Genomic DNA, 72,089 nt, shown 5'->3' on the forward strand with positions numbered 1-72,089 from the left:
TGTATAATATAATTAATATTTTGTGTAGAAGTTATTTTGCATTACACACAATACAGATTTAAATTTATCAAGTTAACTAAAGGGTAACTTTTAGTTTTTTTTTTTTTTTAGGAAAATAGTACAATAGCATTTATATACAGTATGGTTCTAGGACAAATTATGAAATGGGCTGCTCTGAGTCAAATCTATTCTTGGACCCAGTTTGTGTTTTGTAACAGGTGATACTGCAGTGACATACAACACATTTCATCACACAAAGGCAAACAAATAAACAAACAAACATTAAACACTTCAATTTTATTTAAATGGTTCTTTGAGGGGAAAAAACTCTAAACTATCTTTCAGTGGAAAGACAGTGAGTGATACACATCCATTCATTCATCATGCCCCCTGAAAATGTACAGTCTTGGAGCGACTAATGTGGTCATGGTAAAAATACCAGCAGCTCAGTGTCACTACAACACACTTCTGTGCAGTGACATCAAACAGCAGCGCAGAAACTTTCTAGAGAAGAACAATATTACAAAGCCATTAACTTAAATAGTTGTGTCATTCATTTCAGATTCATTCATTTAATTGGAATGGCAGTGTTCCTGTTCAGAATGACACACGTGTGTATTTGTGTAATGTTTGTGAGCCAGGCAGAGAGACACAGAAGTGAGCTTTGAGGATTATTTTCAGTGTGTGTGGAAGTCAGTCCTAAATATGGACAGGAGACAGTAAGTCTCTGGCACACAGAACCAATACAAACTAAAAGAGATCTGTGCCACTGCAGTAGTGCAACAACAACAAAAAAAAACTTTTCTTTGGTCTTCATTTGTTATGTGAATTTGTACAGAGTATTAGTATGGGGTTCATATGAACTAGGAAGTATTAAAGGAATATAAAACAAAATACATTTCTTTCTAAATTTATTAATTTTGTTTTATGGGAATCGAGAGGAAATTAATAATTCCGGTTCTAATTCTGATTCCTGTTCCTTTATGGATTTTCTTAGTAATTTTGAGGAAGAAATATTTGGAAATAAGAAATGCAATTCTTTTGGATTTAGTGCCCTCAACAGTCTGGTACCAAAGTTGAGATCATTTCAGATTTTTACAGACCAAATTCTTGCAAAAGGTGTTTACACATACTGTACTTTTCAATTAAAATATGTTATTGATTATATTTATTAATTTTCTATTTAAAAAACTACACATTGCTATTTTAAAAACCAGCTAGTAATTACTCTGATTAGTTAAGCAATCTGAGTAGTCTCACAAACATTAAGTACACAAAATGTAACAGTTCTTGGTTCATTCCAAAAACAGACATGATCAAATAAATGACTTGCTTTTCAGAAAGTTTTTAATTCACTAAAAAGAACCAGCTGGAAGGAGTCATTAGTTCGGGAGGTAGCGCTGTTATTTTTGCACTGTAGATAAAAAAACTACTCATAAGAGCCATTAGTGAATCAGACTACTCTGGCTGAGCAGTATGTTTCATGCTGTAGATTCAAAAGAACAGACTCATAAGAGTCATTCGTTCGTGAATCAGACTACTCTGGTTGAGCTGGCAAAATCTTAAACTGAATAAGGCATACCCTTGCGTCTCTAGACATAGTTCTAACATTTTTTCCCACTCCACATCCTCTAACACCAAGATCAAATCTCTTTCCCATAACCTCTTAAGAACTGTTAATGCCCCATCACCCTGACTCTGAATCAACGAGAAGTAATACACTGACGCTTCATGCCCCTTTCCAAAGGCTGTGAGCACCATACAGAGGGTGTCTGCAGCTTTAGGGGGTTGTGTACCAACAAATATAGTACAAAGTAGATGGTGCAGCTGTAAGCCTAAACCTCCTTTGTTAATTGGTCTATGTAACTTAGTAAAATGCAACCAAGATTGTTTACCATTCCAAATTAAAGACCTAGATATTCTAGCAAATTGTTGAAAATAAGAAATAGGAACTTCTAGAGGGAGAGACTAGTAGATAATTGAATTTGGGTATAAAATTCATTTTTGTAACATTGACCTTCCCAGCCATAGACAAATGTAATGAAGCCCACCTATCCACATCACACGAGAACCTTTTTGTTAATGGGTCATCAACTTGACACCTCCTCGAAAGCTGCCACACTCCCCATCTCCGCAAACCACTCCGGAAATGAGGGCATTCCATTCGACTTCCATCCCCTTAAAATAACCTGCCTACCAATCATCACACTGGTCAGAACCCAATTCTTTACATGTTTATCCCCCATATTGATGACCGCCCCATCACCCAAAATACAGAGTCTGGGGCAAAATTAAATTTGAGTGCCCAATACATCACATAAAAACTCTGAACCTTCAACCAAAATTCTTGGATCTTAACATGCCACCAAAAGACATGGGTTGTGTCTCCATCTTCTGATTGGCATTGCCAGCAGGTGGGTGTGTCTTTCAGACCAAGCCTATACAATCTAGAGGGGGTCCAATAGAATCTATGTAAAATCTTGAATTGCAAATGGTTCCAGGGCAAGACCCTGCCAGGTGCCCCTATCCCAGAGTAAGGCAAGGCTGTAATTACCTCAACAAGCTCATCCAAAGTAATATCTGAGTCAAGATAGTCTTTTTGATAATTTGTTAATTAGGAAGTTCTAATGGCTCTACGAAGTTGCTAATATCCTTATCGGTAGATGAAGACGTGGAACTATAAAGATCAAATTAGAATTCTTTAAAGACCTTATTAATATCTGTGGCAGAGGTAAACATATTGTCTCCAGAAGACTTCACTGAAGGAACGGTGGAAAAAAACTCTCTCTGTTTTATGTATCTGAGAAGAGGTTTCCCTGCCTTGTCTCCCGACTCAAAGTATGTCTGTCTTTGTCACCTTCTGTGACAAAGTATTATTGTACCTATATTTTAGCTGAGTCAACTTTCTAAGACCATTGGATGTCATTCCGTGCTTCAGCTCTGTTTAGTACTCTTTTCCAATTCCATTCATTCCTGTGCTTTGATCTTTTTAATGAATGAGGCATATTGTATGATCCACCCCCCAAGAACTGCCTTAAGCGCCTCCCATGCCACACCCACAAAGGACACTCAAGACCAATTAGTTTCTACATAAATATTAAGTTCTGTCTTTAACATTTGTTTAAATGCTGGGTCCTGTAGAAGGGATGTATTGAAGCGCCATCTATATGATTTCCTTTTCTCTATATGCGGCAACATCTCTAAACACACCAAAGCATGATCTGAAACTAAAAGGTTCCCAATTGAGCAATCAGAGGCAAATGGAATAAGTGACTTATATATATATTTAAAAAAAAAAAAATCTATTCTCGAGTAAATCTTACAACCTGAAGAAAAAAAGGTGTAGTCCCTCCCAGATGGATCCAGAAGTCTCCAAATGTCTGTAAGACCAAGATTTTTTACATATCCTCTGTAGTGTCAACATTGCTCAAAAGGGTCTACAGACCTTTGCATCACTATGATCAAGGACGGGATCCATTAAAATATTAAAGTCTCCACCCAAAACCATATCATGGAGGATCCAAGCTGCTTGTAACTTTCCCTCAAGATCTGTAAAAAAGTTCTTATCTTCGGCATTGGGTGCATAAATATTAGCCAAAATAAGATTTTGCCCCTGTATTTCAGACAAAACATTAATGACTCTTCCTAAATTTTCTCACCTAAATTAACTGTTTGAGACAATTAAATTGTAAATGCTTACTTATCAATGTGATGACTCCCCTGCTCTTACTTGAACCAGCAATGCAAAACACATGCCCACCCCATGCACTGCCAAGTTTTTCAGCTTCCTGTGAAGAAAAGTGCATTTCTTGAAGGAACACTATATAAAAAAATGTACGCTTAAGAAAAGATACAACCTTCCTTCTTTTTATAGGGTGCCCCAGCCCATTAACATTCCATGTGGAGAGAAACATTTTATCTATATTAAAGTGTGACAGTACTGACATGCAAAGAAGAAAATGTGTTCCCAAGGCTAAATTATATAGACCACTATTCAACAATGATGTAACCATAAAATCCTTAATTACCCACAGAACAGAAAAAAGATACGCTTCAACCTCGAGCATTACAGTCTCAACTGGTGTCCATCCCCTGGAAATCTGACGGTTCATGCATGCTCATGAGATTTTCTGTGACACCAATGCTACAAGATTACTTCAGTCCGGTGTTTTTATTTTCTTTTTTACATAAACCATATAACTGAACTGCTCATAAAAGTTTTCAATGAAATAGGCCCCAGTAAATAACAATAACGAACCCTCAAAATGAACAAATAAACTCAACAAAAAGTCAATAAAGTGAAAAAAATAAATAAATAAAAAGTATATACAGGTGCATCTCAATAAATTAGAATGTCGTGGAAAAGTTCATTTATTTCAGTAATTCAACTCAAATTGTGAAACTCGTGTATTAAATAAATTCAGTGCACACAGACTGAAGTAGTTTAAGTCTTTGGTTCTTTTAATTGTGATGATTTTGGCTCACATTTAACAAAAACCCACCAATTCCAATATCTCAAAAAATTAGAATATGGTGACATGCCAATCAGCTAATCAACTCAAAACACCTGCAAAGTTTTCCTGAGCCTTCAAAATGGTCTCTCTACACAATCATGGGGAAGACTGCTGATCTGACAGTTGTCCAGAAGACAATCATTGACACCCTTCACAAGGAGGGTAAGCCACAAACATTCATTGCCAAAGAAGCTGGCTGTTCACAGAGTGCTATATCCAAGCATGTTAACAGAAAGTGGAGTGGAAGGAAAAAGTGTGGAAGAAAAAGATGCACAACCAACCGAGAGAACCGCAGCCTTATGATTGTCAAGCAAAATCGATTCAAGAATTTGGGTGAACTTCACAAGGAATGGACTGAGGCTGGGGTCAAGGCATCAAGAGCCACCACACACAGACATGTCAAGGAATTTGGCTACAGTTGTCGTATTCCTCTTGTTAAGCCACTCCTGAACCAAAGACAACGTCAGAGGCATCTTACCTGGGCTAAGGAGAAGAAGAACTAGACTGTTGCCCAGTGTTCCAAAGTCCTCTTTTCAGATGAGAGCAAGTTTGTATTTCATTTGGAAACCAAGGTCCTAGAGTCTGGAGGAAGGGTGGAGAAGCTCATAGACCAAGTTGCTTGAAGTCCAGTGTTAAGTTTCCACAGTCTGTGATGATCTGGGGTGCAATGTCATCTGCTGGTGTTGGTCCATTGTGTTTTTTGAAAACCAAAGTCACTGCACCCGTTTACCATGACATTTTGGAGCACTTCATGCTTCCTTCTGCTGACCAGCTTTTTAAAGATGCTGATTTCATTTTCCAGCAGGCTTTGGCACCTGCCCACACTGCCAAAAGCACCAAAAGTTGGTTAAATGACCATGGTGTTGGTGTGCTTGACTGGCCAGCAAACTCACCAGACCTGAACCCCATAGAGAATCTATGGGGTATTGTCAAGAGGAAAATGAGAAACAAGAGACCAAAAGATGCAGATGAGCTGAAGGCCACTGTCAAAGAAACCTGGGCTTCCATACCACCTCAGCAGTGCCACAAACTGATCACCTCCATGCCACGCCGAATTGAGGCAGTAATTAAAGCAAAAGGAGCCCCTACCAAGTATTGAGCACATATACAGTAAATGAACATACTTTCCAGAAGGCCAACAATTCACTAAAAATGTTTTTTATATTGGTCTTATGATGTATTCTAATTTTTTGAGATAGTGAATTGGTGGGTTTTTGTTAAATGTGAGCCAAAATCATCACAATTAAAAGAACCAAAGACTTAAACTACTTCATTCTGTGTGCATTGAATTTATTTAATACACGAGTTTCACAATTTGAGTTGAATTAATGAAATAAATGAACTTTTCCACGACATTCTAATTTATTGAGATGCACCTGTATATATATAGAGAGAGAGAGAGAGACAGTGGGCAACCAACCGAATAACAACCTGTAATAGGATTTTGGGGTTCAAGGAATGAGGAAGCGGGAGACGGCGATTCTAAACTCAGAAGTTTTTCAGAAGAACCTTTTTATTAACAAACACATTTGCTTAAAACTAAAATAACTCTTTTTAACTTGGTAACGGCAGTGGCCAACACACACGTTGCTTGTCAGCTGGGCTCTCTCTCCCCACTGCTGCTGTTGCTTCTCCTTAAAGGCCCCCGTCACTCCTCACTGAAACACAAGACAGGTGTTAAGCACAGGTGCAAATCATTCCCCACTCATCTCTCTCACTTCACTCTCCACAGCATGGTGCTCAGCCACGCCCTCACCTCCACACAAAGCCTCTCAGACCACATTAGCAAAATGCATGATGTCTAGTCCATACCGCTGGTTCAGCGTGGGCAAAGCCACCCATTCACTCCATTGATTTAATGAAGGCCATAGCTTCTCGTGGGCATGTGAAAGTCTTACGTCCATCCTTGGCATCATTTCTCAGCTTAGCTGGGTAAAGCAAAGCAAACCTCACATCCTGTTCATGAAGTAACTTCTTACACTCTTTGAATCTGTCCCGTTTCGCTTGTTTCACTCTGGCGAAGTCTGGAAAAACCATAATGTTGTAATCTTCCCAGCACAACTTGCCTTTATTCCTCGCCGCACGTAAAACAAAGTCTCTGTCTGCCGACTGTAATAATCTTGCCAGAATGGATCGGGGCTTGTCACCCGCTTTGGGAAGCTGATCGAGAGCTCTGTGCACATGCTCTATTTCAAGATGACGGCCTGTTGTGTTGAACAAATTCGGAATGAGCCCTTCCAAGAAGTTAACCATATCTTGACCTTCATTTCCCTCGGGGATTCCAACGAGACAAACATTATTACGTCTGCTTCAATTTTACATATCTTCTAATTTTTTTCACGAGGCCCTCCATGTTGGTCTAGATATTCGTAAGCGCTGCAGCAATGTTTGTAATATCTTGACCTACGTCATGAGGCTCGCTGTCATTCCCCACCGGACCCCCGCCATCTTGATCATGAGAGGTGTCAGACGAGTGTGACCATAAATGCTTTTTAATGTCCCCACAGGCCGACGATTTTGAATTCTTCGACATTACACTCCCAGCACAGTTTAACAATCAAAACTAATTTAGTTCTTACTGAGTAATATTGATTAAAAGGATAATTGTAGCAAGGTGAAGTGGAGCTCGTCTCTAGGCTGCTTCCACTTGCATAGTGTCACATGACTCCCCAGTAGCACTGTAAGTGCACTCTTAAGTGTCATTCATTCATGAACCAGACTACACGAGTTGCGCTGTATGTTTCGTGCTTTAGATTCAAAAGAACCGGCTCGTAAGAGTCATTCATTTGGGAATCAGGCTATACTGGTAGCATTGGTAGAACATTCTTCCAAAAGGTTTGAGGATCATCAAGGTGTGTTTTGGCAAAATTCAGACGAGCCTTAATGTTCTTCTGGGTTAGCAGTGGTTTTCGCCTCGCCACTCTTCCACGGATGCCATTTTTGGCCAGTGTCTTTCTGATAGTGGAGACATGAACAGTGACCTTTACTGACGCGACAGAGGCCTGCAGTTCCTTGGATGTTGTCCTTAGCTATTTGTGACTTCCTGGATGTCATTGCTGTGCTCTTGGAGGAATTTTGGAAGGTCAGCCACTTCTGGGATAGTTCACTACTGTGCTAAGTTTCCTCCATTTGGAGATAATGGCTCTCACTGTGGTTATTTGGTGTCCCAGGGCCTTTGAAATAGCTTTGTAACCATCCCCAGACTGATGTACAACCCCAATTCCAAAAAAGTTGGGACAGTATGAAAATTTGCTAATAAAAACAAAAAGGAGTGATTTGTATATTGTAATCACCCTTTGCTATATTGAAAACACTACAATTACACATTATATGATGTTTTACCTTGTGAATTTTCTTGATTTGCACAGTAATTTCAAATCAGCTGATTGTAACACATTCCAAAAAAGTTGAGACAGGAGCAATTTAACACTAATAACAATTTGACGAGTTAAAATAACAAAGCAATGTGAAACAGGAGATGTTAAACAGGTGAGGCAATCATGTCATAGTATATAAGGAGCCTCCAAAAACAGCCTAGTCCTTCAAGAGCAAGGATCATTTGAGACTTGTCAATTTGCAAACAGATGCTTCAGCAAATAATCCAGCACTTTGAGATCATTGTTCCCCAAAGACAAATTGGAAAGATTTTTGGCATTTCACCCTTTACAGTGCACAATATAGTTAAAAGATTCAAGGAATATGGTCAAATCTCTGTGCATAAAGGGCAAGACGAAAACCACTTCTGAATGTGCGTGATCTCTGATCCCTCAGACGTCACTGTCTTAAAAAATGGCATTCATCTGTAATGGATATCATGAACATGGATTTGGGATTACTTTAGTAAACCTTTGTTAGATGCATGTTAAGACTTTACTATGCAAAGCAGAAGCCCTACATCAACACTGTCCGGAAGCGCTGCCGACTTCTCTGGGCTCGGTCTCATCTTAGATGGAAAGTAGAACAGTGGAACCATGTTTTTTGGTCCGATAAGTCCACATTTCAAATAGTTTTTGCAAAACACATCCGTCGTGTTCTCCAGGCCAAAGAGGAAAAGGACCATCCAAGCTGTTATCAGCGTCAGGTCCAAAAGCCAGTGTCTGTATGGACAAGGGGTGTGTCAGTGCCCATGGCATGGGTAACTTGCACATAAGTGAGGGCACCATTAATGCAGACAGATATGTAAAAATTTTGGAGCTGCATGTATTGTCATTGAGCACAATAGTCTTTTCCAGGGACGTCCAGGCATTTTTAGTAGGACAACTTCAAATCATATACTGGCTGAATAAGCAGAGAGTGTGGGTGCTAGATTGGCCTGCCTGCAGTCCTGACCATCTCCAATCGAGAATGTGTGCCGCATTATGAAGCGCACAATACGGCAATGAAGACCCCGTACAATTGTGCAGCTGAAGACCTGCATAATGGATGAATGGGGGAAAATTCCACTTTTTAAACTTAAACTCGTGTCTTCAGTGCCTATTTGCTTAATAAGTGTTATTAGAAGATATGGTGATGTTTCACAGTGGTAAACACTCAACTGTCCCAACTTTTTTGGAGCATGTTGCAATCATCTGATTTGAAATTACTGTACATTAAAAAACAAACAAACAAACAAACAAACAAACAAACTCACAAGATAAAACATCATATAATGTGTAGTTGTATTTTTTTCAATTTAGCAAAGGGTGAATATAACGTACAAATCACTCCTTTTTGTTTTTGTGAGCATTTTGCATACTGTCCCAACACTTTGGGAATTGAGGTTGTATTTCAATCACCTTCTTCCTCATAATTTCTGGAATTTCTTTTTACCTTGGCATAGTGTGCTACTGGGTGAGACCTTTTAGCCAAATTCATGCTGCTGAAAAAGTTCTATTTAGGTGTTGATTTGATTGTACAGGGCTGGCAGTAATCAGGTCTGGGTGTGTCTAGTCCAGCTGAACTCCATTATGAATGCAGTTTCATAGATTTGGGGATTTAGTAACTAAGGGGGCAAATCCTTTTTCATGCAGGCCCAGTTGGTATTGGATAACTTTGCTTCAATTATTAATTAATGCTAAATTATCATTTAAAAACTGTATTTGGGGTTTACTCAGATTGCCTTTGTTTTATGTTAATTCTGTTTGAATTTTTGAAACAATTTAGTAGGAGATATACACAAAAACAGAAGAAATCAGGACAGCACAGCAAAGTAGATTCAAATGAACCGACACAAAGGAGTAATTCGTTCAAGAATTGAACTACACTGATTGTGCAGCATGTTTCATGCTGTAGATTCAAAAGAACCAGCTCATAGGAATCGTTAGTTTGGAAGTCGAACAATACTAGTAGCACTGCATGTTTCGTGCTGTAGATTCAAAAAGAACTGACTGTATAAGAATAATTCGTCCGAGAATCAGACTACACTGGTTACACTATTTTTTGGGGTGTACATTTAAAAGAACCGGCTAATAAGAGTCATTAGTTTATGAATCAGACTACACTGGTCGAGCTGCATGTTTTGCACTGAAGATAAAAACAAACAGACTCTCAAGTGTCATTCCTTCGGGAATCAGACTACACTGGTCGCAAGACTGACACCTCTTATTTACACCTTCAAGTGGTGGTTTACTCTTCAAAACTCATAGTACTTCAAATGTCGCTTTTCAGAGATTTATTTGTTTTGCAATTGCAAAATTGGTGCCTATATTAACTGTACAATAAAGAAACTTAGATTTTGCCAAGAAATAAATGCTTTTAGATTTACAAGTACAAATGCTACATAAAAAGGAAATCAAACAGTGATTCATAGCAGGATGAACTCATATTAAGAAAACCCTTACAACAAATAACCAAAAGTAAAAGATATTACATGTACTTCATATAAGATCTGTAAGCAGATTTCAATAACTTACTGTTTCTCTTAAATATCTTTGGAATCATGTACAATACATTCATATTCTCCATACATACTGGCATATTATTTCTCAGTAAATAAAATAGGTTGATTGATAATACAGTATATATTGCGGACTGAATATACACATTCACAGATTAATCTCATTATTTATGCATGTTGATCTGGCCCCCTGATTAAAGTTCAAACAATCAAAAACAAAAGACTATATGGACACGAGATTTACCAAGACTGACAAAACGAAAGACTGAAAAATTATAATGGTGTGCAAAACTCACAGCACATCAGTAGTCCAAATGAAAGTAATATTCGGTTAGGACTGACACAGTACAAAAATGAAGGCAATAAAGAAAATCAAAAAGGAAAAAGGAGAAATAAATTGCAGTTCTCATTTAAAACAGGTTTAATAAAATGTATAAATACAGATCTGTGCTGTTATAAGGTGTGTATGATGAACCAGGGATATGTGAACACTTTTGAAAAAGTATGAGTTGTAGCTCCGCATGTATGTTGCTCTGATTGATGCTTTTCCTTCAGTTGCATGTTTAAATCACTGCTTTATAGTCAGTATGTGTTTCATCTGATTCCTGACCAGCTGTGCAGATATGACGTCCACCCGGACCCTCTTGAGCCTGCAGACTCCTCCTCACCTACAACGCATTAGACAGTAAATAAATCATAACACTGCACACATTACAGCAACACAGGAACACTAGCAACACAAAAACACATGGCTTTTAAATGACTGTAAAACATTCAAATTCATTGAACAATCTGTAGGAAATTCTTCACAGACATGGATTACAGCTGAAGTAAATCACCTGTCTTTACCCTGTTTCGAAACAGATCACCTGATGTTGTGAGCTCTGAAGGTGAATTCCTCCACACGCTCTCAACTGCTTTTACTCAGCCTTCAATATTTATTGTGAAATTAAATATTCTGCAGGACAGCCAGACATTAATTTCTTAATATTCCTGTCACACTTAATGAATCAATTAAGTATTTAAGTAAAGAACTACAACAAAACAAATAAAATGATGTATGTTGCACAGAAGAAATTGTCAGAAAACAACAGATGCTAGACATTGTTAAAATACTACAAAAAGCTGTGTCCTCCCAACTACCTGCATGTATTTTTTTTTTTTTGTTTTGCAAATAAATGTTTTTTGTAAAAAATGTCAGTCAGGATTTAGGCCCCATCATAGTATGGAGACTCTGCTTGTCAAGATTAACAAATGACTTGTCGACTGCGGCGACATCTCACTAATAGTACTAATGGATTTTAGTGCTGCCTTTGGCATTATTGACCATGACATTTGCTTGGAAAGACTTGAGAATAATGTTGGCATTTGTGGACAGGAATTAGCCAAGGTTAGATCCAACTGATCAGACTTATCAGATCAAACACAAGTATGGAGTGCCACAAGGCTCTGTATTAGGTCCTCTGCTGTTCTCCACTTAAATGCTTCCCATTGGAGACATTATCAGGAAACATGGAATTTATGGTGATAATACTCTGATCAAATTTCCCAATTCTCCAATTTAGCAGAGTGAATTGATGACATCAAAGACTTGATAGCCAGTAATTTACTTTGACTAAATTCTGACAAAACAGAGGTATTAATAATTGGACCAAAAAACCTCAAGTGCCTCCTGTGAGCAGTTTGATTTATTGAAGAAGTTTCCTACTTTTGACACATCTTATCTAATGATGTAAACACAAGCATGGAAACTACTTTATATACTGTATTTCATATGTCCGATTCATTTGTAGAATTGAGCTTTAATGTCTCTTTCGAGTCTGGATTTGTCAATATGTGTACATTAAATGTGGCAGTTTGTGACTGATGGAGGTCAGCCATTAGTTCTTTGGTCTTTTTAAAACTGTGTGAGTTGCCTAATTTTGATGCGAACGCTCAGCGTCATTGTACAGTCAGACAGCCTGTCTAGGTATACTTCATTTGACTGTACGCACATCCACAGGCGGTTGGCATATGCGCGCTACGGCTGCTATGAAACACTGGACTATTTCTCCTTAGGAGTTTAGACCCATAAAGATGTCTTTATATTTCTTCGGACTCGAGTTATACAAATGCAGGTATCTCCAGACCTCCTCACACACATGCTCTTGACTTGCACATCCACCGTTGTTGTTTACTTCTACCACTGGTGGCAGTTTGTAAGCTAGCATTAATGTGTTCAGCTGCTTCGACTGGAAGCAATGATACAAAATGAAATATCAACATGATCTAAACCTCAAGTAACACACCTTGTGCGATAGCAGAGAGTTTGCTCTTCTCCTCTGGACTTAGCTGCAGCATGGTGTGTATGACAGGAAGCAGTGCCTGACGCTCACTGCCGGAGCGCAGGAAGATGAACTGCAACAGCACGTTCTTCAGGTACTCCAGATTGGCCACAGATTTCTCACGCTCCTGATTGCGCTCCAGACGCCGCAGCTCACTCTTCAACAGCTGCAGAGAGCCAGAGAGTTCAATCAGTGTAAAGAGACAGGACAACGGTCAATAAATGAATGTGTGAGTGTGTATATTTGTTCAAACTAACAAAACTTGAGAAACTTTGACACAAAGATATTTTGAGGATAAATGCCAAATGTCTTGTAATTCTGCCCATAGGGGGTGCTAAAACTAAAAAACAATTAGAACTCTGCAACAGTTTGATTGAAGAAGTTTGAATTTGGCATGCATCTTCTTTGGGTCACGTGCTAAAATATCCTTAAAGGGATAGTTCACCCAAAAATGAAAATTCTCTTATAATTTACTTAACCTCATGCCATCCCAGATGTGTATGACTGTGTATGTTTCTTCAGCAAAACACAAACAAAGATTTTTAGAAAAATATCTCGGCTCTGTAGGTCCATACCTGTACAATGCAAGTGAATGGTGATCAGATCTTTGTAGCTCCAAAAATCACATAAATGAAAAATAAAAGTAATCTGTAAGACTCCAGTGGTTCAATCCATATCTTCAGAAGCGATATGATAGGTGTGGGTGAGAAAAAGAATAATATTTAAGTCATTTTTTACTCTAAATCTCCACTTTAACTTTCACTTTCAGATGTGAAAGTGAAACTAAACAGACACCATATGTGACTTTCAGATGTAAAAGTGAAAGTGGAGATTTAAGAGTTAAAAATAGGACTTACATTTTGAACTGTTTCTCACCCACACCTATTGTATCACTTCTGAAGATATGGATTTATACACTGGAGTCGTATGGATTACTTCTTTGTTTCCTTTGTGATTTTTGGAGCTACAAATGTCTGATCACTATTCACTTGCACTGCATGGACCTACAGAGCGGAGACATTCATCTAGAAATCTTCATTTGTATTCTGATCAAGAAATAAAGTCATACACATCTGGGAAGGCATGAGGGTGAGTAAATGATGAGAGAACTTTCATTTTTGGGGTACTATCCCTTTAAAATATTGATTGGACAACTCAACCAAAATGGCTGCCAACAGCCAATTTCAGCAGCTAATAACATGTATTGTGAACAACCAAACATTATGAAATTTGGTGTCTCCTAAGAAGTGTACACCAAATTTTCAGAAACTCGGCCACAAGGTGGCACTATAATAAACTAACATGTACCTTTGGTGATAACAAATAACCGCAATTACTAGCATAACAAGTATTGTTTCTTATGAATCCTTAAGTGCTCCTGAACCAATCGGTAATATTTCCATTTTTGACTGGAAAAATAACCCACATCCATTACTGTGAATTTAATGAAAAACCTTCTTCAAACTTGTCTGAGGGCTTTTCTCTAATTTGCACAAAATTTGTAGTGTATCTACAAAAATCTAAAAATCATCTAGAGATCAGAAGAGATTATTATTATTGTTTGGGGATTTTCTCCCCTTTTTCTCCCCAATTTGGAATGCCCAATTCCCAATGCGCTCTAGGTCCTCGTGGTGGCGTAGTGACTCACCTCAATCCGGGTGGTGGAGGACGAATCTCAGTTGCCTCTGCGTCTGAGACCGTCAATCCGTGCATCTTATCACGTGGCTTGTTGAGCGCGTTACCGCTGAGACCTAGTGCGTGTGGAAGCTTCATGCTATTCTCAGCGGCATCCATGAACAACTCACCACGCGACTCACAGAGAGCGAGAACCACACATTATAGCAACCACGAGGAGGTTACCCCATGTGACTCTACCCAACTGGGCCAATTGGTTGCTTAGGAGACCTGGCTGGAGTCACTCAGCATGCCCTGGATTCGAACTTGCGACTCCAGGTGTGGTAGTCAGTGTCTTTACTTGCTGAGCTACTCAGGCCCCCGAGATCAGAAGAAATTTGATTAATTTAATCATGTAGCAGATATGCAACATTCTTCAAGTGTGATCAACAATGAGTAATTGGGCAGTATCTTGTAAACATCCAAATTTCACAAAACTTAAAATTTGCTGTCCTCGGATCAGTGTACTTTTGACTCGAGAACTGCTGCGAACGCCTCAATGCACTGTTGACTCGAGAACTGTAGACCGGATCATCATCATACATTGATAAAACGGTAATACAATCAAGTCATAAACATATTTCCAGTATGTTTTATTTGTTACACTCTCTGTTGTTCAGCAAAATACACCTGAAACATACATTTTGCCCATTAATCACACATGCTCAATGTCAGCAGCTCATCGGTTCTCAGTATGTCGGACACCTCCGAAAGAGGCGATTCTCAGTTCAGTGTACTGCTGACTCGAGAACCGTTACGAGTGGAGCGTTCAATCAGATTTGTGAACTAGTTTGAGCGGTTAATTGCAAAGAAGTGTTAAGAAAAGCAGATATCACCATTTCTAGGATCATATTACTCCCGTTTATCGGCTCATTTCGATTCGGAGTGTCATGCACGTCCGAGAAACAGGTTAAGATAGAGTAACTTGTGGATCAGTGTTGACTCGAGACACAAACTGTTTCAAATGATCCAGTCTGAACTATGAACTGGTTCTCTAAAAAGAACCGATTCAAAAGAACGATTCGTTCACGAACTGGACATCACTACTCTGAAAACAGAATACCAACCGTAAACTAACTAGAGTAATACAATTACTTTGCCCCAGAAAGATCCGTTCATTTAAATTTGGCAATACTGGTAATTTTGTCCACATTTCCAAATTGCTTGGACCCCCATAATTGTCTCTTGCAGCTATATTTGCAAATGTATTTGAATACAAATGCATGGGACACAGTTTGATGGATTTTTCCTCCTGCTGTCATATATAGAAAATCGCAACTGACTTCTTGTGATCCACTACTAGTCGACAGACCCAAAGTGTCGATTAGTTGGTTCAAACCCAATTGTGTGTGTGTGCATCTTACAGTGATCTGCTGCATCAGCACAGCATTGGTAGCCTCGGTCTCATGCAGTAGACTGTTTAAATGCTCCATACTGCGGGTGGCAGTGTTGAGTTTCTGAGTCAGCTCCTCTTTACTGGGCTCCACTTGCCAAACAACAGGCTCTACACAAACACACACAAAGACTAATGTAAATATTGGTGTAGCCACTAATAAAAACACTCAACTACACTCAGTTGTTAACTCAAAGTAGAATCTGACAATTAACTATTATAAAAGATTTCAAATGAATTATTCTGAAAGACATTGTAAAAAAGTCAATACACGCTCACCTGCTATAACTTAATATCAGTGCTGTACAGCTTGGTGGAAGCATTGTTTATTATGATCAGTATAATTAATAAATAGATTTAGTGAACGTTGTTGTTTTTTTTATCTCATTGCTGTTGTGTCTGTTTTATTAAATCAACAACGCCATGTGAAACAATGAATTTACCATGTTTAACTCTTAAATGCATGAGTGTTTCGCCTAACATATTACATACCTCTGGTCTTTAGTAGAGGTGGAAAAAAATATTGATATGTTAAAGCATGGTTCCCCAATTAGTTTTCACCAAGGGCCAAATTCTGTCAACAATACAAAGCCAAGGGCCACCACCCACAATATTATGACAATGTGTTTGTGCTACTGCTATTATTATTATTACTACTATTGTTGTTTTTGTTGTTAAAAGAGTCACAACATAAATATTCAGATTTTTTTATTAGTTCTTTCTCAGTATTTAGAGAATCACATTATTGTGACCACGAGGAGGTTACCCCATGTGACTCTACCCTCCCTAGCAACCGGGCCAATTTGGTTGCTTAGGAGACCTGGCTGGAGTCACTCAGCACACCCTGGACTCCAGGTGTGGTAGTCAACGTCAATGCTCGCTGAGATACCCAGGCCCCACACGTTATTCTTAATGTGCACTATTCCACATGTATTTGTATCACAGTACCATGTGTTCAATTATCCAGGCATTATAAAAAGAGAAGTTTGCTTCGGGAGTCCGTTTGGAATATACTCGATGTATAAATAGGATGTATATACAACAGTGCCCTGTGTTAAAGTATCATGATATTTTTACTTGTGATATTGTATCAATATTTGCAGGCCAAATATTGATATTATTATTTACACATTTATATTATAGTGATGGGAAAAAAAAATTATTTGCCAAATCGATCTAGGAATTCAACAACAGTCCCTTAGAAGGTGCAGTTATCATGCAGGTGCAGGTATTTTGGAATTGTTTTTTATTATCATGTTAAATAGGCTATCTTTTTAGGTTAAATCTTTTATACTTTTGTGTACTGAAACTGTGTTGTAATAAATAATGTTTTTGAAGTGTTTAGGCTACTATTGTATTCATAAATACTATAATTTATTTTTAGAAAGACCAGCTACATTGACCTAACTACAGAAATAGGGAGCCATTATGATCTTACTCTATATGCTTATGGCTTTGCATTGTACATAGATATTAGGAAATAAACTGGCCTTGTTTTGTAAACTGGCACTTTTATATTAATATAACAATGCATTTGGTGATTTGGAAACAGTTCTCTTAAGTCCGATGCAGACGAATGAGCAACATTGAGTGGAATATCGTAATTTATCGAACTTTTGATTGTAATACACCAAAAATAAAGAATCACAATAATATCATAAACTGACCTACATATCGATATTATATCATATCGCCAGTTACCTTGTTATTCCCACCCCTAGTCTTTAGCAACCCGACAAAATGCCCAGATAGTGTATAATTTTAATTGCATTTTTTTAAGACAATTCAACAATAACAGAATATAATATATTCTGTCATATTTTGATGTTTTATTTTTCCTGTATCAAAGAGATGATTTATTACTTCCATGCTGAAATTTTATGAGACACAACTGGATGTCAAACATATTGAGCTACACAAAAGCTTCACATACTGTATGTACTTTCTCATGCACTTTTTGAGTCTAAATAGACATACAACACCCAAATGACAATAGCCAAATCATACTGTTCATTTGCTACACTTGCTATAGTTTACTTTCATAGCTACTTTACTTTCATGCCATAGTTGCTTCATCAATTAGCAACCTCAAATGTAAATCAAGTCAACCACTGAAACAACAGTGCCTCCTTGAGGAACAAAAAGCATGTATAATGAATGTGTACAAACACATGGGATACTGATAATTCACCATCACTGCGCAGAAAATCAACATGATATAGTAGTCTTTTGTATTAATATGGGACTCATTTGTCTTGTCATAAACCAAAAATAGATATCCTGTGATGGTAAACTGTGATTATAAATATGAAATAATCAAGAAATTATGATTTATGGAATCACAAACATTGAGAATTTTGTGACACTATTTCATATCTTGGGTCACCGATGACCCTAATCACTTTTGGTAATTAAGCAATAAGAAACAAATATGTTTTTTGTAATTTTGGCATTTATTTTTATTGTTACACTATTGATAAGAAAAGGAATACTAAAGAGGTGGGCTATAACTCCAAATAATGTATTGAGGTACAGGGGGTAGAACTAAAGACCTGAGGTATGCATTTAAGGGGTAAGGTGGTTTTAGTCACTTTACAATATTTTACTGTAACAAACCAGGAGGCTATACAATGTGAAGAAAGAGATAGAAATTCTCCTTTATTTCGTATCTGAATGAGCATGTAAAGGTGGTACCGTGTTTGAGGTCAGGTGATGAGAGGAGCTGCTCTAGAGAGGCCAGTGAAGTTCCAGGGCTGGACACAGACTCGATCTCAGTAGTCTCCATCCCCTCGCCCTCCTCTCGAGCCGTGCCCTGAAGATCAAACTGAGGAACATCAGCCAACTTCCTGTCCGACTGAGACTTCCTGTGTTGCTGCACAAGAACTGGAGCTACACAGAGAGAGAAAATTTAGCTTAAATTTATTACATTTTGTCAAAAGCTGATTTAGCCTCACGTCATTATCTTGATCTAAAATGTGAGGAATATCATAACTAAAATCATATATGTGCTCACAATTCCAATACAAATAATCAGAGTCTCTACAGTGCGTGTGCTGTTACCGGTGTTGCTGGTCTCTCTTTGCAGTTGGTAGAGCTGTGCCTCCAGTCTGTTGATCTGTTGTTGCAGCGTCTCGACCGTGCTGCAGTGTTCGTCCTGTAGGTGGCGTGTTTGCTCACGGAAGCTGCTGCGGAGAGCCTCAGTCTGAGCGGTCAGCTGAGACGTGCACTGGCCGTGCTCAGACTTCAGCGCTACATTCTCTGTTTGCAGTGACAGCAGTCTACCATTCACAAAAGAGATAGCACATGTACACGTTGAAGTCTTTGCCAACCAGAATGTGGATGGTGTCTTGGAGCTGCACCTGCTGCGTTTCATGTTCTATACATCACATGTGTGTGTGTTCTGGGAGTGTATGAGTACCTCTCTCTGAGTTCTGCCTCTTTACTGACGGTTTCCTGCAGGAACTTGTTGTGTCTCTCCAGCAGCATGTCGTGTTCAGTGTGCAGCTGCTGCAGTTCTGCAGTGCTCGACTGAAGATTGTGCTGCGTCTCCTGCAGCCGAGTGCGCAACTGTTGCACCACAGCCTCTATGTGCTCTCTAAACACAACACAAATACATACATGTGCTCTCTATTCAAGATTACTAACACAAGAGTACATGAGAGAAACAGATCAAAGAAAAGACATGACAGACGGTGGCACAGGAGAGGGGTCCTGTGCAGATGGGGGGCCCTAAGTGTTAAATAATACATTTATGTACATAAAATTAATTTGCAGTTTGGTAAACAATGGTGAAATTGGGTATTATAGCTACAAGCAAAGTGAGACAACCTAAAAAAACAAAAAAAAGATACCCATGATGCTACCATGATACCGGTGTTGGGTGTAATTTGATTTTAAAGTAATTAGTAACTTTAATCTTTTAAACTTTAAACGATTGTAACCAGATTAGTTTCTGACTTTCAATTAGTTACTTTTCAGTAGGTTACACGTTTTTCTAAATATATTATGCATGTAGAATAGATTTAAAAACATGAATTATGGTCATGAAAGGACAACAAAAATGAACAAGGAGAACATATAGACATTATTATAAATTTGTTGAGTGGAAAAAACAACTTTTTCTGTGAAAATTATTTTACAAAGTAACTTAATAAAATTAATTAGTAATGCAATTACTTTTCCAATGAATTTTAGAAAAGTAATTTGTAGTGGATTACTATTTTGAGTAACTTACCCAACACTGTGTGTTACTATAGTTTTGAACACTACATGATATGTTAACCTTCATATTTGACTGACACAACAAGTCAATGGCAAATTCACTGAACAATTGCGCTATCTTCGCAAAAACCTGCATCTTATTCACCATCCACCCGCAGTCTATTTTAAGCAGGCGCAATCAGCGCTCTTGAGTAGTTATAAAATTAAGTCATTGTCATTCCTTTCCATGCAAACACATCTACTTTCTATGTAAATTAGGCTCATTATAGATTGCACTTCATTCACAAAAATTGCCCGCCGCAATTTACATTGCGTTGTTACTGCCAGATAAAAGCAGGTGGTTAAATACATTTGATTTGTTTATAAAAAAACATGCATTTTCTATTGATCATATCAGCATTAAATCATCAAATAATGATCAAATAATGGAGAAAAGCATCATAACCTGCCATATATCTACATGCACAGTGTAGTCAAGTGCACTTTCAGATAATTCAGGTGTCTGAATCACAGTGATGCTGTTCTGTCCTGGCAAAGTGTGTCAGATTGCAGTGGTCTGCTGCATCCTCCGCTATATAGTGCTCAGAATCGGCCCGCAAGAGCACGCTAAAAGAACTGCATGTATAAATTGCATTTAGCACAGGGTTTGTGGCCGCATTTGCACTGTTGCCTGATCTGCATAATTCCTTTAGTGAATCTGGTGCTAAACTAGTGCAGACAGCTGATGCAAATAAACAGCACTTTTACCAGGTGCAGTTTATTCATAGTGAATTCCTCCCTAAGTATTTTACAAATTCTGCTAAATAAAAAAAAACAGCAAGAGACTAAAACAAACAGTTTATGGTAAAGCTACAAAGAATATCTTGCATTACTAATGAATCAGTCTGCGACCAAAATCCCGGCATTGTAAAAGGAATTTTCTGAGCAAAGGATATATATATAAGAATATTTTACATTACAAAAATTAAGCCTACATTTAAGACCATTACGATATTTTGCATTGTGACATTGCTTTCAGGACACTTGAACACATTTTATCCTCTATTCTCATTACCGTAATGCATCCGAGCATCTTACTTTCACTTTTCCCATTGTTTAATAATTCTCATTACTGTAATGCATTCATTTTTTTTTTTTTTTTTTTACTAATTTAAGATTTCAAAAAAAAAAAAAATCAGTGAAAATGAAAGGCAGTACCAAGAGAATACTAGCTTGATGTATAAATACTTTACAATTAAAATAATATATACATTTTTTCAGAGAGAATGTGGGGTGGGGGGTTAAAACTGTCATAAAAAATAATGTCAGAATGTAAAAATCATAATAGCCCTAAAAATAGCCTTCATTTTCTATATGCAAAATATAATTTCTTATTTGTTTCTTTTGATTTTGGAGTAAAATAATACCAGGACATTTTCCTGACTATTTTCGTGAGAATCACCTATATATAATTGTTGTAGCAACCCCCCTGCTTACAGGTGGGTCTGCATTTTAACAACACCATTGATGACAGTGACATCATAAGAAAGGGATTAATAATGATATTGCATCTAATACATCTGCTACCAAGCTGAAACACAGAAAAACTGCAACAATGAAACACACATGACAACAACATTACAATAACGGGATGATAAATGTGTGAGATTCCACCTCTCTGATTTGAAAGCGTCTCCATCAGTCTGATTTGAGCTCTTGTGTTTCTGTTGCTTGAGGACATTGTGAACTCGCACTTTATAACTCTCGAACTCTGAGACTGTTGCTGCCAGATCAGCCTGCAATCAAAATAACACAGCAGTAAATTACACTAAATAATAATACATGATAAAAAGGAAATGGATTAGTAGATGAAATTGCATAAATGTTTTATTTATGCTACAAAAGCTGGTGCTGCTTTTCTCTGCTCAAACAAATAGCTTTGCTGCGCTCTAATGAATAAAAACATGTGCTCGTCCCCTGAGCAGGAACCACAGCAGCATTTCCTCTCGCTTCCGCTGCGTATGATTCATTAGGAGCCACGGGCCCGAGGGCCAATCACTCATGCTATAACTGTACGTTTTGAAGCCATTTAGCAACAGCGCAGAGTAGAAGATGACTAAAATGGAAAATCTATAGTGCCATGTGGAAAACATCCGACTCTCAGAGCATCAGTCACTCTGATGGAAAGAGCTGATATACCGTGTGAGGACTTCATACCGCATATATGAGATAGTAACTGCAGAGAGCCAATGACTGTTTGGGGAGATCAATATATGCTTAAAAAAAAGGAAGAGAACAGGATTAATGTGCAGACCAAGGATGTCAAAAGTACTTGTACTTTGTGTATTGGTGTTTACCTTATGTTTATAAATTACCATAAAAAAGAAAATTGTGGTGCCTTTATGGTGTTTTTTTAAATTTTATAATTGAGTTGGCAGGTGTGTATTGTAGGTGTTGCAAGGGGGTGCTAGGTAGTCCACAGAAAATTTTAGAAAAAAAGTGGGGGAAAAAAGCATGTTATAAATCATATTTTAACTGCAATCACGGTTTCTGCCTCTCGCGGTTAATTAAGCATAGCGGGCTAGCAAACAGAAATGATCAGCCGGGTAAAGTTGCAAATTGTTACTCATTTTTATTACAGGCTGTGTCTATGGATGACAGACCAAATCACAAGCTCTTTTGAAGTCTATTTTTTAACTAAACTGACCAATCACGCTCTCTTCAGAAGTTCGCCACTGACCAATCAGTTTCACTTTCGAGCATGCGCTGAAATAAAGAGTCTTTAGTTTGAGTACAGGTGCATCTCAATAAATTAGAATGTCGTGGAAAAGTTCATTTATTTCAGTAATTCAACTCAAATTGTGAAACTCGTGTATTAAATAAATTCAGTGCACACAGACTGAAGTAGTTTAAGTCTTTGGTTCTTTTAATTGTGATGATTTTGGCTCACATTTAACAAAAACCCACCAATTCACTATCTCAAAAAATTAGAATATGGTGACATGCCAATCAGCTAATCAACTCAAAACACCTGCAAAGGTTTCCTGAGCCTTCAAAATGGTCTCTCAGTTTGGTTCACTAGGCTACACAATCATGGGGAAGACTGCTGATCTGACAGTTGTCCAGAAGACAATCATTGACACCCTTCACAAGGAGGGTAAGCCACAAACATTCATTGCCAAAGAAGCTGGCTGTTTACAGAGTGCTGTATCCAAGCATGTTAACAGAAAGTTGAGTGAAAGGAAAAAGTGTGGAAGAAAAAGATGCACAACCAACCGAGAGAACCACAGCCTTATGATTGTCAAGCAAAATCGATTCAAGAATTTGGGTGAACTTCACAAGGAATGGACTGAGGCTGGGGTCAAGGCATCAAGAGCCACCACACACAGACGTGTCAAGGAATTTGGCTACAGTTGTCGTATTCCTCTTGTCAAGCCACTCCTGAACCATAGACAATGTCAGAGGCGTCTTACCTGGGCTAAGGAGAAGAAGAACTGGACTGTTGCCCAGTGGTCCAAAGTCCTCTTTTCAGATGAGAGCAAGTTTTGTATTTCATTTGGAAACCAAGGTCCTAGAGTCTGGAGGAAGGGTGGAGAAGCTCATAGCCCAAGTTGCTTGAAGTCCAGTGTTAAGTTTCCACAGTCTGTGATGATTTGGGGTGCAATGTCATCTGCTGGTGTTGGTCCATTGTGTTTTTTGAAAACCAAAGTCACTGCACCCGTTTACCAAGAAATTTTGGAGCACTTCAGGCTTCCTTCTGCTGACCAGCTTTTTAAAGATGCTGATTTCATTTTCCAGCAGGATTTGGCACCTGCCCACACTGCCAAAAGCACCAAAAGTTGGTTAAATGACCATGGTGTTGGTGTGCTTGACTGGCCAGCAAACTCACCAGACCTGAACCCCATAGAGAATCTATGGGGTATTGTCAAGAGGAAAATGAGAAACAAGAGACCAAAAAAATGCAGATGAGCTGAAGGCCACTGTCAAAGAAACCTGGGCTTCCATACCACCTCAGCAGTGCCACAAACTGATCACCTCCATGCCACGCCGAATTGAGGCAGTAATTAAAGCAAAAGGAGCCCCTACCAAGTATTGAGTACATATACAGTAAATGAACATACTTTCCAGAAGGCCAACAATTCACTAAAAATGTTTTTTTTATTGGTCTTATGATGTATTCTAATTTTTTGAGATAGTGAATTGGTGGGTTTTTGTTAAATGTGAGCCAAAATCATCACAATTAAAAGAACCAAAGACTTAAACTACTTCAGTCTGTGTGCATTGAATTTATTTAATACACAAGTTTAACAATTTGAGTTGAATTACTGAAATAAATGAACTTTTCCACGACATTCTAATTTATTGAGATGCACCTGTACAGTATGTGCGCAGCTTTGATTACACATGGCTCGCATCAGAAAGATGGAAAATGCTGCCTTCGGAGATTGTATACGGAGGTAGGATGAAAATCAGGCATCTTCCAACTGTTCTGAGACCCATTTCCATAAGAGTTCCATTCATTCAACAGCGCTGTCGGTTAAAAGCCATTAAGATTAGGCATAATTTAGTAAGCTGAATAAACTTTGTATGCAGCACAGTGTTACAGCAGTTCTGTGCTCATGACATGATGTCTATCTTCGTGTTCTCATTGTGTACCATACAGAAGATTAAAACAGCTGTGCTCTGAGTTTGGTTTAGTTCGGTTCACGTGCGCTGTCCGCGTTAAAAAGCGCTCCAGATTTACTTCAATTGCACATTTGTGAAATTTCAAGTATGTTTGGCCATTACAAGTGCTTAAAAATCTCAAAAAAACTCATGGCAACGGGGTTTTGTGGACCAAGGAGGAGATGGGAGCATTTTCCCATATTCGGATGGAGCACCAGAGCCTGTCAAATTTGTTGTCAACAGAAACAACACACACACTTCCTTCAGTTTTTTCCCCCGTCAAAATAAAGACTTGAGACCAGATAGCATTGCCGCCTGCTAAATTGTTACAGAAATATATTACTATATTTTATTGCAACAACATTAATCATAATAATAATAATACATAATTTTTTTAAAGGGAACTTAAGTGTGAAAACCATACAGAGTAACTCTCATATTGGAAGTAAAGCATGGGCAAAACATGACTTAATTTTGGTCAAATAATTTACTAGTTTGTAGTTTTAACACCTTGTTCAACATGAGAGCTGCTGTTTAATGTAATATATTTTTTTATTTTAGAATTGATATCAGAGCAGTGGCAACAGTATTTTTTGTCCAAATCGTGCAGCCCTGTAATAAAAATAAATAAAATAAAAGGGCTAAAATCATGATTAATAGTTGTGATTAAAATTTTGAGCAAAATAATCATGATTATCATTTTAACCATTATCGTGCAGCCTAACGTTATAAGTTATTCAAGGACCTGATAGCAGTCTGGGGGGGTCCCTTGCAAGAGGATCATGATAAAAGTTTGAAAAACCGTGCATTAGACCAGGCTATGCTTTTCCGGTCTTTAAGGGTATGTTCACACTTGGCAGGTTTGGTTCGATTAAAATGAACTCTGGTGCGATTGCTCTGTTAGTGCGGTTCATTTGAACAAGTGTGAACACTGTCATCCGAACCTTGGTGTGCACCAAACAAGCGGACCGAGACCGCATGAACAGTGGGTCTCAGTCCGCTTCCAAACGAACTCTGGTGCAGTTCGATTGATATGTGAACGCAACATGGACCAAAGACGTCTATACGGACCAAAAACAGGAAGTAATTTGCCTAATACTGACCTCAAGCATACCTGGTTCTGCTCATCATAGGAGCTATGTTGCCCATTACAGTTCGGTACAGGCATCGGAACCGCCATCAGCCATCCTTGCAGCATATCTTCGCTTGTGTGTGCAACGGAGGAATTCCTGGTGCTGTTTTGACTCCTTTAAATATTTTATTAACTCTTCGTTTGTTCTCAGCTGGTAAAAATACCAAGCACATTTCGCCCAGCAGCCAGTATTGTTTTGGATGATCGGCAAGTTCCGTCCAAAAAATATACGTCATAAAAGCTGTCCAATCAGGTTGTGACTTTTCCTGATGCCTTTGGTTTTGTATCATTAGGTTCGGTGTTAAAAAATGCCAGTGTGAATGCTAAGCGAACCAGGACTAAATGTATCATTTTCTTTTTTGGTCCGGACCAAGAGGACCAAGTGAACCTCACTACAAGTGTGAACACACCCTAACAGTCCAGTTTTGGTGAGCCTGTGCCCACTGCAGCCTCAGCTTTCTGTTCTTGGCAGAAGTGGAACCCGACGTGGTCTTCTACTGTTGTAGCCCATCCGCCTCAAGGTTCGACATGTTGTGCATTCTGAGATGCTATTCTGCTCACTACAATTGTACAAAGGGGTTATCTGAGTTACTGCATCCTTTCTCTCAGCTCGAACCAGTCTGGCCATTCTCTGTTGACCTCTCTCAACAACAAGGCGTATTCGTCTGCAGAACTGCCGCTCACTGAATGTTTTTTGTTTTTGGCACCATTCTGAGTAAATTCTAGAGGCTGTTGTGCATGAAAATACCAGGAGATCAGCAGTTACAGAAATACTCAAACCAGCCCGCCTGCCACCAACAATCATACCAAGGTCAAAATCACTGAGATCACATTTTTCCCCATTCTGATGGTTGATGTGAACACTAACTGAAGCTCCTGACCTGTATCTGCATGATTTTATGTATTACACTGCTGCCACGTGGTTGGCTGATTAGATAATTGCACGAATAAGTAGGTGTACAGGTGTACCTAATAAAGTGGCAGGTGAGTGTACAGTATACAGTTGAAGTCAGAAGTTTACATACACCTTAGCCAAAAACATTTCACAATTCCTGACATTTAATCGTAAAAACATTCCCTGTCTTAGGTCAGTTAGATTCACTACTTTATTTTAAGAATGTGAAATGTCAGAATAATAGTAGAGAAAATGATTTCTTTCAGCTTTTATTTCTTTCATCACATTCCCAGTGGGTCAGACGTTTACATACACTTTGTTAGTATTTGGTAGCATTGCCATTAAATTGTTTAACTTGGATCAAACATTTTGGGTAGCCTTCCACAAGCTTCTAACAATAAGTTGCTGGAATTTTGGTCCATTCCTCCAGACAGACCTGGTATAACGGAGTCAGGTTTGTAGGCCTCCTTGCTCGCACACACTTTTTCAATTCAGATCACAAATTTTCTATCGGATTGAGGTCAGGACTTTGTGATGGCCACTCCAATACCTTGACTGTTGTCCTTAAGCCATTTTGCCACAAATTTGGAGGGATGCTTGGGGTCATTGTCCATTTGGAAGACCCATTTGCAACCGAGCTTTAACTTCCTGGCTGATGTCTTGATATGTTGCTTCAATATATCCACATAATTTTCCTTCCTCATGATGCCATCTATTTTGTGAAATGCACCAGTACCTCCTGCAGCAAAGCACCCCCACAACATGATGCTGCACACCCCCATGCTTCACAGTTGGGATGGTGTTCTTCAGCTTGCAAGCCTCACCCTTTTTCCTCCAAACATAACAATGGTCATTGTGGCCAAACAGTTAAATTTTTGTTTCATTAGACCAGAGGACATTCTCCAAAAAGTAAGATCTTTGTCACCATGTGCACTTGCAAACTGTAGTCTGGCTTTTTTATGGCGGTTTTGGAGCAGTGGCTTCTTCCTTGCTGAGCAGCCTTTCAGGTTATGTCGATATAGGACTCGTTTTACTGTGGATATAGATACTTGTCTACCGGTTTCCTCCAGCATCTTCACAAGGTCCATTGCTGTTGTTCTGGGATTGATTTTTTGCACTTTTCGCACCAAACTATGTTCATCTCTAGGAGACAGAATGTGTCTCCTTCCTGAGCAGTATCATGGCTGTGTGGTCCCATGGTGTTTATACTTGCGTACTATTGTTTGTACAGATGAACGTGATACCTTGAGGCGTTTAGAAATTGCTCCCAAGGATGAACCAGACTTGTGGAGGTCCACAATTTTTTTTTCTGAGGTCTTGGCTGATATCTTTTGATTTTCCCATGATGTCAAGCAAAGAGGCACTGAGTTTGAAGGTAGGCCTTAAAATACATCCACAGGCACACCTCCAATTCAGTACACCTCCAATCAGAAGCTAACTGTCTAAAGGCTTGACATCATTTTCTGGAATTTTCCAAGCTACTTAAAGGCACAGTTAACTTGGTGTATGCAAACTTCTGACTCACAGGAATTGTGATATAGTAAATTAAAAGTGAAACAATCTGTCTGTAAACAATTGTTGGAAAATTTACTCGTGTCATGCAAGTAGATTTCTTAATCGACTTGCCAAAACTATAGTTTGCAAATATTAAATCTGTGGAGTGGTTAAAAAAATGAGTTTTAATGACTTCAACCTAAGTGTATGTAAACTTCTCACTTCAACTATATTTGTAAATACAAATTTATATTTGTAAAACAAAAATATATATAGTTAAAATCCTAAATATATAAATGTAACTATGAATATACTGTATAGTTATACATTTGACTATATAAATCCTGAATATATTGTTGCAAATGTGAATATATAAATGCAAATCTGGAAAATATAAATAAATCTGAATATATAAATTAGGGCTGGCAATCGATTAAAAGTTTTAATCAAATTAATTGCATGGTGTGCCAATTAATCAAATTAATCATAATTAAGTGCATATAAATACTTGCAAAGAACCCCCTCCCAATAAATATATACTTTAAATAAAATATATCATATATTAAAAAGATAAACATTTTTAATACATATAATAATTTAGATTTGATATAAATTACATTATTGTGGTAAACAATTATTGATTAGACAATACAAAAAGTGACTTTAGAGGTCAATATATTATTTGTTTTATTTCCATATTATTGAACATAAGCTTATTATTGGTCTACAGTCCACAGCGATCCATTTTACAATTGAGTCTACCAATCTGTCCGAGGTACACTTAAGAGATACTGTATTCTTGCAGGAAGTGTTCTGCCGTCTGTCTGAGCTACTTTTGTTGGTATATGTACACATGCACTTCTGGAGTGTCTCACTGTAGTTGCGCTGCATCTTATCGATTTTCAGCGTCTCGCACCATTAATGCTGCATTATAAGACGTTGTGTCCAGATAAATAGTGTGTCTCGAGATCCCTTTTTCTGTTTGGGCTCCTTCTAGCTGCATTTGTACACAAGAACGCGTCCTGCTGTGCGAGGCTCATTCTGTTCTGTCTGCTTACTGCCCCGAGTTGAATGAGACTTGCAAAAACATTAAGTTGGTACTTTGAGCTTGAAATGCTCTAATGGAAAACATTTTTTAAATTAGGGAATTAAATTAAATATCTTATATACCAATTTTAATTGAATATGTTTTGTGTGTTGAATTAGTTTTTACTGTGGCATCAAAATTGGTATGGACATTTCAGAACATTTACAAGTACTGGCATTGACTACAGAAATGTTGGTGTTGTGATGCCCCGAATGCAGACAGAAGATCAGACGGACACAGTAAAAAGGGTAGTGAGAATAGAAGGGTGTGAGGTCACCTTAGCAGTGTTACACTCATCCTGTAGTGTGTTGAGTGAGAGCTGATATGAGCTGGACACTCTCTGTTGTTGATCATTCATCATCTTCAGTTGCTCCTGCAGTCTGTGTCTCTCTGCAGTTAACTCGCTGCACTGGATCTGTCAGAGACACAGAGTTATCATGCACTCATACATCCTTCTCAATCGTACAGTCAGTGGTCCCATAGTTAAAAGCCACACCTATAAATCTTAAGTCTGAATGTCATTCCATATGACTTAAAGTGACCAAGTCACCGTATGACATTGCAAGTGAGCAATGTGAGTGAATGAACAGAACACAGCTACACAGCATCCACTGTGTCAGTAAATGACAGCAGTCATGTGGTGTTTTACCTTATACTCCTCCAGCTGTTGTTGATGGGCCTCTAGTTCTCCTCTTAGTGAAGCCTGCGTGATCATCTGAGCTGCTTCCTGTAATACAAACGCACAAGCAGCTCTAGCACTGTTTCAGTGTGAAAAATCCTGTCTTTGAAAGCCTGTGATTCAGGCTCTGCTTGTTCAATGTCCCTGCAATATTTTGATTATGTTTAATGTAAGATTTTTGCCACTGATTTGCAGGGGTGGAAAGAGTACTGAAAAATAATACTCAAGTAAAAGTACTGTTACTTCTTAAAAAATGTAGTTTGAGTAGAGTAAAAGTACCTGCCCTAAAAACTATTCAAGTAAGAGTAAAAGAGTAGCTCATTTAAAAGTACTCATGAGTTGTGAGTATTGAGTACTGAGTTGTGAAATCTATGTCCCTTTATAATAAAATCTGTATGCTGCAATTTAAAAATGTACATTCCCTTTTATGGCTATTTGCCAGAAAGAATAAAAAATATAGGTATTTTATAGGTGTTTGTGATTGACAACTTTTAAAATACATCACTTGATAAGTAAACACTACATGAATCTGATTAAAAAAATAAAAATGCGACATGATTACAGGAATGAAAAGATAAATACGTTATTTTCAATACAATGATCCCCATTTTATATCATAATGTATGAAACAATTACATTAAAGTTTATGTGTAGGGTCTAAATTTCCCTTAATGCCGACAGAGAGAGTTATTGTTGCACATAAAACATGTTCAGAACAATGCAAGGAATGCAAACCCCCCCCCCCCCCCCCCCCAAAAACACACAAAAAAAGGTCACTTGGCGCGTCATGTTCCGCACAATAGATGGGGTAGAGCAGGGGTGGGACAAGTTATTGGTACAATGGCCACTTCGGGCTTTAGAGGAATATTTCACACAAAAATGAAAATTCTCTCATCATTTAGTCACCCTTATGCCATCCCGGATGTGTATGAGGTTCTCTCTTCAGCAGAACACAAATTAAGATTTTTAGAAGAATATCTCAGCTCTTTTGGTCCATTCAATGCAAGTGAATGGGTGGCAAAATTTTGAAGCTCCAAAAATCACATAAGTCATCATAAAAGTAGCCTAATCCATGTGACTCCAGTGGTTAAATCCATGTCTTCAGAAGAGATATGATAGGTTGGGTGAGAAACAGATCAATATTTAATTCCTTTTTTACTATTAATTCTCCTCCCTGCTCTGGCAATCTCCACTTTAACTTTCACTTTCTTCTTCTTTTGTTTTTGGTGATTCACATTCTTCATGCATATCGCCATCTACTTGGCAGGGAGAACAATTTCTAGCAAAAATGGACTTAAATATTGATCTGTTTCTCACCCACACCTATCATATCACTTCTGAAGTCATGGATTTAACCACTGGAGTCATATGGCTTACTTTTGTGCTGCCTTTATGTGCTTTTTGGAGTGTCAAAATTTTGGCACCCATTAATTTGTATTGTATGGACCTACAGAGCTGAAATATTCTTCTAAATATCTTAATTTGTGTTCTGAAGAAAGAAAGTCATACACATCTGGGATGGCATGAGGGTGAGTAAATGAAGAGAATTTTCATTTTTGAGTGAACTACTTCTTTAAGCAGCAATGGGGGGCCACATTGTACTCTTTCTGAGATACAGTGTTCCACATTGATTTAGTTATTGTATTTTTAAGCCCAGAAATAGTTGTGTTCTCATTCTAATGCATGATGCACAATTTTCTGAAGTTTGTGACTTGTGGAATGTTCTGCCTGAAGTATTGCTCTACAAATGTTGATACTTTTCTATCTTTATAAAGGCTAAGCATAATTATAAATTATTTTATCACCTCTACTTTCCTGGTAATTTATTATACAAATTAACACTCTCTCTACATCAGGGGTCGGTATTATATATATATATATATATATATATATATATATATATATATATATATATAAATATTATTACAAATATTATTATTAAAAATGTCACTGTTTTATTCTATTACATTAATACTTTTAAAGCTACTCAAGTTATTCAGCCAAAAGTAGTGAGTGGTTTTCTCGTTTCCTTGTTATTTTTGTTTGGTTAATAGCCTTTTTTACAGCCTACTAGACAGTGCTCATTTCGGTAACATGTACACTTCAAGTCCGACATTTTGATACAAATACACTTTTTGTCCCACTGCTTATGTTCACTTTAGGCCAAACCGACTGCATTTACATTAATGTCTCATCAAGACGGGCATTGGTGGAATTATGAAGCGCATTTGACCATTTAGGCACGTGCCGCATTAGTGCTCTCCGCACGCGCATGTAAAGCTCACAAACATTAGCCACCTGTCAATCAAACAGCACGCAGCTACAGATGCCAGGAAATAAAAAGTCAATCTTTTATATTTCATCTAGATCAACAAACCAGTGGTGCTCTTGCTATCGCGATCGATGTAATGAACACCCATGGTCTAGATGTAGAATAAAAGTTTATCATCGATTGAGGACATCTCTTTTTTTTTTTCAGATAAACATCAAGATTGTTTCATCGCCCAGCCCTATTGATAACATTGCCTTAATCTCGCAGATCAACACAATAATCTCAGTGATAGATAGTTAAATTACAGGCTGCATTATAGACACACAGAATCTAGTAAGCAGAAATATGAAATTTACCTCGATATGTTTCTTCAAATTAAAGGCAGGATTAATGCTGATATCTGGCTTGAGCAAGTTAAACTCACATGACACAATCATGCAACTGGCCTTTTTCACTGTGAAAAGCCCTTTCAGGTGCAGCTGTGATGTTCAGGTTGTGTTTGAGGCATCCTCCACATCCATAACAAGCATGTTGCCATAACAGTTGGCGTTCAAGTTTTTTTTACGTGTGATTTGATTTGACGGGAGTCACAAGACTCTCCCTAGCCAATCATGTTGATAGATACAAATAAAATCAGGACAGGGAAGTAGCGAACACAGAAGGTGGAAATACAGTGCATTAAAAGTACAGTTACAGTACTTAAAATGTACTCAAGTAAAAGTATACCATTTTTAAACTACTTAAAAAAAGTACAATTCCTGGGAAAAACTACTTAATTACAGTAATGTGAGTATTTGTAATTTGTAACTTACACCCCTGCTGATTTGTTTATCATGTTTTTTCTGCTGGACTGCATATTTTGTTCTGGACATCCAAGATATAACATTGGAATATTTACCCAAGCAAGCTCACAGACAATTAGCAAGTGAAGAATACAGCCTAAGGTAAGAGTTGATATAGAGTTTGTGGCTACTTGGGGCTTACAGAAGCATTGATCGGAGCACACATGAGACGTTTGTCTTTATTGGGTATCAGAGATCATGTTTCACTGAAGGAGGGGAGGAGAATTTATAGTAAAAATCGACATGAATTTAACCACCAGAGTCGTCTGGAGTACTTTTATGTTGCCCTTATGTGGATTTTGGAGCTTCAAAATTTTGGTACCCATTCACTTGCATTGTATGGACCTACAGAGCTGAAATATTCTTCTAAATATTGTCATTTGAGTTCAGCTGATGAAAGAAAGTCATACACATCTTGGATAGCATGAGGGTGAGTAAATCATGAGAGAATTTTAATTTTTGGGTGAACTATTCCTTAAGGGGATAAACAACAAATACTTGGTGAACAACACGAAGCAGATGGGTTGGTTGAACTCATTGAAATGACTCACTTTTTGCTTTGCATCTCCCAGATCTTTTTTCGTTTTGATTAGCAATTGTTTCATCCTGGAGGCTTTATCTTCTGTCTGTTCCACCAGTGACTTCAGAGACTCTGAGACAACATGATATAATGAGATTCATCAGCCTTCATCCTGTACAGCTTGAGGGAAACTGTTTCATGTACATTACAACAGAACACACACAGGTCAACATGAACAGATTACACTCTCAGTCGTACCGATCTCCTCATTGAGTCGTTGCTCTCGCTGCTTGTGTGTTTGAGCTTGAGTCTGATGCTCTTCAATCTGTCTGTCTCTCTCACTGAGTTTGTGATTGAGTTCCTTCACCAGTTTCTCATAGTCTGCCATCTCCATGTCCAGTAATGAGTTCTGCTGAGCGTCCTACAACCCCACATGATGGATGAAATTGTACATGACAACATGTTAGAATGTCACAAACACTGTATCTAATTCTCAACATGAGTTAGTTTGATGTGTCATATTTTGTTTACGAATGCAATGTTTTTATTTACAGTAATTTGTAAAATAGTTAATGTTGACTGTATTGGTTTATTTTCCGAACGATGACACTGAAACCAGTATCGAGGCAAACCCAAGCCCTTGTCAACATCCCACACACTTTGAGCTAAAGCGGCAGCTGTTTGTATTGCTAGATCAAACATACCAGCAGCATAACCCTGTTAATTTTGATCACATGATGTTGATGTATTGATCATGTACATACAATAATAATTAAACAAAACTTCAATCCCAATAATATAGTGTAATATAATGTATGAAATATTGTTTATGTTGTAGCCAACAAAAAATTATGAGATTTGTGTTAACATTTTTTAGAGGTAATGGTTTATTTACATTTCAATTATTTATTTATCTCATTCCAAAAGTAGTTTTTAAAATAATACAAATACAAACGATTTGACTGACCCTAATGGTTCTTGAGGCAAAGCCGTTCAGAATGAGATCTATCATTGGATATGAATAACTTGTGTCTGTGTGAAACACTGCAGAATATAGAACTATTTACAAGCACGTAAAATGCGAAAGCGCATCCTGGTGGCCTCCCCCATCCAAATTTTGCACTGGGGCCAAGAGTCAAAGAGGCCCACAGAGTTTCATTCTGATTGCATGGTCCCATAGTTACAGTAATTTTTAGGTTTGGCATTGGAATAGCGCTATTATTGTTTATCTGGTGTTCTCGGATTGACTTCACATTCTGATCAAGAGTTACAGCCATTTAAAGGAATATTCCGGTTTCAATACAAGTTAAGCTGAATCAACAGCATGTGTGGTATTATGCTGATTACCACAAAAATTATTTTGACTCGTCCCTCCTTTAAAAAAAAGAAGAAGCAAAAATCAAGGTTACAGTGAAGCACTTACAATTCAAAATTTTGCCATAAATGTGTTGACTGAGCTTAACTTGTATTGAAGTGGAATATTCCTTTAAGTGAAAGTGGCCAAAATAATAATAAATGTGAAACCCTAAAGCTTGAAGCTTGAAGCCCTAAAAAAGCATTTGGAGTAAAGTAAAACATTTGGATATATTACAGAAATGAGAATTTAGGGGGGAACTGTGCTTAATTTTCATGAAAATAACGTAAAAATACACAACTTACACCGCTGCACGGCGAAGCAGGGCAGAAGCAGTGCGTATTTTCTTCACCGCTCATGTTAATGAATTACTGTATTTACATCGGAAGCAATATCAGAGTGGCAGAAGTGTAGTGTGAGAAGTGTAGCGCGAGTTTCGACGCAAAGTCTATTTTTGCTGTGCTGCTCACGCCAAATTAAAGTGCACTGCTGATGGATATCATGAAGATGAGTTGACACAGATATTGCACAGAATAAGCATGTATTTGTAGTCTAGCATGTTTTTGTATTAATTAGCTCATAGGAAAACATAACTAATTTAATGACAAAAACAAAATGAAATTATTTCAATTGTATAGCTTACGCAGACATGCAGTTTTATCATTTAAAACTATGGTATACTACATATTATAGGCTTAAACAAAATAAAACTGCCTATTATATACTATTATTATAAAGAGCAGGTCTAAAGGGTTAACAGCAATACACATACACAGCCAGTGCTAACAGGTAAACAAATGCATGCGACTCCACGTGTGGTCGGTAAATTCAGAACTTACATCAGTCTTGTATTGACGATTGATGACAACTTATAAGGATTAATTCAAGAGTTTTGTCTGGTGTTTGAACAAACAGATATCGCATCTCAATGGTTGTGCATAATTGCTTCTTTCTGACTATATTATTAAGATATATTATTAAGAGCCAAACTGAGAAATCAAACCTTCCTGTGTTGTTCAGGCTCATCATCCTCCCCCTCCCCTTCCTCTGAATGATGTTTGAAATGAGCAGCGCTTCAAGTGTTGGCTGTCACTACATGAAATTATTCTACAAGACTATATTACATTACACCAGCATCTTGTAAATACGATTTAATGACGATCAAGCTTGTAATATTTATCAATAGCTCACTCCTGATAACCATTTTATAACTTTATTTTCTGTATTGAGAGCAGCAGAAACGCTGTTGTTGTAAAAGCACAAGCAGCGAAAGTTGTCGTGACGCACTGCTTCTGCTCAGCTTACGCACTGCTTTGGCGTGCAATGTTCCTAAAATTGGGCTTAATTTTTTCTTAGCAAAAAATACATTTTGTATTTTTTCCTTTTAATTTTGTGGTGATTCACCTGAATAAAATAACCTAAACAAGTTAAGCCAATGGATTCATTCAGCCTCCAGGGGAAGTAAAACTTTGACAGCTGCATGGAAGTGGTATCTCTACTGCTATATCAGGTTGCAAGTAGAGGACTTGTACTAGAACATGGAGAAATGCCAAATAACAAACAGATTTCAGAGGTTCTTGTTTTGGAACATGCCTTTCTGAGCTGCTCGAGTTCTTGAGCGGTTTGTTGTAGCTGATGTTTGTATTTGCCGAGCTGAGCTTGAAGCTCCTCCATCTCCCTCACAACACACTGATGCTCCTGCAGTGAAGTAAACACAAACACATCCATAAAAAAAAAAAAACAAGAGAAAACATCATGCTTTTACAATGCCAGTGCTGTTAAAACTCAGGTGCATGAAACATCATAACCCAGCAGCGTTTAGTGCAAGAGGTCAGAGATGTCCGTCTGTACCTTAAACTTCTGCTCTCTTAAAAGCTTCTCTGCCTCAAGCTCTTTCTCCAGCCCACATTTAACCCTCTGCATGTCCACTATCTGTGACTCCAGCTGTGTGACGTTACTCTGCAGCGTCTCAATACGAGCCATCAGATCCTCTCGCTCAGACGACAACAGCTCATGCTGGCAGTCACACAAAACAAGCACTCAATTCATATTCAAAGAATACTGGTGAAATTCTTCTTGAATACTAATAACCCAAAATGCCACTCGCAGGTATAGTTAATCACATTTACTATGGACTCATATGGCAAGCCCTTTTGACATTTGACCACGTGCAGGGATAAAATAATTCATAATTCAGGTTTCACAAGTTACAATGCTAATTCTTGTTATCAGTAATGATGTTTGCAATAGTAAAAACATTAATTCTTGCCATCTAAAATGAAATTTTCACTCACAGAAATACACATTCATGATATCAAAAATGGAATTTCAACTAGTAAAAACATTAATACTGATATCTGTAACTGCATTTTCACTAGCAGAATTTCACATTGATCTGCCATTCACTTCTGTTCAAAACGCAATTACAGAATTAAATGATTTTTTTTACATGAAATTAATTGAAATTACAGTTTCACATAACAGCTATGAACTTATTAGTAAAAATTCTAATTTTTGATCTCAATAATTACATTACTAGTGCAAATGCTAATTTTGTTTTTACTAATTGCAATGTAAATATTTTAGAAATAAATAAATTGAAGAGTATTTAAAGATATCTTAAAAGGCTTTCTTATCAGTTACAACAACATTACAGATATCTGAAATTAACTTGGCCACTAGTAAAAAAAGCATTTTATTTTTACTAGTAAGAGGTACAAAGCTGATAAGTGTATTTGGAGTTTCAACCAGTAAGAAATTCATTATAGATATCTGAAACTGTGTTTTGAACAGGAGTGAATGACAGATCATTGTGAAATTCTACTAGTGAAAATGCAATTAAAGATATCAAAACTATGACTTTTACTACTTGAAATTCTATTTTTAATATAAAAAGTGATGACGTCTTTTTTGATACCAAGAATTAACACTTTTACAAGTGCAAACCTAATTAATGATTTTAATAATTAACACTTTAAAGCTGCACTACGGAAGATTATTTGGTTAAAAATGAACATCATGACATTATTTATTGAGTACATAAACAAACAGTGTTCGAAACAACGTGCTTACCTTACCCGATTCACAATGGTAAGCCTAAAAACATTATTTGCATGTTAAGCTGTCGGGTCGGATTTGGCGCAAAATCACAGATTTATGTCGTTCATCCTTACGTCATGTCCATAAACACAGGATAGAACACCGGCTGCCACGTGTTCCAGCTGGGGAAACTACACTGTTCAGTTCAGTCAGTCACTGTCACACAGTTCAGGACAGCATTTCTGCAGTCTGGATTGATGTTCATCTGTAAACTGTTTGGCAAAGTTCTTTACTTGCTATAATGCTTGGATATGCTGTCTGGTAGGGTTGTTGAAGCTTATATTGCTTGTCACGCTCGTATAAATTGACCAATACTTGTGTGTTAACCAATCGCGATGTATCTACATTGTCCGTTGAAGTTACTATAACATGTTCACTAATATTCATGACATCTGGGTATTTTATAATATTGCTGTATATACAGCTGAAGTCAGAAGTTCACATACACTTTAGCCAAATACATTTAAACTCAGTTTTACACAATTCCTGACATACAATCATAGAAAACATTCCCTGTCTCAGTTAGGATCACTATTTTATTTTAAGAATGTGAAATATCAGAATAATAGTAGAGAGTAGGATTTATTTCAGCTTTTATTTCTTTCATCACATTCTCAGTGGGTCAGAAGTTTACATACACTTTGTTAGTATTTGGTAGCATTGCCTTTAAATTGTTTAACTTGGGTCAAACATTTTGGGTAGCCTTCCACAAGCTTCTCACAATAAGTTTCTGGAATTTTGGCCCATTTCTCCAGACAGAACTGGTGTAACTGAGTCAGGTTTGTAGGCCTCCTTGCTCGCACACACTTTTTCAATTCAGATCACAAATGTTCTATCGGATTGAGGTCAGGGCTTTGTGATGGCCACTCCAATACCTTGACTGTTGTCCTTAAGCCATTTTGCCACAACTTTGGAGGTATGCTTGGGGTCATTGTCCATTTGGAAGACCCATTTGCGACCGAGCTTTAACTTCCTGGTTGATGTCTTGAGATGCTGCTTCAATATATCCACATAAATGTCCCTCCTCATGATGCCATCTATTTTGTGAAGTGCACCAGTCCCTCCTGCAGCAAATCACCCCCAAAACATGATGCTGCCACCCCCATGCTTCACAGTTGGGATGGTGTTCTTCAGCTTGCAAGCCTCACCCTTTTTTCCTCCAAACATAACGATGGTCATTATGGCCAGACAGTTCAGTTTTTTTGTTTCATCAGGCCAGAGGAAATTTCTCCAAAAAGTAAGATCTTTGCCCCCATGTGCACTTGCAAACGGTAGTCTGGCTTTTTCTTATGGCGGTTTTGGAGCAGTGGGTTCTTCCTTGCTGAGCAGCCTTTCAGGTTATGTCAATATAGGACTTGTTTTACTGTGGATATAGATACTTGTTCACCTGTTTCCTCCAGCATCTTCACAAGGTCCTTTGCTGTTGTTCTGGGATTGAATTGCACTTTTCGTACCAAACTATGTTAATCTCTAGGAGACAGAATGTGTCTCCTTCCTGAGCAGTATCATGGCTGCGTGGTCCCATGGTGTTTATACTTGCGTACTATTGTTTGTACAGATGAACATGGTACCTTCAGGTGTTTGGAAATTGCACCCAAGGATGAACCAGACTTGTGGAGGTCCACAATTTTTTTCTGAGGTCTTGACTGATTTCTTTTGATTCTCCCATGATGTCAAGCAAAGAGGCACTGAATTTGAAGGTAGGCCTTAAAATACATCCACAGGTACACCTCCAATTCAATACACCTCCAATCAGAAGCTAATTGGCTAATTGTCTAAAGGCTTGACATCATTTTCTGGAATTTTCCAAGCTGCTTAAAGGCACAGTTAACTTAAAAAACGTAAAGTGTATGTAAACTTCTGACCCACAGGAATTGTGATATAGTCAATTAAAAGTGAAACAATCTGTCTGTAAACAATTGATGAAAAATTACTCATGTCATGTACAAAGTAGATGTCCTAAACATCTTGCCAAAACTATAGTTTGCTAATATGAAATCTGTGGAGTGGTTAAAAATGAGTTTTAATTATTTCAACCTAAGTGTATGTAAACTTCTGACTTCAACTTTCCAGGTTCCCTAAGAGTGTGTATGCCGCTGTTCTCTCATTTCTTTTGCCCCAGTCACAAAAACACACAAGCTACTACTTATTTTCCTTTTAGCAGAGAGTCTGTCTGTTTACACTGAATTATCATCTCAAGTTGTTTAAAATTTACTGATTTCATAGCACAGTAATGTACATATTTATTTGTTTAGTGTGTAACCATCTCTCTATTATAACTTTACTGCTAAAAAAATGAATTAAACATATTATTGTAATTTTTATATTGCAAATTTATGCATATAATTTTTTATGTTTAATAAAGTATATTTCATCCCCATCATTATTAATACTGTTATTGTGTGTAGTGCATAGACGTACTATTGTTGTACTACAGTTTTACTTCCATTATCAACTGAGTCTGTACAAGATAATAAAAAATAAAATAAGTCTTCAGTTGTACTTGTATCAACCATGTCACGAGTTTATGTGTAGTACAATACAAACATTAATAGTAGATAAAACACTTGAATGATCATATTAAAGTATGCTGGTAACTGGTTGTGGTTTGTTATCAATGTAAAAGCGCTTTGAGTGTAGTGTCAAAAAAGCACTATAAGTGAAAAATGTATTAATTTATTCAAAATATGCAAATAAAAGTGTTGTTTATCTTTATCAAAGCAGGTCATATTTCAGTTTTAAATGTTTAATAGAATAACATAATATCAACATTGAAAATACAACAAATGACTCCAGTTCTAAATATCTCCCAGTCATGATCATACACAGGCGATGTCCAGGTAAGCTCAAACCAAGAGATTCATCCGTGCAAAAGGACAGTGCCGAAACACGACTGGCGTAAAGTGTTCTTTGCTTGTAATTTTAAGTTGCAATCACTGATGTCGCTTGAGAGCACAAAGATCTGTAGTACAGCTTTAACTAGTGAATACTGAATTATAGATATCTATAATTCATATCTTGCATGTGATTAAATGTCACAAGGCGATCTTCCACTAACATTTGACAACCACAAAGTGTCACATTACTTTTTCTTCATTCTCTTTTGTTTTATCATTTGAATCAAAAACATCATTGTGTAAAATGTTTTGTTGTGTGCATAAGCAGCTTTCTTTGAAATAAATGACACTTTAATATTTCCTTATCTAATACAACGACATTCTTACATTTTTTAAAATGTGGCTCAAGTGTTCAAATACTTTATGAGGCCTCTGTATAATTAACAGGAGAGCTGACTTTATGGCTGTCATGTGAGTTTTTGTGTCTAATGAGTACAATGAATGTAATGTTGTCATGAGGTAGTGGAGTACCTGTTGAATTGCATTTTGCAGACGTTTGGTTAAATCTTCGTTATGTTTCTCCACCTGTTCTAGTTTCTCTTTCTCTTTATCCAGCAACTCTGTCTGCTTGTCATAATCCACCATCAAATTCTGAAAATGATTTTGCATTCATTATAATGAGAATCATTGATAACAATGAGTTCTGAGTGCAATAACTTCATTTAAAAAAGACATTGTTTGTAATTTCCCCATGCTGTAGTCAAAGTCCTCTAACTCAACACCTTATAGTCTTCAGCACCATGGATGATATCCTTCATGGATCTGGATAATTTGTCTCGATCAGCCTTCAGCATGTCCACTTCCTCTCTCAGAGTGACAACCTGGAAATCCAAACAGAACTCGTATGGACAGCACAAGCTCTAGAAGATATAAAGGTAACTGTATATCTAGCCTTAATGATTTAACACACGCCAAACCTCTTTCTTGCTGTTTTCCAGCTCTTTTTTAGCTTTCAAAGCAACAGCTTTGATTTTATTCATGCGTTCATCTTTATCTTTGCTTTCCTTCTCCAGGATTTCTAGACAACACAAGATTCCGGTAAAAGAACATGAAACATGGAAAACATTCAGGCATTCAGTTACAGTTACAATTTTGATGTGACATCAAAATTGTAACTGTAACTGAAAGTTCACTCATGAGAAACTGCATGGTACAGCTGGAATATGAGCATACCTATTTTATCAGAGAAGTCTTTCATATTTTCATTTTCTTTAGACACTGGTGACTCTTTGCTCATCTGAAAATAGAAAGTCAGAAACATGAGAGGTCACTGTTCCATGTTGTTGAGTAATTTTTCTGTTAATTTACTTGTTCACTTTGTTTTTATATTTGGGGTATTTTCCAACTTCGGGCACTGTGGACATCTAGAAAGTAAAGTCTTCGTAAGACATTTTTTCACACTCTCAATAATTTTGAATTTGTTTACTTGCAGTGTCCAACAGTGTATGTGCATGCATCACAGGAGATTCATTAGATTTTTTGCCATTTTTTCTGAAAGCTAATGATTAATGTGTCCTAAATAAAACACAATTAAATAATATTTTCACATTTTGTGTAATATGGCAAAAAACAGCTTGATTGCAAATGACGGTCATTAAAAAATATTCTGCTCACAAGTTATATGTGCAGAAGACGACGATGAAGAAGACGATGAAGAAGGAGGAGTAAGAGTAAGAAAAAGACAAGTGAGAAGAAGATGAAGATGAGAAGGAAGAGGAGGAGGAAGAAGAAAAGAATGAGATGAAAAATGAGGAGTAAGAAGAAAAGAATGAGAAGAATGAGGAGTAAGATGAAGAAGAAGAATGACAAGCAGTAAGAAGAATGAGAATAATGAGTAAGAAGAATGAGGAGTAAGAAAAAGAAGAATGAGTAAAAAGACGAAGAATGAGTAAAAAGACGAAGAATGATGAGTAAGAAGAAAAAGAAGAATGAGGAGTAAGAAGAAAAAGAAGAATGAGGAGTAAGAAGAAGAAGAATGAGAAGAAGAAGAAAGAGAAGAAGAAGAAGAGAAGAAGAATGAGGAGTAAGAAGAAGAAGAATGAGAAGAAGAATGAGTAAGAAGAAGAAGAATGAGGAGTAAGGAGAAGAAGGAGGAGGAGTAAGAAGAAGAAGAATGACAAGTAAGAGTAAGATGATAATGAAGAAGAATTAGTAAGAAGAAGAAGAAGAAAAAAAAAAAAACTGTTAGTTTTAATAAAAATCAACCTTTGGGACTTGAAATTGCCTGAAGTTGAAGAAAACCTAGAATGTTGACATCTGATCAGACATCTCAAAAAGACCAAGGGCACACATTACCTGCAAGTGTCCAATTTCATCCTTTAGCTGTGATATGAGTGTGTCTCTATCAGCAAGTCTCTGCTGCAGTTCCTTCATCTCATTAGCTTGTGTGTCAATTTCTTCTGACCTACGTTTTTCTTCCTGTTGTTTTTCTTCTAGACTCCTGCTTAAGTCAGCCACCTGATTGATAAGGCTCTGGTTTTCAACACGGAGCTTTTCATTCATGACCTGCATTTCACTCAGGTCCTTCTGCAATCCCTCAGTATCTAAAACCACATCATCCAAATTGGTCTTCAGCAGGTGCTTCTCTCGGCTGAGGTCATCAATGTGTGCCTGCAGCTCAGCGCTTCGCTCCTCACCTGACTGCCTCACACTCTCCAATTCCATGGTATACTGCTCTACTCTTTCATCAAACTGTCGGGTTAAGATTGCTTTTTCCTCCTGAGCTTTAGTCAAGAGATGGTTGATTAAAGTCAAGATATCGGCTGTCCCATGAGCCTCAGTCTCAGAGAAATTCTGCTTGAGTATTTCAGAAAGTTGTTCTCGACAAGCATCCATATTGTTCTGTACGGTGTCCCTCTCTTCCGACAAGGACAAGATTTGGAATTTGAGAAGTCTGTTGTTCTCTTGGCACGCTTCCTCTCTGGTTTGAAGAGAAGAGACCTCTTCTTTAAGGGTCTTTATTTGCTCATCCTTTTCTGCAGTTATCAACAACAGTGCATTGTCCACATGTTCACTTTTGGATTCCTCATGTGTCTTATCTACGAATTTGAGTATCTCCATAAACTCTAGGATGAGAGCCTCCTTGTGTTGCAGGTGCACCAGGATTTCTTCATTTTCCTTCTTTAGGTCCTCAAAAGACATCTTTTGCTCTACTGGTTCCACTGTTTCTTCAGCTTTTAGAAGTTGTTCCAACAAACTGTCCCTCTGCTGGTAGACGTTTTGAAGTTTCTCCTGCAGAGCCTCAACAGAGACTGCAGTTTGTTCCTTCATGGTTTTATACTGCTTTATGAACTGTTCTGTTATGTCTTGTAGATCCATTTCCTCATTTGTTTGTATGTTCTTGGTATGCTTAAACACTTCAGCTGGAGGTCTGCATCTGTTTTGCAGGTCGTCGACATGAGGAATTTCTTCTTCTGTTTGTGTTTCAGCACTGGAGGTAAGGCAGGCTTCTGATTCATTTGGTTCTTCAAAGGTCTGGACTTCCTGATGATGTTGTTCTTTAGATATACTGTATCTCTTTCCACTCTTGTCCACAAACGTATCACCATCATCTTTGTTCATTTGAAGCTCATTAATTCTGAACTCTAGTTCATCCTTTTCCAATGAGAACTCATCTCTCACCTGCTTCAGCTCTGACTCCAGCTCCAATTTCACATTTCTAAGAAACGTAAGCTCCTCCTGAAGCATGACGTTATGAGACTGTAGATCTTCCAGTGCCAGCTTTAGCATACCAGCTTCATCGCTAGAGTCATCTGATGCTGGGAAGTCAGATATGTTTGAACTTCCTGAATCTTTCTGAGCCCCCGCTCTACTAGCGTCCTCTTCTTCCTCTTGAACGTCCTGGAGGAAGCCCTCCTTCAACGACAGCTGCTCTGAAAGCTCTTCATTAAGCAAAAGTAGTCGCTCTCTCTCCCTCTCGAAGTCTGCTGCATTCAACTCCAGCTGCTCCTCCAGGTCTCGGACATCGTCTTCATACTGTTTGCTCAGCCTTTCCATTTCCTGCTGCAGATTCTCAATCTCCTGTTGGGATTCTGTGAGACTGCTCTGGTGAGAATCTTTGAGAGCTTCGATCTCAGCTGTCAATTGATGTTTGGCTTCTTCTAGTTCTTTTTGAAATTGAGATATCTTGGACTGATATTCATGACATGTGGCCTCAAAGGTAGCAGTGAGTTCAGTTGTGTGTTTCTGCATTTCTGCACACTCCTTATTTTTTGTATCCAGTTGTCCCTTAAGAGCTGCTAAACTTTCGATTGTGTCCTGTAAATACATTTTAAATTATTTTACGTTCAGTCATGAAACTATACATGGTGCAAGCTGATAGGTCCTTTGACATGTAATCTGTTAGCCAATCAACTAGCGTACACCTTGTTTGTCTAGCATTTAAACTGCCTGAGTTGTATGCAGATTAACTGGTTTCACTGCAGCAGTTTTTACCCTTAAACCATCCTCCTCCCCAGCACCACTTGTCTAGATCTGCTTCAGGGGGATTGCATGTATGTCCAATAGTGTAGCAGTCTTAAAGTCGAGTTATGTAAAATTCATCCAAAGGGCTTTAAGTTTGCTAATTCATGAATGACTGATTTACTGGTATTGCTTAATCGGAAACAAATTATGAAGTTAATCAATGTTGTTTTTTTTCACTGAAAGGTTTATGTGTTCTTAGGAAAAAGGTCATTTTCATAAAAGTCAGGTCGGGGCATATTGTCATAAGTGTATAAATATTTGCTAGCTAAAACAATGTTTTAATATTTTAGTATGTTACGTTTTGCAGTTTTGTTGCTTTATTAATTGTTTTTTGCTTCATAATTTCTTTACTTTTTACATTTCGCTAAAAAGTAGGGCTACAAATAACAATTAATTGATACATTTTCAATGATTTCTTCAGTTGATCAAATACGTAAGTAAAATTGTATTTCCTATTTGTATTAACATTTACTTATTAATAATATGAATGATTAAAAAAAGGTTTAAAATATAAATAAAAATATAGAGGCAAGCAGCAATACCAGGGTCAAGCCCATTATTGGCAGCATGAGCAACCAAAGCAGCATTATGACATGTTTTAAGTTAAAATCCGATGAACGCTGTAGGAGTTAGAAAAAGTAAGCTTTCAATGATTAAAAAAACATCTATATTAAAAATATCTAAAAATAGCTATTTTTCACAATTCTTGTCCAGTAGGTGGCACTGTTCCGAAACTGCTCAGGTACCATCAGGGCACGATGGCTATCACATGTAACATGTTTTGTTCTAATAGGCCAAAGCATTGCCAAGATACAGCCTTGAGACCTGTTTGGTGTGCTTGGAATGAAATTCACTGTTCAAGATACGTGACTGTGCTCACGGTCAATGATGGCAAGTCTGACAAAGACACTGCTTGCAAATTTTGATGTCAGTCTGACCAATGGCTCCATAGTTAGAGCCACTTTCAAGTTATTTCCTGTTATAGCGCCACCAAGCAGCCAAGCCCCGCAACTTTTTCTGTGTGTTCTCAGATTGAGCCCTTATATAAGTGTGTCAAATTTGGTGAAAATATCTTATTCCGTTTAAGAGCTATAACCATTTACATTAAAGTGGAGACAACTTTTCATTTTGTCTGCCTGTTTGTGTCACTTACAATCGAAATTTTGCAATGTTACTTATTACCTCAAAGAACTTGCTTAGAGCGATTTTACTGGTGGTAGTTTGGTTCCGATCGGACAAATGGCCTAGAAGCAATTTGCTAAAGTATTTTTGGAACTTTTTCAAAATGGCAACAGGTCATAAGTCAAACTATTGCAAATGTGGTATCGTTGCGCTTGGTAAGTCCTCATGAACGTAGCGAGACCAGTCTTGTGAAAATAGACCAACACCATCAAAAGTAATAAGCTCACAAAGTTATATAATTACATTTTTTTGGCCACTAGGTGGCACCGGACCCAAACTTCTCAGGCACCTTCAGGGCATGGTGCTGATAACACATACAAAGTTTCATAATGATACACCAATGCGTTCATAAAGTACAGCATTTTACAACAAAATTCAAAATGGCTGACACCAAAAATGGCCGACATGGGAAAATTGGGTATCGTATGTCGAATCTAAAGAGACCAGATTTGTGATTTTTGGCCAAAGCATTCAAGAGTTAAAAGCAAAAATAGCAGTCTTTTGACCAGTAGAGGGCACTGCGCCGAATCGCTGCATGTCACCTCAGGGCATGATGCCCATGACACATACCAACTTTTGTCAAAATCCATCTGTTCTGGAGATACAGTTTCAAGTCCAATTTTGCATGTTCTTCGTAAAATTCGTTGAAGCATCATTCGAAAACGGTTTGGTCTATCAACTTGAATTCCATAACTTTTTGTAAGCAAATTTGCTGTGTTATTAGTTTAGACTGTCCTCTATCTGTGTGCAAAATGTCATAACTTTCCCATGAACGGTTCTATGGGCTGCCATAGACTTCCATGGCAGAATAATAATATATATATAGCTGCAAGCAGCAATTAAGGGGCCAAGCACATCAACCATTATTAGGCAAAACAATGGCAAAAAATAAGTAATTACAGCAATTTGGTCATTATTTTAGGCAAAATGGTTGAAAAACCATGAATATTATCAATTGCAATGGGACATAAAAGCTTATTACTTCTGACCAACAGGTGGCGCTGTCATCAAATTGATATGGTGTGGTCAAGGTGCAGCCCTGATGACACAAAGTTTCATATCAATATGCCAAAGCATTGCCGAGAAAGAACCTGAAAACCATTCTGGCACCGTGCCATCAAATTCACTGTTGTGTTAAATGAAAACGGTTTGGTCTATCAACACGAAATCCGTAACTTTTTGGTCTGAATCGATTTTGGTTAAAATCTGACAAATGCTCTAGGAGTTCGAAAAATTAGGTTTTTAAAGGATTTCAAAATGGCAGACAGGAAGATCATGGCATAATTGGTATCCTCGTTCTCAGCATGACAAATGGAATCTACCAAGACTGATCTCATGACAATAGCACAAAGTAATCAAAAGTTATTATCATTTTATGAAAATTTTGTATAACTTTTGACCAGAAGGAGGCGCTGTCCCAAAACTTTTTAAGTACCTTCAGGGCATTGTGCCAATGACACATAATGAGTTTCTTAGCGATATGTCAATGCGTTTGAAAAATAAAGCATTTTACGATGGCCAAAATGGCCGACATAGGAAAATTTCGACTCGGCATTACGCACAGAATATAACGACCAAATTTTCATACCTCGTGAACACTAGGACGCACTGTGCCGAAACTGTGCAGGAACCCTCAGGTCATGGTTGTCATAACACACACCAAGTTTGGTGTGAATATGCTAAAGCATTGCGGAGATATAGTCTCACGTCCAATTTGGCGTGCTCTACGTCGAATTTGTTCACACATTATTCGAGAACCATTTGATTAATCAATTTGAATTTCATAACTTTTTGTCAGCCTGGTCTGAAGATGATCTGATTTAATTTTCATGCAAATCGGATGAAAGGTCTAAATTCTTCTAGTTCTTTTTGAAATTTAGATATCTTGGACTGATATTCATGACATGTGGCCTCAAAGTTAGTAGTGAGTTCAGTCATGTGTTTCTGCATTCAAATTTTCAAGACGGAAAACGCCAACATAGGGTGCAATTGATCTGTCACGACCCAGAATCAGAGGAAAAGGGTACTGTGATTTTAGCACTTACAGTTCAAAAGTTATTAGCATAAACGTGTGAAAATTTGGGCAGTTTGTGCCGCTAGAGGGTTTGAGTTAGAGACTCCAAATTTGCTCCAGTTAATGTTCAGACTGTCCTTCTCGCATACGGTTCTATGGGCTGCTATAGACTCAATGGTGGAAGAAGAATAAAAAGAACACTAACGATTACAACAGGTGCCTATGCACTTTCAGTGCTTGGCCCCTAATAACACTAACAAACACAATAGGGGTCTTCACCCTTTCAAGGCTTGACCCCTAAATATAACTAACAATATATAACAATATAAATTGCATATGGTTATTAAACTGTCCACAGTAGCCTACAGTATGCAGTCATGTCTACAAGCAGCAGGATATTATAAATAAATGAGGTTAAGTCTCAATGGGGACTCCCTTGTGGTAAAGACAAGCGGTTTTGCAAAATCATGACTTAGATTCATTACATTTTTACATTATGAAATACAGACAATATCCGTAATTTCTCACAACTGTAAAGGAACGTAACTGATTGAGCTTCTCCGTGTGCGGCGCACGTATCAGACAAATCGATAATAAAATTTGTTGATTATTTTCATTATCGATTAGTGTTGTTGCAGCACAACTGAAAATTCTCTAATATTTAATGCAGAGGTTTAAGTTAGTGATGTTCACATGAAACCTACGCCACTGTTTCAATGTCAGGTTCCACTGGGACAACATTTCCCACATTTGGGGCAAGTTGTCACAAAAAGTCAACATATGTTTAATGAACTGCATCTTTGATCACAGCTTTTTTGTAGTCAAGACGTGAAGGTATGATGCTAAGCAAAAACTGGCCTTAAAAAATAAACCTACCCTAAGAAATTTTCACTGAATTAAAAAGTTTGACGAGTTAGCCCTGTTCTTCCCGATTTTATAGGTTGTTTATTGTATTTAGTATTTAGAGTGGTTATGATTAGTGATTGAGCTTGAGCCACATAGAGGTATGCACTAACAGTGATTTTCCATTGTTAAAAATATGTTACTCACATTGATCTCAATGAAATAAGCAACTAGGAAACCTTACATCCTCAACAGCAAAATAGAAATGTTAAACACTTTACAGATGTGAAGTCACCTGTGCTTGTTTCTTGAGTTCCTCATGTTCTTTGCGCAGTAACATCAGACTTTGTTGAGTCTCAGCTTTCTCCAGCAGTACGGCATCCATTCTCTCAGTCAGCTCCTGTTCAAATATAGACCACAATACTGTTTCTCTCTGGATATAAACCGAAATATGTGCTCAACACAATCACTGATACAAATTAGTTCAGATGCAAACAGGAAGAATATCAAATAAATATCCATCATAAAACAATTGATAATAATATTAATAACTGTATAATTGAAAAGCAGAGCGTTTATTTTTTTGTTGTTGTTGATATCTTTACAGATTTGCTTGTATTGTATGTTGATATAATTTTGTAAGTAACAGCCATAATTGTTTTAGATTGAGAAATTATTTAAAAGAACTGACTACACTCAAGTGCTTAACATAAAAGTGGCACTCTGTGTTTTTATGTGGTAAGGAAAAAAGCTCTCATAAAAGGTAGAAAATACCCCTCGAAGATCAATTCCAGGTGGCAAATCAAAAAAATTATAAAAAATTGGATGGCATGTCATTTTCTACAGTTATATACAGATAAAACTGAGGTTGTTTATAATTGGTCATGATTTAAAAAAAAAAAAAAAAAAGTCAGATTGAGTCAGGACAGGTTCCAAATATTCAGCAGGTGATGAGAAATCTTGGTGTCTATTTTTATACAAATTTAAATTTTGAATATCACATCAGGAAGTTAGTTCAGTCTTGTTTTTATCAGTTAAGGAACGTTCCGTGGTGAGACTTGTTTTGAGTTTTAAGGATGCAGAGAAGCTTGTACGTACATGCTTTTTACTTTAAATCAACTCACCTTTGTACGGCTACAATCTACATGAACTAGGTCTTTTAATCATATTACTACAGTTTCAGCTTCTTTGCATTGGTTACCATTTTCATTTTAGGGTTGATTTTAAGATTGTATTCATTTTAAGGCATTACACGGTTTGGCGCCAGATTATTCAGCAGAACTTTCAAGACCTTACGAAACAGTTAGACCTCTTAGATCTTCTTGTCGTGAACTGTTGCATGCTTCTAGATCCACATGCAAAACTAAAGGTGACAGAGCGTTTGGGGATATTAAATCTGCTGAATCTGTTAATGTTTTTAAGTCTCATAAAAATAACTCATTTGTATAGACTTGCTTTTATTACTATGTGAACGTGTTGTGTTTTACTGTGTGTGTTTTGATTTTATGTTTTGTGAAGCACTTTGTGCTAAATCGCTAAAGGTGCTATAAAAATTAAGTTGTTATTACATATTGTCTGTTCAGAGACGTTTATTTCTGTTAGCGTGCTTGTTTTTGATGCCATGCCAGCTTCTATGGCCATTTACATGGCAAAATTGAGGCCAAAATAAAAACCAAAATGTGCATTTCTGACACTGCTTCACTGGTCATTGAGGTGTTCCTACAAACCTGGATAATGGAGTCATCTGAAGGAGCTTGTGGAGGAAGTTTTAACACTTCAACTTCCTTCTCCAAATCTGTTCAAAACAGAGAAAAACATTTGTAAATAATTATCTTTAATAATAATAACAATAACAATAATAATAATAATAATAATATTAACTTACCTGCACATTTTGATTTCATCTTCTGCATTGCCACCATCTGTTTCTTAGCAAATTTGATCAGGTCTTCTTTGGACAGTGTATCCAACTTTTAAGAGATAGAAGAGGAAAACATCAACAATAATCATTAACATTATATTTTTCTTTGCAAGATATTTATTCATTTAATGATTTAGTCCAGATTTAGCCTTGAATCAGACAGAAAGAAGAAATTACCTTGGATTTGCCTGTGGCCTGTCCTAATGGTGACATCACAGACTCAGGGTTTGTTTCCTGTTGCAAATGTGAGACAATAACATTATAATCGTACAGTTAACAAAGCTCTTAATCCTTCAACAATGTAAATACCTCATACACCAATGCACACACTGCACTACAATGTATATTGTATCTCTTAAGTTTCATTTTGGTCCTCTGACATGTCTTGTAATCCAGTAGTGATGACAAAATAAGCAAACTCGTGTGAAAGCACTTAATACACTAACAAAAAAAGTACCAAAGCGTACCATGGTTCTACCATGTTTGCTTGTCTGTTTGTTTTAGGACATGTATCATGCAAATACCATGGTTCTGTGGACGTGCGTTATGGCAATAAAAAACTAATACCACAAATGAAAACAAACGAGTGCCAATACTTTAGAAAGAATACAAATTTACGATAGTACTTCTTGAAGAATCATGTAAATAAATACCATTGTATATGAATATGATAATCATTAAATACCATTACATTACCATATATGCTTTCAAACTGTTAAAAGCAACATACAGATCATTGACTAAAGACATAAATCGGATTATTTTGACTCATTTTCACGCATTAACACATTTGGTAATTGAAGGCTTAAATAAATGTATATACAATTTCTGAGTCAACTCAACCACTTTGTGTTTTAAGAGGAAAAACACCAGCTACTAACCTCCATTGTGGTATGCGATTACAAACAGCAGCGGCTCAAAACGTAATCAGCTGAAAATTGATAAATTATTGTAAATGAAATCCACTGTATGTAGTTACAGTTTAAATGTCTAAACGTATGCAGACATCACTGTGATTACTTCCGCCTTCGTTACTTCCTCACTAACGCGTCGGCCGGATCTACACAAGCCCCGCCCTTGAACACATCCCTGTTTGCTGTGGTTGGTGTGTGTGGGTGTGTGTGTGAACGACGTCTCAACTGTCCAATAGCAGACTAGATATTATTGGCTCCGACTGTCCGGATTGGTCAGTCGGAGGATGCGGGAAACGTAGGAGGCGGGACTATACGGTACCGGGCTGCAGTGTCGATATCGGTAATAACAAAAACCAAGGCCCTCCAGAAAATTTGATTCTGGGGCGTCATTAAAAGAGTATAATATTGTAGCCAACGCTATTCCTAGTGGTATAAAAAATCATTTGAAAGGAGAGCAAACCTATAATCCTATTTCTCTGAATAACACTTCTATTTCAATAAAAGGAATTCTTATTACTGATGACAAATTCAATAACCACTTTGTTCACAATCATATCAACAGAAAATCTATTCCAGCATCTTCTTTTCAATGAATGAAGCTATACAGTGTTTCGTTTTCAGCGCTGATGGGTTTTCGAGCAGGGGGATCATCAAACTGGATCCCCGGGCAGTCATGGGCCCCTGGGCACTGGCCCCATTGGCCCGGTCGGTAATCCATCCCTGGTTATATCCCACTTAAAATAATAAATTACTGGAAATTTTACCCATCTTTTAATTTATAAATACACTACTGGTTGTTGGAAGTGTATTGTGCTGTAGAAAATATGTAAGTACAAATTTGTATAATGTTTTTATTGTGTGAAAATAATTGTAAATGTTCATTATTTTTACTCATTTTGATTGTCAATACTTTGCACATTAAAAAAAGTTTTAACTGTAAAATTGCATCGTCCATAACTGCTGTAAAATATGAAATTTTTATATATATATAATATTTTGTAATTATGATGCTGATATTAAGTCATCCTAAACTTATTATATAATGTTGAATACTTTCATTTATACTCAAATAAATATATGCTTCACTATCTGATTATAATAAATCACTTATGTTGAAAAGCTTTCCTTGACACCATCATAGCGAAAATACACCGAATGCTCGGGTAGGTGGGGTGTGGCTCCTGAACTTGATGAACTCTGGGATACACTTAGTCTGAAAGTGCACAGAAGCGGTATTTGCACTAGTGTGGATTTAGTTTGGGTTAAGTGCACTGAGCGTTGGCATGTTTCAGACATGGGACAGTCTTGAACACTTACTTCCTGTCATGTGCACGTGCACTCAAGTGGTCAAGACCGCAAATGTGGGTATTGGGACAGGGCCCAACTCAAGTACTAGTGATGGGAAGTTCGATTCATTTCCACGAACCGGTTCTTTCGGAAAGTTAGTTTCCATGAACTGGTTCAAAAACCGATTCAGTGGTTCTTTTACGTCATCATGTAATGACGTCTCTAGCATGTGATTCTAACATCGTGGAGTCATGGTTTTCACGCTCAAACATTTAAATAAAGCCATATGTGAACGCACATTGCTGATTATTACATTTTAAGTTATAATTGGCGTTTATTGTCATCAGTGTTTCATTCTGTGATCCTGCATGTCGAATACGACTGATATTGATTACATCTTGGATAAGTTTCCTACATTAAAGTTTTGCACCTAAAGCAACCAATACAGACACTGTGCACAAATGTGGAAATGTTGTACGTGTCTTTAAAACTAGTTATACGAATATTTCCTGTATGTTTTGTTTGTCATTAAAGAAACGTACAGTTCGCCACAGGCTCATTCATGTCCTCAGTACATGCATGCCCATAGTATCAGCAGCTCACTCATCAGACTCCTCAGTAATCCTCGGCAAACTTAAACAGTTTGTGGGACAGGCTCATTCGGTTCTTTTTGAGTCGGACACGACTGAAGAGCTGACTTTCGATTCTGCCTGTAGGTTTGAGTTGTTCATTTCAAATGGGTTCCTTGGTTCAGTAACCGGTCTAGTAACTCGTAAGAGCCGTCTGACTGTATTAGTAAAATCATTGAGTAAAAATGCCTACTTGTCTCAAAACCTTCATTTGCAAATATTTGTAAATAATTCAAAAATAACACAGAAACAAACATCTGTAGGTTTCTAAATGTTTTATTCGGCTATTGCCATAAACATCTCAAAACATAGCAAGACAGTGGGACCAGCTCATTCGGTTCTGAGTCGGACAGTTCAACGTACTGGGTAGCCAGTTTACTTCAGCTGTGCGTCTTGTGTCATCAACCCAGAACTAAAGTTAAATTCAGTTTGATGTTGAGAACCGGCTCGACCAGTTACTTGCTGAGAATCAGCTCAAAAGAACGATTAGTTCAAAAATCGGACATCACCATCAAGTACAGTTTATTGAAGATACAGTTCATTGAACACACGTTGGGGCATGGGGCATGTTGGTACACCATATGGCTGAATTGTCACAATAGAACCTGCCATTCAACATACTACTATTCGATTTTCAGCAGTATTTAAACAGTAAACAAATATTACAAACAAAACAATTTGTGAAAGAGCAAAAACACATATATATATAAAAAAAAAAGTAACACAATACAAAAAATATCAAACTATTGTTTTGGATAACAAATATTTTAAATAAACTGTATTCATTTATATCAATTAAAAAAACATATGACAACTTGCCCCGACCCAAAATGAACTTTTGGTTAAAATCTACTTTATTATACAGTTGACCCTTTCCTGAAAACATGTGGTTTTATTGTGTACTTGTTTACCCAACAGCAATTACAAAAATGATATTGATATTATGATGATATTGAAATTTTAGCTTGAAGGATAGAGTTCACAAAAAAATATTCTAATTTTAGAGCACTACTGTAGGTGTGTAAAACCAACATAAAAAAAAAAAAAAAAAAAAACACTGCTAGAGAAAACATTTGAGTAATATAGCACAACAGTGCCCGTCTGCCTTTTCAGCCATCTGGGTTCTGGAAGTATTTGTTCCATTCATTTCCTCCATAGATTTTTTTTTAAAAATCCTTGATAAAAGTGTTGTAAGCCATGAACCAAACCATCTCAGCTCAGAGGTGAATCACAACATTACAAACTTTGTTTTAAAACAAAACAGTATTGAAAATATACTTTTGCAAGACTGTGTACTTACCGTCTTTCACGAGGGCATGAACTACAATACCATGAAGCATTGCAAATGTCATAATCGAATATAAAAATATGGAAATATATAAAACTATTGTTTTAGGTTGTTGATTATAAATATAGAAACAATATACATGTAGTTTACGTTTATTGCAAAATATTCAGATATATATACACATATATATAAGAAGTTTGAGGGTGAAGGTCTGTCTTTAAAGGTTTCTGTAAAAGTTATCTGTAAAAATCTGGAAAACATGTATGGGATATTTACTGCCAAAAACAGACTGTTGCGCTTTATTGACCCTCTGCTAAGCTCCTTCCCCCAGACTCTGAATTAGCAGGCAGTAATACACTGATGCCTCATGACCTTTTCCAAAAGCAGTAATTACCACTCCCTGAGTATCTGCTACTCCCAAAAATAGTACAGAGCAGGTGGCGCAGCTGTAAATACCTAAAAAACGGAGATCTAGGAATCCCAAAATGTTGAACCAAATTTTGAAAGGATCTCAATACTCCACTCTCATATAGGTCACCGAGTGTAGCAACCACCATCACAATCCACTCTGACCAGCAGAAAGGGGATTTATTAATACATAATTTTGGGTTCAGCCATATGCTCGAGGAAACATTTAAATAAATGTCTGAATTACACATTCTGGACACTTTTGTCCATACCGACTGCAAATACGAGATAATGGGGTGTAACTTAACTTCTCCGGTTAGTTTGATAGAAGGACTTTGCAATGGCGAAATAGGGGCAAGAAATTCCTGTTCAATACAAAACCAGGGAGGGGCTCTTTCAGGTGGAAGCAGCCAATGAGCCAAATGTCTGAGACTGAATGCATAATAAGAAATTAAGTTACTTTATAGACACCCGGTAGCGGTGGTACAAACAAAATCTTGGGTAGGCCTAGCTCACCTTTGTCAATCGGCCTATGTAATTTACTAAAGTGTAATCTGGGATGTTTACCATTCCAAATGAAGGACTTCGCTATGCTATCAGATTGCTTGAAATAAGAGAGGGGGACATCTATAGGGAGAGACTGTAGCAGGTAGTTGAATCTTGGAATACAATTCATTTTAATAACATTAACCTTTCCAATCATCGATAAATGTAATGAAGCCCACCTGTCCACATCACTTGAAAACCTTTTTTATTAAAGGGTCAAAATTAACTCTAACTAAATCAGACAAATTTGTTGGGAATAAAATACCCAAATACTTAATGCCCTGTTTGGGCCACTGAAAGGCGCCCGGCTGAAAAGCCGTTACCGGGCAGTATGCTGTCAGAGACAAAGCTTTGGATTTAGACCAATTAACTCTATCCCGAGAACTTAGAAAAGGAATTAATAATTCTGTGGAGGCAAGGCATAGATCTAGTAGGGTCGGAGATGAATAATAAAATATAATCTGCGTAAAACAAAAGCTTGAAAAACCACCCCTGGAAAATCATCTTCCTTTCTTATTGCGGCTGCTAATGGTTCCAGGGCAAGACAGAACAATAATGGGGAAAGAGGGCAACCCTGCCAGGTGCCCCTATCTAGAATAAAATACTCTGAAATTAATCCATTCGTTTGTACCACCGCTACCGGGTGTCTATAAAGTAACTTAATCCATCCAATAAAAGTATTCCCGAACACGTACATTTCCAAAATCTTAAAAAGATAATCCCATTCTACCATATCAAATGCCTTTTCGGCATCAAGTGAGATGACAGCAACTGGAGTCTGCTCATTCGCCACTGACCACATGTTATCAGAAGAGCTGCGGACCCGAATAAACTCCACCTGATCTATATGTATAAGAGATGTCATAACTTTACTTAATAGGTTAGCCAGAATTTTTGACAATATTTTTACATCTTGCTGGATCAGGGAAATTGGACGGTAACTCTTACACTCGCTTGGATCTTTGTCCTTTTTAAGAATCAGACTGATCCGGGCTTGTGTCATGGTTGGCGGAAGCTTTCCATTCTTTAATGATTCCATATAAACTTCTAACAAAAGTGGAGCCAATTCTGTAGCATAACATCTAAAAAATTCAGCGGCAAAGCCATCTGGTCCCGGAGCCTTCCCTGTAGGCAAAGCCTTAATTACCTCACCAAGCTCCTCCAAGTTTATCTCAGAATCAAGAGAATTTTTTTGCTCAGTCGTCAGTTTAGGGAGTTCTAATGGTTCCACAAAGTTCCTAATATCTTTATCAGTGGATGAAGACGTGGAACTATAGAGATCAAGATATAATTCTTTAAAAGCATTATTAATATCAATGGCCAAGGTAAATATTTCACCACCATCAGATTTCACTGAGGAATGGTAGAAAAATACTCTCTCTGCTTTGTATATCTAGCCAAAAGCTTCCCTGCTTTGTCCCCCGACTCAAAGTATGACTGTCTTGCTCTGAATAGCCAAAACTCCACCTTCCACGACAAAATAGTATTATATATACAAAATAGTATATCTGTATTTCAGTCAATTCTCTGAGGCCATCAGACAACATTCGGCGCTTCAGCTCTGCCTTGGCACTTTTAATATTCCCTTCCAACTCCACGAGTTCTCGTGCTTTGGATTTTTTGATGAATGAGGCATACTGTATGATCCGACCCCTAAGAACCACCTTAAGTGCCTCCCAAGCCATGCCTACAGAGGATACTGAGGACCAGTTGGTCTCCATATAAACACTGATTTCAGCCTTTAACATTTGTTTAAATTCATTATTTTGCACAAGGGATACATTAAAGTGCCAACTATATGATTTCTTTTTCTCCATATGTGGCAACACCTCTAAATTCACCAGGGCGTGATCTGAGACTAAGATGTTTCCAATTGAGCAATCAACAATAGATGAAATGAGGGACTTAGATATAAAAACAAAATCTATTCTAGAATATAGTCCCTACCAGATGGGTTCAAAAGTCTCCAAATATCTGTAAGACCAAGATTTTTACACATCCTGTGAAGCGTCAATGTTGCTCTAGGGGGCTTGCACACTTTTGCTTCACTATGATCAAGGACAGAGTCCATCAAAAGATTAAAGTCTCCTCCCAATATTATATCATGAGGGGTGCCAGTGACTTGTAACATCCCTTCAAGATCTATAAAAAAAGCCCTGATCATCAACGTTAGGTGCGTAAATATTAGCCAAAATAAGACTTTGCCCCTGAATTTCTGCTAAAACAATAATGACTCTTCCTAATTTATCTTTAATCTGTTTGAGACATTTGAATTGTAGATGCTTACTTATCAGTGTAATGACTCTCCTGCTCTTACTTGAGCCAGCACTAAAGAAAATCTGTCCACCCCATATCTTCCCAAATTTTTCAGCTTCCTGCGGGGAAAGATACGTTTCTTGAAGAAACACTATATCATATTTCTTACACTGAGAAGAGAAATAACCTTCCTTCTTTTTATGGGGTGCCCCAATGCATTCATATTCCACATGGAGAGACTAATATTAACATTTGACATATGAGAAAATATAGATTTTGTGTCAAAAACAAAATTATATAGATCACAGTCCAATATTAGAGCAACAATCAAACCCCCAGAACCAAACAAACAGAAAAAAGTAAAACATGACATGCATGACAGCGCCAACTGGCATCCATCCCTCTAAACTCAAACAGTCCATGTACGCCTATGAGAGCCCCCGCAACAACTTTGCCTTCAGAATGCTCAAGTCTGGTGTTTCTATACAAATTTAGTGAGACAGAATTACACAACAAAAGATAATCTATAAAACAAACTCCAGCTATTAGGAGGCATAAGTACAAAGAACGTGCAGATTCATCCACAACACTGTCCTGAAGGAGTGTTATTCCACAAAACAAACTCCAGCCGCTGGAGGCGGAACCAGCACAAAAAGAAACAAAAAAGGCACTTAGTTCCTTGAACAGTCAAACGAATGTTCAGTGAGTCAGGCCCACTTGGCTGCAACGTGAGTATCACAAAATAACTTACTCACTCCACTTGCTGTGGGCATGTGAATGATTTACGGCCATCCTTAGCATCTATTCTCAATTTGGCCGGGAACACTAGTGCAAAAGCAACCTTCTGTTGATTTAAGAGTTTCTTGTATTCCTTGAATCGATCACGTTTCGCTCTTGTTGAATTCGCAAAGTCTGGGAACAAGAAAATGCTGTGGTTTTTCCAAGAAAGCCTTCCTTTACTCCTTGCTTCGCGTAACACGAGACCTTTATCAGATGACCAGAACTGATCGGGGCCTGTCTCCCTCAGCGGATCACTGAGCCGGAACCCTGTGATCTCACTCGATTTCCATTTATGGCCTGTTATGTCGAGCAGACTCGGAAAGAGCTCATCCTAGAATTCCACCAAATTCTGACCCTCTGTTCCCTCAGGAATTCCAACAATACGGACGTTATTTTGCCGACTACGATTCCCCATATCCTCCAGCTTCTCCCAGACGTGCTCCAAATCCACCTTGAAAGCTAGCGGATTAGTGACTAATTCCCTCTCCGATGACTCCAGATAATCGATCCGTTTCTCGACGTCCCCCACACTTGTAACCACCTCAGTGAATTTCGTCTCCATGGCAGTGATCGATCGACATATAACAGCAAGATCCTCAAAGTCAGCAACGACCTTTGTCAAGTTCAACAATTCTCGCCGAATTTCCCGCACTTCACCAGCCAAATCTGCTCCCTGGTCCGCGGTCTTGTCAGAGGCGTCAGCTTGAGCACGTAAGTGTCTTTTAATGTCTCCGGAGCCCGAAGATTTTGAATTCTTTGACATATTATCTTCCTAAAACAGTTATGGAACAGGGTGTATCGAATCTCACTGGTTTATGACAATAATAGTGTTAAAACTAGCAAAGTGCGCAGAGCTCTCCATTCACACGTCCGAACCTCGCATGGCGCCACGCAACTCCCCCTGTCATCCCCCTTGTTAAAAGTAATGGCAAAAACCACCCCTATTGTAAAACTACCATCCCCTTTAAATATAAAATATAAAAATACAAGAGACTGCTTGGAAAATATAGACAAGCCATATATTGCTGTTACATTTATTTATTTACTACATGTTATATCAGTCAGTACTTATTATATTTTTATGCTTTACGTGGAAGTATCAAGGAAAATACGTCTTGGTATGCGGAAGTCCAGATAACTGTAACATTTACATAGTAAAACCATGGTGAAATATCGAAGATGGAGTGCACCTTTCTTACGATGTATAGGTTGTCATGATTAAATAAGAATTGTATGGTAATAACATTCATTATATGAAAACAATACCAATCAAAAGGTGACCGGCGATCTTTGTGTGATCCAAGACTCTGCCTGATTCTTTCATGGGCTGGAATGAAGAGTGACATTGTAATGCAATTTATCTGACATGTTTCTAGAATGAAATTGTTCAGTTAAGCAATTACAGTGGAAAAAACTGCAGTGACTGCAAATCAGACAAGCCAGCACAGAGTGAAAAAAGCCATTAACATGATATGTTTATTGTGACATTTGAAGACAGCAATGGATTAACAACAATAATTTTGTTAAACTTAACCTGTGCAGTTCTTTTTAATTTTTGGACAAGTGCAAACTTTTACACCAAGGCATATATAAATGCCTGTTGTGACAACTTCCCCATGTGATAACTAGCCCCGGTCTCTCCTATCACAAACAAGCTAATTAAAGGGATAGTTCACCCAAAAATGAAAATGCTCTCATCTTTTACTCACTCTCATGCCATCCCAGATGTGTATGACTTTCTTACTTCAGCAGAACACAAATGAAAATTGTTAGAAGAATATTTCAGCTCTGTAGGTCCATACAATACAAGTGAATGGTGATCAGACCTTTGTAGCTCCAAAAATCACATAATGGAAACAGAAAAGTAATCAATTTGACTCTATATGAATCCATGTCTTCAGAAGCAATATAATAGGTGTGGGTGAGAAACAGATCAATATTTAAGTCATTTTTCACTCTAAATCTCCACTTTAACTTTCACTTTCAGATGTGAAAGTGAAACTAAACAGACACCATATGTGACTTTCAGATGTAAAAGTGAAAGTGGAGATTTAGTATTAGACTTAAATTTGTATCTGTTTCTCACCCACACCTATTACACCACTTCTGAAGATATGGATTTAATTACTGGTGTCTTTATGTGATTTTGGGAGCTACAAAGGTCTGATCACCATTCACTTGCATTGTATGGACATACAGAGCTGAGATATAATACTAAAAACCTTCATTTGTGTTCTTCAGAAGAAAGAAAGTCATACATATCTGGGATCACATGAAGGTGAGTAAATGATGAGAGAATGTTCATGTCATTCCAGCAGATCCAAAATGTTATGCTTTCAGCTCTCTGCTACATATAGTTAGCTAACGTTAATTTATTCCGAGCCCTTGTGCTCTGAAGGTGGTTGGTCTGTCAGGCTGGACTTCCATTTCTGGCTGGAGAAACTACGTTGGAGAAAGATGTCACTGAATTCACAACTAGTTATTTCTGTGAATTAATATGTGGGTTTCACTACTTGAATATTAAAGGAGTGAATTTTAACTGTGTGAATGCGTTTGTCTTTCCTGTACAAAATCAAACTCTGTGTCCTGTAGTAAGGCCCGCATTAACCCCCAGGGCCCCACATTACTTTTTTTTGTTTGTTTGTTTAATTAGTGTCAGTTCACAGCATGAGACACTGGGCGCAAGATGCCTAAAACTACAGTCCCCATCCGTGGCAGTGAACGATAGATCCCTGCTGTTGTCATTATGGATAGTCCTTGTGATTTTTTTCCCCAACCAATCCTTCATCTGTCCCTCTGCACTGTGATTGGCACTGAAGTGCAATCCAACTCCAGCTGATTGTGGTACTCACATTGATTAAGTTGTTAACCTCCATCTGGTTCTCTCTCTCTCTCTCTCTCTCTCTCACACACACACACACACACACACACACACAAATGAAAAGACTTACATAAAAAAAATCACATCTTACATCTAATTATTCAGTCAACAAGTGCAAAGAAAATAGCTTTATTGTATCAACAATAGAATATTCATTTACTTGACAACGTAATTTGTTGAAAAAATACTAGACAGGCTAAAGAACACAATGTCTCTCACATTACCTTGCACTTGCCCCTCAAATGATTGATAACAATATTTTTTTTTCTTTGAGTGCAGACTAATAATAAGAAAATTAGCAACAGATAACAATTCTGCCAGAGACATTAAAAAATCTGACCTGTTTTAGAACACCAGACCTGGAAAAGGGTAATACAATAAAACACAATATTGAATAAACCACTTCTGAAAAACATATGTGTTGAAGCTGTCTTTCTTTGCAGACTGATCTCATCAAAATCAGGTCTAATGTTTTGTCTGCTAAAATCAGCCTATGCTTTCTGAATGTCTGAACTGCCCCTCCCTATGGCCAAAGTTGGAACTGCAGTTTTGATGCACTGTGCAAGCACAAGAACTATAGGAACAGTTCACTGAAAAATTTAAATTCTCTCATTTACACAACCTCATGCCATCCCAGAAGTGTATGACTTTCTTTCTTCTGCTGAACACAAATTAAGATATTTTGATGAATATTTCAGCTCTGTAGGTCCATACAATGCAAGTATATGGTGAACAAAACTTTGAAGCTCCAAAAAGCACATAAAAGTAATCCATACAAATCCAGTGGTTACATTCATGTCTTCTGAAGCGATCCAATCATTTTTGGGTGAGAACAGACAAAAATATGGTGTATGGAAAATGTAAATTAAAATAGAGAAATGCATTGCCATTTTGCGTATTATATTGAATGCATATGCAAATTGATTTAGCCCTGCCATGTGCTTCCATAAATTCGTCTCACTTTTTCACATCAAATTTAGTGTGAAAGGGCCTTCAAAATGGGTTGCAGAATGGGGGCTGGTCTGTTATGATGATCGGTTTGGTTCCTTTGATGTCTGATGACTCTTTGAAGGTGTATGTGGGCAGTGTCCCATGTCTGCATGCTCCTCCTAACCCAAATGTTGACTGTGAGCACATCTAAGAGTTCCCCAGATTGAAACAAGCAGCGACTCTCCAGCTATGCATTTTGATTTGAAAAACCTACAATAGCACCAACTCATAAAAAGTTTTAGCAAAGGTTACTTTTGACTTGGGGTCTAACCCCCATCAACAATTTAACATTTTTAGCCAGTGGTCCAAAATCCTATTGACAGTTTCACTTGTCCAATGTACTTAATCTGTGGGTTGAGTATAAAACTTAGAAAGTGAAAGTGCATGAATGCAGCAAGTAATGTCGGAAGATGTTATATGCAACCACTGATCTAAAGTCATTTTTCATGTTGCATTAATAGTTAAAGGTTTGAAAACTGATTGTAGACCAGCAGTTATCGGTCGCTTTATGGGCTGAAATCGAAAGCAACAGGCAATGGATTTGTGGATTGAAATTCAATTAAAGTTGCTCTAACATTCTTCCATGGAATCAGGCCTGGTTTGCATTAGGAAAACTTCCTTTTACATGCATTTGCAAGTTAATAATTGCTTAACAGTAATTGTTTATTTTTTAAGCCTCACATTTTTATGCTTAAAAAAGATCCAAAAAGTATAACAAAAGTAGTTCATCAATAGTTTTTAGTGAGAAAAAAATCATGGGTGTCAAACTCAGTTTCTGCCAAAATCAGCATTATGTGCGCCCTCAAAAGGCCGGCTGACAATGTGACACCAGCACCTGATTTGGTAGCTCCCATGCAATTAAAAATATTGTTGCATATTGTGTGTGTTGAAATGCACATTTGACAGTAAAGCATTGATTTTGATGTTTGGATGCAGATGTAAATTATGAAATTAACAACAGTAGCAGTTGTGCAACAATTAACACCTTTTCTATGGGGCTAATTTGAAATATTCTGACTGTGTGACTAAGGCGGGTATCTTTTACAGATAGGTAAAACCATGCATGACTCCTCACTAACATCATTAGTAGCTATGGTAGGTTGTTGATGCGTCGGAGGTAGGGGTAGGGGCAATTTTTCCCAGAGACCTCCGTCGGACAAGAGAATGCACCCCTGCGCGTTTTATTGTTTATCCCCTGCGGAATGGAACTACGACATCGGGAACAGGGAATTACTGGCTGTCAGGCTGGCATTGGGGGAATGGCACCACTGGTTGGAGGGGTCGGGTTGGGGGTACCTTTTGTTATTTGGGCTGACCACAAGAACCTTGAGTACATCCGCACCGCTAAATGTCTAAATTACAGACAGGCTCGTTGGGCACTTTTCTTTGGTCGATTCAGTTTTACCATCTCGTATCACCACGGATCTAAGAACCTTAAGCCCAAAGCCTTATCTTGTTCCTTTGAAACTGAGAGCAACTCAACCTCTCCAGATATGTCATTCCATCTAATAGGCTGCTGCCGGCAGTGTCTTGGGAGGTTGAGTCCAGAGTCCGCTCAGCTTTGCGCAACGTCACTATCCCTGCGAAGTGCCCAGCGAGCCTGCTGTATGTTCCTGACTCAGTCCGAACACAGGTCCTGCACTGGGGACATTCCTCCAACCTAGCCTGCCACCCAGGAGCTGCTCATACCCAAGTGCTGGTTAAGCAGCGGTTCTGGTGGCCGTCGCTGGTGCAGGACGTTCGTCAGTTCGTTTCAGCCTGTCCTGTTTGTGCTAGCAATAATTCTTCCAGTCGGCCTCCAGCAGGGCTTCTCCAGCTGCTGTCAGTCCCTTCGAGACCATGGTCTCACATGGCCTGGTTTACCCCATCCAATGGCAATACTGTTGTCTTGACTGTGGTGGATCGGTTCTCGAAGGTGGCTCACTTTATTCCCCTCCCCAAATTACCTTCAGCGAGGGAGACAGCGGCAGTTGTCGTAGATCACATCTTCCGCATTCATGGCCTCCCGGGGAACATGTCTCCGAAAGTGGTCCCCAATTTGTGTCAAGGTTTTAGAAAGAATTCTGTTGACAGCTTGGGGCTACTGTGAGCTTATCATCTGGGTTTTATCCCCAAACGAATGGGCAGGCTGAAAGGGCTAACCAAGACTTAGAGACGGTCCTGTGTTGCGTGGCGTCACGGGAACCGTCGACTTGGAGTTCCAAATTAACCTGGGTCGAGTATGCTCATTATTCCATTCCTGTCTCATCTACGGGTCTGTTGCCCTTTCAGTACTGTTAAGGCTACCACCCCCCACTTTTCCCCTCCCAAGAACCGGACGCTGATGTTACTTCTGCGCACGCTTTGTCCAGAGATGCCATCGCACCTGGAGGGTCGCCAGGAAAGCCCTGCTCCGGATTGGCGATCGGAAACAAAGCGTTAACGGACCATCACCGCTCTAAGCCCCCAGTTTACGTGTGTGGCCAGATAGTCTGGTTATCCTCTCAGGATATTCCACTTAGACTTCCCTCACGTAAACCGGGACCCAAATTCATTGGACCGTTAATCATCTCCAAGGTGCTTAGTCCGGTGGCGGTTCGACTCAGATTGCCTCCCCCAGTTTAAAAGGATTCATCTGGTGTTTCACATTTCCATTTCCATTCTTTGTACCCCCTTCATCCCAACACCTCTGTCCTTCCGCCTCCCAGATTGGTGGATGGATCTACGGCTTACACTGTTAGACGTCTCCTTGACATGAGGAGGAGGGGTTTTCAGTATCTGGTAGACTTGGAGGGTTATGGCCACAGTCTCGGTGAGTCCGTCTGGCTTTTTTCTATGTGTCTGTGTGTTTTCATTCTACTCGTGTGTTTTCCTCTGCCCTGTGGCCAGCATGATTAGTGTTTCCTTGGAGATGCTCATTCGCGTCACTCACGAGGCAGTCACCCACACCCGTTCCCTTTTACTCTCCCTACTGTATATATTCTCCCTCGTGTCTCTTGTTTGTCACCAGATTGTTCAGTGTTCTCTGTGTTGTAGTCTCGCCCTCCTGTCGGTCCGTTATTACTGTTTGTTTAGTTCTCTCACCCAGTTTATGCTCCCGTTTGGATTACCTGTTGAACTTACCTGTTGTGAGGATATTTACCTCTTGGATTTATCTGTTGTGTTGATTATTACCTATTGGATTTACCTGTTGTTTGATTCATTCCTCCATGTGGATTACTCATTTTCTCTCACTATCTGCCGATTTCATTCTCTCCTCCGCCTGGGAATCCATCAGTCATCATCAGCCTACCCTTGAACTTTCCTCTCTGCAGCCTGTGCCAGTTATGTTCCATCATTGACACTCTCATCTGTTTATTATCTGTTTGTCATTAATAAAAGACTGTTCACTTACCCCTCTGCATTTGAGTCCTACACTTCATATGCATCCCTGACAACTTCTTTATTATTATAACTATTTACCTGAATAATTCTTGAAAAAACACTAAGGCAACATGCCACTGTTTCAATAGAAATAGGATTTGTTCAGAAACAACAAAAATTTGAGAGAACATTGGTAATGACTATATCATTTTTTTATAAATAAAATTGAGACCATCATACAGTGCATCCGGAAAGTATTCACAGCACTTCACTTTTTCCACATTTTGTTATGTTACGACCTTATTCCAAAATTGATTAAATTCATTATTTTCCTCAAAATTCTACAAACAATACCCCATAATGACAACATGAAAGAAGTTTGTTTGAAATCTTTGCAAATTTATTAAAAATAAAAAACGAAAAAAATCACATGTACATAAGTATTCACAGCCTTTGCCATGACACTGAAAATTGAGCTCAGGTGCATCCTGTTTCCACTGATCATCCTTGAGATGTTTCTACAACTTGATTGGAGTCCACCTGTGGTAAATTCAGTTGATTGGACATGATTTGGAAAGGCACCTGTCTATACAAGTTCCCACAGTTAACAGTGCATGTCAGAGCACAAACCAAGCCATGAAGTCCAAGGAATTGTCTGTAGACCTCCGAGACAGGATTGTATCGAGGCTTAGATCTGGGGAAGGGTACAGAAAAATTTCTGCAGCATTGAAGGTCCCAATGAGCACAGTGGCCTCCATCATCCGTAAACGGAAGAAGTTTGGAACCACCAAACGAGTTTTGGGACTCTTCCTAGAGCTGGCTGCCTGGCCAAACTGAGCAATTGGGGGAGAAGGGCCTTAGTCAGGGAGGTGACCAAGAACCCGATGGTCACTCTGACAGAGCTCCAGCATTTCTCTGTGGAGAGAGGAGAACCTTCCAGAAGAACAACCATCTCTGCAGCACTCCACCAATCAGGTCTGTATGGTAGAGTGGCCAGACGGAAGCCACTCCTCAGTAAAAGGCACATGACAGCCCGCCTGGAGTTTGCCAAAAGGCACCTGAAGGACTCTCAGACCATGAGAAACAAAGATTGAACTCTTTGGCCTGAATGGCAAGCGTCATGTCTGGAGGAAACCAGGCACCGCTCATCACCTGTCCAATACCATCCCTACAGTGAAGCATGGTGGTGGCAGCATCATGCTGTGGGGATGTTTTTCAGCGGCAGGAACTGGGAGACTAGTCAGGATCGAGGGAAAGATGAATGCAGCAATGTACAGAGACATCCTTGATGAAAACCTGCTCCAGAGCGCTCTGGACCTCAGACTGGGGCAAAGGTTCATCTTCCAACAGGACAACGACCCTAAGCACACACCCAAGATAACAAAGGAGTGACTACGGGACAACTCTGTGAATGTCCTTGAGTGGCCCAGCCAGAGCCCAGACTTGAACCCAATTGAACATCTCTGGAGAGATCTGAAAATGGCTGTGCACCGACGCTCCCCATCCAACCTGATGGAGCTTGAGAGATCCTGCAAAGAAGAATGGGAGAAACTGCCCAAAAATAGGTGTGCCAAGCTTGTAGCATCATACTCAAAAAGACTTGAGGCTGTAATTGGTACCAAAGGTGCTTCAACAAAGTATTGAGCAAAGGCTGTGAATATTTATGTACATGTGATTTTTTTCGTTTTTTATTTTTAATAAATTTGCAAAGATTTCAAACAAACTTCTTTCACATTGTCATTATGAGGTATTGTTTGTAGAATTTTGTGGAAAATAATGAATTTAATCAATTTTGGAATAAGGCTGTAACATAACAAAATGTGGAAAAAGTGAAGCACTGTGAATACTTTCCGGATGCACTGTATATAAAATTGGAATCATGCAACTGTCTCCAACAGCACCTCAGAAAACAGTGTCTCATAGTATTACCTATGCACTACTTCAGTCCTTTGCTGTTAAAGGTCAAGAAGAGCTAACTAAACTTATTAAAGCATCAAAAACAACAACATGTATGCTAGATTTTATACCCACTAAGCTACTGAAAAAGGTGTTTCCTGTAATCTCAGAACCTCTTCTCAATATTATTAACTCCTTACCATATCTAAGAAATGTACCCAGAGCTTTCAAGCTGGCAGTTATCAAACCACTTATCAAGAAACCACAGCTTGATCCTGGAGATTTGGCTAATTGTACCTTGATCTCAAATCTCCCATTTATATCTTAAATACTAGAAAAGGTAGGGTCCTCCCAACAATTTTTTTAAAGATGTGGTATATATTAAGAATTTCAGTCAGGATTTAGGCCCCATCACAGTACAGAAACTGCAATTATCAGAGTTACAAATGACATGCTCTTGTCATCTGATCACGGCTGCATTTTTCTTATTGTGCTTTTAGATCTTAGTGATGCCTTCAACACCATAAATCATGACATTTTCTTGGATAGGCTTGAGAATTATGTTGGTATTTGTGGACAAGTATTTGCTTGGTTTAGGTCCTATTTATCCAACCACTACCACTTTGTCTGTGTAAACGAGGAGTTTTCAGATAAAGTAGAAGTAAAGTATGGAGTGCCACAGGGCTCTGTATTAGGTCCTCTGTTTTTTTCCTTGTATATGCTTCCCTTGGGAGACCTAATCAGAAAACAAAGAATTAATTTTCACTGTTATGCCAATGATACTAAATGTTTATTTCCTCGAGACCTGATGACATTTCCCCATTCTCCAAGTAAGCAGTGTATCAATGTTAATAAAAAAAATTCCTAAATCCTAAGAAATTCCTACGAGAAATTTCCGTCTGCTATATTCTGACTAAACAGAGGTAAACATTTAAGGCATTCATTTTTTTTATTGTGATTTTCATTTATACCACACAACGAGGAATTTAAAACATCACAGCATAATTTTCTGTTACTGCATTATTTTCTGTAAAGCTGCTTTGAAATGATGTGTGTTGTGAAAAGAGCTATACAAATAAAAATGACTTGACTTGACATTCTATTCACCTGCCATCTTACCTTTCAGAAATTATCTCATTGGCCCCATGAAATGCCCCTTAGATTCATCAACCAGATTAATCATGATTGACAAAAAAAAAAAAAAAAAAAAAAAAAAAGATGAATATTATACAATTATTTAAATCTTTTGACAGCCATAGTTTTATTTATTATGAAAATAAAATAAATTGTCTTTGCTACATGTTCAAGTTTATCATGGCATCCTAATGTATGTGCAAAAATGTATGTTTACATTCACTATTATGTATTTTAAATTTTTTTTAACATTTGTTACTGTATGTTTTTTTAAAAAAAATTTTTTTTTATTTTTTTAGGTAAAATACAACAAACTCTTCTGATTTTGCATGTAAAAAAAACATTGAATGTCAATTGATTGATGTATTTAATTTTGTTTGAAAAATGTCAAATGGTCGTCCACCCTATTAAATGGTACCTTAGGCAAAGATGTTTATTAAAAATGATCAGACTAACATAAATGTCAATGCTCAGGTTGAGGAGAAGAAAGGTAATAAGAGCCAAACTGATTTCTGTTCTGACTGCGTGTTCTGCTATTCACAATAGCATTTTAAATACTCATATTTCCTTATTTATGTGCACATACCAGAGATGCTAAATGATGCTACACTGTATTAAATGATGATTAAATGATTAAACTGTGCTAGATTACAAATAGTCCACATCCTTATTGGATCAATGATAAACTGATTCACTCTCAATGTGTGGAAGCAGTTTGTAATGTGGAGATGATCCTCTTACAGCACCATTAGCATCACTTACTAACTAAATGTTGGTATTGCTAGTCAAAATGAAAAACATACAATGCCACTGGGTACCCTGTACCCATGTTTCCTCCGAGAAATATGATGCTGAGCCTCCTGCTGAGAAATATCGTTAGAAATTGGGTTGCTGTTTAGTGCTCTTATTTAGACCTATTAATAACTTCCAGCATCTAATGAACTTGAGTTCAGCAGTGTGAATAAAAGGTTTTACCAAGAGCACACGTGTTTCTCAGCAGCTGCCACTGAAAGACAAACAGACAGATCAGAGTATTAGATGACTTCCCTGGTGGTGGTGGAGGAGCAGCAGCTGAAAAATAAAAAGGAAAATCTCTAAGCTTTGTGCTTCCTTGTTGGCTTTTTCTTGAAATTTGCTTGAAACTATGTGAAGCAGCTGTGGCTTAATGCGCATTGAAAACCACTTGCTGACATCCTCTCACTTGTCTATACCAGGCGCGTCCGTTGATGTGACATAATGCGCCGCAACGGCATGAGGTTTCTATAATGAAGCATCGAAGAGAACATTCTAAATGACATGCAGAAAGTGTGGACCAATCAGCTGTGAGCTTGAGTAGACTTAAAGGAATATTCCGGGTTCAATACAAGTTAAGCTCGGTTAACAGTATTTGTGGCTTAAAGTTGATTACCACAAAAAATATTTTTGACTCATTCCTCCTTTTCTTTAAAAAAAGCAAAAATATGGATTACAGTGAGGCAATTACAATGGAAGTGAATGGGACCAATCTGTAAATGTTAAAATAGTGTTTCAAAAGTATAGCCACAAGATGTAAACAAAGTGTGTTAACACGATTTTAGTGTGATAAAATCGCTTACTGACCTTGTTAGTGTAAAGTTATATCCAATTTCACAACTTTGCTGTCATGATGATGTAACACACGTAAACCCTAAATCGTAAGTAAAAACAATGATTGAAACAACTTTACAGCTCAAATTATACACGTTTTGAAAGAAGAATTAATTTAAATGCTTTTAAAAATTATAAGCTTCACATTTCTGCCTTTAAACCCTCCAAAAATTGGCCCCATTCACTTCCATTGTAAGTGCCTCACTGTAACCGATTTTTTTATTTTTTAAAGAAAAGGAGGGACGAGTTGAAATAATTTTTTGTGGCAATCAACATTATGCCACAAATGCTGTTGACTAAGCTTAACATGTTTTGAACCTGGAATATTATTTTAAAGGTGCAATATGTAATATATTTACTGTACTAAAGCATAACATTATCATAATATGTTATCAGAGATTTAGGAAACATGCTAAATTGAAATACTGGCTTCTCCGAAAACAGCCAGTATATTCTACTTTGTAATGTCCATTGTGGGCCGAATATCTGTTTGTGTTTTGGCCTGTGTGATCTTGCTCACTGCCCACTCACCAACAGTATTTCAACACCCCGGGTTGCCAGATTTGAAACAAGTTAGTGGGAAAACACTGCACGCTGCAGCCATGAAAGCCAGCAATACATCTAGCTAACATTGACAGATTATAAAAAATCCACATGAGCTAGTTTATAATTTGCAAACAATAAAAACATTTCAAACGTATACATAAGCTGATCAATTTACAGTGTAAGGCTCGTTGCTTGCCATTGTCAGTTTGCTCGTTCCTGTTGCGTG

General features: G+C 37.9%; 1 protein-coding gene across 1 annotated transcript; it reads right to left on the reverse strand.

Moving 5' to 3' along the window:
• Positions 1–10,149: 10,149 nt before the first annotated feature.
• LOC127447745 (GRIP and coiled-coil domain-containing protein 2) lies at positions 10,150–52,376 on the reverse strand. Its single transcript, XM_051709780.1, has 23 exons — positions 52,222–52,376; positions 51,518–51,574; positions 51,305–51,389; positions 51,147–51,214; positions 49,715–49,819; positions 43,212–45,173; positions 42,090–42,153; positions 41,834–41,934; positions 41,639–41,737; positions 41,388–41,507; positions 36,772–36,936; positions 36,514–36,618; positions 33,825–33,987; positions 33,598–33,698; positions 29,903–29,980; positions 29,531–29,668; positions 21,655–21,776; positions 19,199–19,375; positions 18,841–19,058; positions 18,475–18,669; positions 15,752–15,891; positions 12,678–12,879; positions 10,150–11,057 (listed from the first exon to the last, which is right to left on the reverse strand). Exons 1-23 carry the CDS (start codon positions 52,225–52,227, stop codon positions 10,984–10,986), a joined length of 4,545 nt encoding a protein of 1,514 aa, XP_051565740.1. The 5' UTR covers positions 52,228–52,376; the 3' UTR covers positions 10,150–10,983.
• Between the last annotated feature and the right edge of the window lie 19,713 nt (positions 52,377–72,089).

The sequence above is a fragment of the Myxocyprinus asiaticus genome, chromosome 11 (assembly GCF_019703515.2).
Source record: "Myxocyprinus asiaticus isolate MX2 ecotype Aquarium Trade chromosome 11, UBuf_Myxa_2, whole genome shotgun sequence".
Taxonomy (NCBI): Eukaryota; Metazoa; Chordata; class Actinopteri; order Cypriniformes; family Catostomidae; genus Myxocyprinus; species Myxocyprinus asiaticus.

Bases quoted from the DNA above. Each gene is read 5' to 3' on its own strand.
- LOC127447745 (XM_051709780.1), bottom strand. The intron at 51,215-51,304 runs GTAAGTTAATAT...TGTTTTGAACAG, and splicing joins GATGAAATCAAAATGTGCAG to ATTTGGAGAAGGAAGTTGAA. The intron at 41,738-41,833 runs GTTTGGCGTGTG...TTGGATTTCCAG, and splicing joins TGGAAAACAGCAAGAAAGAG to GTTGTCACTCTGAGAGAGGA.